The 57,753-nt window shown below is 45.5% G+C and overlaps 10 pseudogenes; all 10 read right to left on the bottom strand.

The window, feature by feature from the left end:
• Positions 1 to 2,588: 2,588 nt before the first annotated feature.
• Positions 2,589 to 2,643, bottom strand: LOC146835142 (U7 small nuclear RNA; annotated as a pseudogene).
• Positions 2,644 to 6,034: 3,391 nt separating this feature from the next.
• On the bottom strand, positions 6,035 to 6,089 carry LOC146835141 (U7 small nuclear RNA; annotated as a pseudogene).
• A 3,388-nt stretch (positions 6,090 to 9,477) lies between these two features.
• On the bottom strand, positions 9,478 to 9,532 carry LOC146835140 (U7 small nuclear RNA; annotated as a pseudogene).
• Positions 9,533 to 15,929: 6,397 nt separating this feature from the next.
• On the bottom strand, positions 15,930 to 15,984 carry LOC146835139 (U7 small nuclear RNA; annotated as a pseudogene).
• Positions 15,985 to 19,373: 3,389 nt separating this feature from the next.
• Positions 19,374 to 19,428, bottom strand: LOC146835138 (U7 small nuclear RNA; annotated as a pseudogene).
• Positions 19,429 to 22,821: 3,393 nt separating this feature from the next.
• Positions 22,822 to 22,876, bottom strand: LOC146835137 (U7 small nuclear RNA; annotated as a pseudogene).
• A 3,390-nt stretch (positions 22,877 to 26,266) lies between these two features.
• On the bottom strand, positions 26,267 to 26,321 carry LOC146835136 (U7 small nuclear RNA; annotated as a pseudogene).
• Positions 26,322 to 29,694: 3,373 nt separating this feature from the next.
• Positions 29,695 to 29,749, bottom strand: LOC146835135 (U7 small nuclear RNA; annotated as a pseudogene).
• A 3,398-nt stretch (positions 29,750 to 33,147) lies between these two features.
• LOC146835134 (U7 small nuclear RNA) lies at positions 33,148 to 33,202 on the bottom strand (annotated as a pseudogene).
• Positions 33,203 to 36,570: 3,368 nt separating this feature from the next.
• On the bottom strand, positions 36,571 to 36,625 carry LOC146835133 (U7 small nuclear RNA; annotated as a pseudogene).
• Positions 36,626 to 57,753: the final 21,128 nt, after the last annotated feature.

The following is a 57,753-nucleotide window of genomic DNA, read 5'->3' as shown; positions in this document are numbered from 1 at the left end:
AAGGCGTCCCAGCGCTACCCGAGAGAGAAGCAGGTCACAGCAGCTTAGTAGGAGGGGTTTTGAAAAAAACAAGTTGTCAGAAGTTTACGAAAGGGAAGGAGATTTGGTTCTGATCGTGGATGGGGAGGAAGCGTGTTCCAGAGCTTGGCGGAAGTAAAGCGGAAGGACCGACCACGCCTTCTCATCCTGTTGATTTTTGGGACCGCATTTAGTTAGAGACTGGATGAACGTAGAAGTCTATTAGGGTGGTAAGGGGATACGATGGCTTGGAGTATGGGGGGGCCTTTCTACCAGAAAGATTTGTGGGCGATACATAGAGACTTGCATTTTATTCTGTCCGCAACCGGGAGCCAGTGCAGGGTTTTGAGAGCAGGCCTTGCGGAGTGGCTGCTGGGAGTCATGTATGATTGTTTATGTGCAGAAAGGGACACCTTCCTGCACGTAAACAATCATTCCCCAGCGCAGTCACCTTTGCTCTATGTTCCAAGGGTGCCTGCATTGGCGCTAGGCAGCTTTAATTAGCACTACAGCAGGGGGAAACACCGGGCTGCACCATATTGTTGTAAAAACATTGCAGCCCTGCGTTTCCAAAGTGGCAGAGCGCTGCGTTAAGCCAAGAAGGCTAACGCCGCGCTCTGTCACTTTCCATGTAAATATACCCCTTAATGTTTTAGTGGAGGCAGGAGATGCAAGGTAGGGGGAGGGGAGAATTTTAAGGGGAACTTGAGGACAGAGCTATAAAATGTGGCAAACCTCTTCAAATTAAGGGCCTCATTTATGAGGTTTTGGCACTGGGCAGCACTGCAAGAAATCTTGCTGCGCTGCCCTGAGTCAAAAGAAAAGGACCGGAATAAGCCTTAATTTATGAGATACGTGCATTCCTGTCCTTTTCCCCTCACTGGCTCACAATGGGGTGCCATGGGGTAACACAAGCACCCTTGTACCATGGTGCAAGCGTGCCTGAGAAGAAGAAAAAACGAGAACAAATAAAGGTATTTCTCCTTGTTGCGCCTCACTTACACCTCCCCTGGAAGGCTTAGGCTTTTTGCGTATTTCCAGGTTTATTAAATCTCGTAAGTCTGGGAGTGTCAAATGCCATGGGTGTTACGTGGGAACACCCACTGTAATGCCCATGGCACACCTCCCTCTTGCAGGGTGAAGCAACGCAGCAACTTGTGCTGCGTTGCCTCAGTCCATATCTACAAGGCCATGAAAAGCCACGAAAAGCCACGTAGCATGGCTTTACGTGGCCTTTTAGATATGGCCCTGAAGTGTGTGCCACCGGACCGTCAATAAAGTGAATTTCCATCAGCGCACAGGAGCTTGTAAATAAGCCAGTGAGTGTCCTCACCCTCAGTAGACACAGACATTTTAATATATAATGAAAAAGCTGGTGTAGAATGCACCAATAATGCAATTTTTCACAAATTTTCTTCCCCCAGACTTCTGTTCTATTGGTTAGGCTCGCTCGCACGCACCATATGTGGGCTGGTCTGATAACATTTGCCAGGGCTGCTTTGGGTTCCCAGTCTGGCCCTGCCTGCTCCACACGTCATTTATCAGGCCCTCCCTAGCAGCATTGTCTACACCCACCCACCCCACACACATACAACACAGGCATCACCAGTCGGGTGACCCTGTCAATACAAGCATCGGGATGCATCCGTTTTGACTGTGTGACGAATAAAATGCTGTTTTTATCAATCATCACTCGGGACAAAGGAAGGACCTCCCTGACAAGTAACACAGAAGTGGAGAGGATGTGGTGCAGCGGCCAGAGCTGCTGACTCGAGAGCTAGGGATCCATGTTCGAGTCTCAGCGGCGCAACATCCTGATTCTGGGCAAATCACTTTCTCCGGGTGCTAAATATATGCTGCAGGACAAAAATGCGAAAAGAGGGAAAACTATATTAAAAAAAAAAAGAGTTCCACCAAAGCAGATGTTAACAGTATTTTGGCCGGGGGAAACTGATAAGAGAAGCAGTCAAGGAACAAGCCTTTGTAAAAGCAGGAAAACATGCTACAACCAATATAAATGGAGGAAAAGTAAGTGGCACGCACAGAAGCCAGGAAAGAGAGGGGCGGGATGTGAGCCCCTTTTTAAGTTTATATAAAAAACAATAGATTTCACAAGCACAGCTGTGCAGGCGAAACCTAAAAAGGGCCCGGGTGCTCTAACTCGTGGTCAGTTAAGTAAGTTTTGTAACTAGTGTCACTGTTTCTTTAGCCAGTGGTTCCAGGGCCTGTTACCTTACACTGTGCATGTCCGTTTTGTTGAACTTTAAGCTCGTTGTAATCATTTAATTATCTCTCGAGCGACAACTTCTCACAAAGCATTCTACTTAGCAGCATATGTAGAAGTTACATGGACTAAAAAAATCCCAGCTTTCAAATTAAGGTAAAATTGAGCAATTTTCAACTAACAAAAATGAGCTTCGCTAATCTCGTTTGTGTTTACTAAATATTCACGATATATCTACCTTTAATCTACACAATTAGCCAAACTTGCTAAACGTATTCCATTTCTTACACCGCTTCTAAGCAATTCTTTTCTGCATTTTCTCTAAAACTTTCATTAACCGTGAATAGACAGCTCCTCTTTAAGAGGAACCTTCTAGACAAATTGTAAAGAGCTGTATTCTTAACACAAAACGTAGCAATTTCACGGGTCGGGCTAAGTAACACCTACGTTTATTAGGTCCACTTATATATATTCACTTTGATTAAAATGGGAAGGAGTTAAAGATCTGAGGGTACTAACAGAAGTTAGTATTGAGAATTTAGCACAGAGAACCAAAGAAAAGAAGTTGATAGCATTGCACAGAAAATATGCAAATATTAATTCAGTGGCCACGCCCTACTTACATCTGTCGTCGTCAAACCAAGCACCTTACTGGCTAGAATGGCTCGCCATTGCTTTTTACGTCACTGGAATGAGACGCCTGGCGTCCATGCTAGATCGGGTTAAAATACGTACAACCGCTGCCCCATATTTACAAGGGTGGTATAAATATGGGGCAGTGCCAAAATTAAGACAAAAAAACCCCTGGGGGCATATTATCAAGAACAGATTCAAAATTATCGCTGATTTAGCGGCACAAAACTGCTGCTAAAGCGGCGATAATGGGCTTGATAATATGCAGTTGAAAATTACAATGGAAGCCCATGTTCACACCAGAACATGGACTTCTATTGGAATTCTCAAGGGCATATTATCAAGCCCATTATCGCCGCTTTAGCGGCGGTGTTCTGCCGCTAAACCGGCGATAACTTTTAACGCCATCCTTGATAATATGCCCCTAGTCTTTACATGGCGCAATGAGAAAAAATGCCATATTTCTCCTCCTTTTTTACTGTTTCTATGTGTGCGGCATTGTACACATAAACACAACTAAACGCCATGCATGTTATGTTATGGACATTTGTAGAGTGCATGGCCACCCGAAGGCGTCCCAGCGCTACCTGAGAGAGAGGCAGGTCACAGCAGCTTAGTAGGAGGGGTTTTGAAAAAAACAAGTTTTCAGAAGTTTACGGAAGGGAAGGAGATTTGGTTCTGATCGTGGATGGGGAGGAAGTGTGTTCCAGAGCTTGGCGGAAGTAAAGCGGAAGGACCGACCACCCCTTCTCATCCTGTTGATTTTTGGGACCGCATTTAGTTAGAGACTGGATGAACGTAGAAGTCTATTAGGGTGGTAAGGGGATACGATGGCTTGGAGGATGGGGGGGCCTTTCTACCAGAAAGATTTGTGGGCGATACATAGAGACTTGCATTTTATTCTGTCCGCAACCGGGAGCCAGTGCAGGGTTTTGGGAGCAGGCCTTGCTGAGTGGCTGTTGGGAGTCATGTATGATTGTTTATGTGCAGAAAGGGACACCTTCCTGCACGCAAACAATCATGCCCCAGCGCAGTCACCTTTGCTCTATGTTCCAAGGGTGCCTGCATTGGCGCTAGGCAGCTTTAATTAGCACTACAGCAGGGGGAAACACCGGGCTGCACCATATTGTTGTAAAAACATTGCAGCCCTGCGTTTCCAAAGTGGCAGAGCGCTGCGTTACGCCAAGAAGGCTAACGCCGCGCTCTGTCACTTTCCATGTACATATACCCCTTAATGTTTTAGTGGAGGCAGGAGATGCAAGGTAAGGGGAGGGGAGAATTTTAAGGGGAACTTGAGGACAGAGCTATAAAATGTGGCAAACCTCTTCAAATTAAGGGCCTCATTTATGAGGTTTTGGCACTGGGCAGCACTGCAAGAAATCTTGCTGCGCTGCCCTGAGTCAAAAGAAAAGGACCGGAATAAGCCTTAATTTATGAGATACGTGCATTCCTGTCCTTTTCCCCTCATTGGCTCACAATGGGGTGCCATGGGGTAACACAAGCACCCTTGCACCATGGTGCAAGCGTGCCTGAGAAGAAGGAAAAACGAGAACAAATAAAGGTATTTCTCCTTGTTGCGCCTCACTTACACCTCCCCTGGAAGGCTTAGGCTTTTTGCGTATTTTCAGGTTTATTAAATCTCGTAAGTCTGGGAATGTGTCAAATGCCATGGGTGTTACGTGGGAACACCCACTGTAATGCCCATGGCACGCCTCCCTATTGCAGGGTGAAGCGCCGCAGCAACTTGTGCTGCGTTGCCTCAGTCCATATCTACAAGGCCATGAAAAGCCACGAAAAGCCACGTAGCATGGCTTTACGTGGCCTTTTAGATATGGCCCTGCAGTGTGTGTCACCGGACCGTCACTAAAGGTGAATTTCCATCAGCGCACAGGACCTTGTAAATAAGCCCGTGTGTGTCCTCACCCTCAGTAGACACAGACATTTCAATATATAATGAAAAAACTGGTGTAGAATGCACCAATAATGCAATTTTTCACAAATTTTCTTCCCCCAGACATCCGTTCTATAGGTTAGGCTCGCTCGCACGCACCATATGGGGGCTGGTCTGATAACATTTGCCAGAGCTGCTTTGTGTTCCCATTCTGGCCCTGCCTGCTCGACACGTCATTTATCAGGCCCTCCCTAGCGGCACTGTCTACACCCACCCACCTCACACACATACAACACAGGCATCGCCAGTCGGTTGACCCTGTCAATACAAGCATCGGGATGCATCCGTTTAGACTGTGTGACGAATAAAATGCTGTTTTTATCAATCATCACTTGGGACAAAGGAAGGACCTCCCTGACAAGTAACACAGAAGTGGAGAGGATGTGGTGCAGCGGCCAGAGCTGCTGACTCGAGAGCTAGGGATCCATGTTCGAGTCTCAGCGGCGCAACATCCTGCTTCTGGGCAAATCACTTTCTCCGGGTGCTAAATATATGCTGCAGGACAAAAATGCGAAAAGAGGGAAAACTATATAAAAAAAAAAAGAGTTCCACCAAAGCAGATGTTCACAGTATTTTGGCCGGGGGAAACTGATAAGAGAAGCAGTCAATGAACAAGCCTTTGTAAAAGCAGGAAAACATGCTACAACCAATATAAATGGAGGAGAAGTAAGTGGCACGCACAGAAGCGTGGAAAGAGAGGGGTGGGATGTGAGCCCCTTTTTAAGTTTATATAAAAAACAATAGATTTCACAAGCACAGCTGTGCAGGCGAAACCTAAAAAGGGCCCGGGTGCTCTAACTCGTGGTCCGTTAAGTAAGTTTTGTAACTAGTGTCACTGTTTCTTTAGCCAGTGGTTCCAGGGCCTGCTACCTTACACTGTGCATGTCCGTTTTGTTGAACTTTAAGCTCGTTGTAATCATTTAATTATCTCTCGAGCGACAACTTCTCACAAAGAATTCTACTTAGCAGCATATGTAGAAGTTACATGGACTAAAAAAATCCCAGCTTTCAAATTAAGGTAAAATTGAGCAATTTTCAACTAACAAAAATGAGCTTCGCTAATCTCGTTTGTGTTTACTAAATATTCACGATATATCTACCTTTAATCTACACAATTAGCCAAACTTGCTAAATGTATTCCATTTCTTACTCCGCTTCTAAGCAATTCTTTCCTGCATTTTCTCTAAAACTTTGATTAACCGTGAATAGACGGCTCCTCTTTAAGAGGAACCTTCTAGACAAATTGTAAAGAGCTGTATTCTTAGCACAAAACGTAGCAATTTCAGGGTCGGGCTAAGTAACACCTACGTTTATTAGGTCCACTTATATATCTTCACTTTGATTAAAATGGGAAGGAGTTAAAGATCTGAGGGTACTAGCAGAAGTTAGTATTGAGAATTTAGCACAGAGAACCAAAGAAAAGAAGTTGATAGCATTGCACAGAAAATATGCAAATATTAGTTCAGTGACCACGCCCTACTTACATCTGTCGTCGTCAAACCAAGCACCTCACTGGCTAGAATGGCTCGCCATTGCTTTTTACGTCACTGGAATGAGACGCCTGGCATCCATGCTAGATCGGGTTAAAATACGTACAACCGCTGCCCCATATTTACAAGGGTGGTGTGAATATGGGGCAGTGCCAAAATTAAGACAAAAAAACACCTGGGGGCATATTATCAAGAACAGATTTAAAATTATCGCTGATTTAGCGGCAGAAAACTGCTGCTAAAGCGGCGATAATGGGCTTGATAATATGCAGTGGAAAATTACAATGGAAGCCCATGTTCACACCAGAACATGGACTTCTATTGGAATTCTCAAGGGCATATTATCAAGCCCATTATCGCCGCTTTAGCGGCGGTGTTCTGCCGCTAAACCGGCGATAACTTTTAACGCCATCCTTGATAATATGCCCCTAGTCTTTACATGGCGCAATGAGGAAAAATGCCATATTTCTCCTCGTTTTTGCTGTTTCTATGTGTGCTGCATTGTACACATAAACACAACTAAACGCCATGCACGTTATGTTATGGATATTTGTAGAGTGCATGGCTACCCAAAGGCGTCCCAGCACTACCCGTGAGAGAGGCAGGTCACAGCAGCTTAGTAGGAGGGGTTTTGAAAAAAACAAGTTTTCAGAAGTTTACGGAAGGGAAGGAGATTTGGTTCTGATCGTGGATGGGGAGGGAGCGTGTTCCAGAGCTTGTCGGAAGTAAAGCGGAAGGACCGACCACCCCTTCTCATCCTGTTGATTTTTGGGACCGCATTTAGTTAGAGACTGGATGAACGTAGAAGTCTATTTGGGTGGTAAGGGGATACGATGGCTTGGAGGATGGGGGGGCCTTTCTACCAGAAAGATTTGTGGGCGATACATAGAGACTTGCATTTTATTCTGTCCGCAACCGGGAGCCAGTGCAGGGTTTTGGGAGCAGGCCTTGCTGAGTGGCTGTTGGGAGTCATGTATGATTGTTTATGTGCAGAAAGGGACACCTTCCTGCACGTAAACAATCATGCCCCAGCGCAGTCACCTTTGCTCTATGTTCCAAGGGTGCCTGCATTGGCGCTAGGCAGCTTTAATTAGCACTACAGCAGGGGGAAACACCAGGCTGCACCATATTGTTGTAAAAACATTGCAGCCCTGCGTTTCCAAAGTGGCAGAGCGCTGCGTTACGCCAAGAAGGCTAACGCCGCGCTCTGTCACTTTCCATGTACATATACCCCTTAATGTTTTAGTGGAGGCAGGAGATGCAAGGTAGGGGGAGGGGAGAATTTTAAGGGGAACTTGAGGACAGAGGTATAAAATGTGGCAAACCTCTTCAAATTAAGGGCCTCATTTATGAGGTTTTGGCACAGGGCAGCACTGCAAGAAATCTTGCTGCGCTGCCCTGAGTCAAAAGAAAAGGACCGGAATAAGCCTTAATTTATGAGATACGTGCATTCCTGTCCTTTTACCCTCACTGGCTCACAATGGGGTGCCATGGGGTGACACAAGCACCCTTGCACCATGGTGCAAGCGTGCCTGAGAAAAAGGAAAAACGAGAACAAATAAAGGTATTTCTCCTTGTTGCGCCTCACTTACACCTCCCCTGGAAGGCTTAGGCTTTTTGCGTATTTCCAGGTTTATTAAATCTCGTAAGTCTGGGAATGTGTCAAATACCATGGGTGTTACGTGGGAACACCCACTGTAATGCCCATGGCACGCCTCCCTATTGCAGGGTGAAGCAACGCAGCAACTTGTGCTGCGTTGCCTCAGTCCATATCTACAAGGCCATGAAAAGCCACGAAAAGCCACGTAGCATGGCTTTACGTGGCCTTTTAGATATGGCCCTGAAGTGTGTGCCACCGGACCGTCAATAAAGTGAATTTCCATCAGCGCACAGGAGCTTGTAAATAAGCCTGTGAGTGTCCTCACCCTCAGTAAACACAGACATTTCAATATATAATGAAAATACTGGTGTAGAATGCACCAATAATGCAATTCTTCACAAATGTTCTTCCCCCAGACATCCGTTCTATAGGTTAGGCTCGATCGCACGCACCATATGGGGGCTGGTCTGATAACATTTGCCAGAGCTGCTTTGTGTTCCCATTCTGGCCCTGCCTGCTCGACACATCATTTATCAGGCCCTCCCTAGCGGCACTGTCTACACCCACCCACCTCACACACATACAACACAGGCATCGCCAGTCGGTTGACCCTGTCAATACAAGCATCGGGATGCATCCGTTTAGACTGTGTGACGAATAAAATGCTGTTTTTATCAATCATCACTTGGGACAAAGGAAGGACCTCCCTGACAAGTAACACAGAAGTGGAGAGGATGTGGTGCAGCGGCCAGAGCTGCTGACTCGAGAGCTAGAGATCCATGTTCGAGTCTCAGCGGCGCAACATCCTGATTCTGGGCAAATCACTTTCTCCGGGTGCTAAATATATGCTGCAGGACAAAAATGCGAAAAGAGGGAAAACTATATAAAAAAAAAAAGAGTTCCACCAAAGCAGATGTTAACAGTATTTTGGCCGGGGGAAACTGATAAGAGAAGCAGTCAAGGAACAAGCCTTTGTAAAAGCAGGAAAACATGCTACAACCAATATAAATGGAGGAAAAGTAAGTGGCACGCACAGAAGCGTGGAAAGAGAGGGGTGGGATGTGAGCCCCTTTTTAAGTTTATATAAAAAACAATAGATTTCACCAGCACAGCTGTGCAGGCGAAACCTAAAAAGGGCCCGGGTGCTCTAACTCGTGGTCAGTTAAGTAAGTTTTGTAACTAGTGTCACTGTTTCTTTAGCCAGTGGTTCCAGGGCCTGCTACCTTACACTGTGCATGTCCGTTTTGTTGAACTTTAAGCTCATTGTAATCATTTAAATATCTCTCGATCTACAACTTCTCACAAAGCATTCTACTTAGCAGCATATGTAGAAGTTACATGGACTAAAAAAAACCCAGCTTTCAAATTAAGGTAAAATTGAGCAATTTTCAACTAACAAAAATGAGCTTCGCTAATCTCGTTTGTGTTTACAAAATATTTGCGATATATCTACCTTTAATCTACACAATTAGCCAAACTCGCTAAATGTATTCCATTTCTTATCCCGCTTCTAAGCAAATCCTTTCTGCCTTTTCTCTAAAACTTTCATTAACCATGAATAGGCGGCTCCTATTTAAGAGGAACCTTCTAGACAAATTGTAAAGAGCTGTATTCTTAACACAAAACGTAGCAATTTCACGGGTCAGGCTAAGTAACACCTACGTTTATTAGGTCCACTTATATATCTTCACTTTGATTAAAATGGGAAGGAGTTAAAGATCTGAGGGTACTAACAGAAGTTAGTATTGAGAATTTAGCACAGAGAACCAAAGAAAAGAAGTTGATAGCATTGCACAGAAAATATGCAAATATTAGTTCAGTTGCCACGCCCTACTTACATCTGTCGTCGTCAAACCAAGCACCTCACTGGCTAGAATGGCTCGCCATTGCTTTTTACGTCACTGGAATGAGACGCCTGGCATCCATGCTAGATCGGGTTAAAATACGTACAACCGCTGCCCCATATTTACAAGGGTGGTGTAAATATGGGGCAGCGCCAAAATTAAGACAAAAAAATACATGGGGGCATATTATCAAGAACAGATTTAAAATTATCGCCGGTTTAGCGGCAGAAAACTGCTGCTAAAGCGGCGATAATGGGCTTGTTAATATGCCGTGGAAAATTACAATGGAAGCCCATGTTCACACCAGAACATGGACTTCTATTGGAATTCTCAAGGGCATATTATCAAGCCCATTATCGCCGCTTTAGTGGCGGTGTTCTGCCGCTAAACCGGCGATAACTTTTAACGCCATCCTTGATAATATGCCCCTAGTCTTAACATGGCGCAATGAGGAAAAATGCCATATTTCTCCTCGTTTTTGCTGTTTCTATGTGTGCTGCATTGTACACATAAACACAACTAAACGCCATGCACGTTATGTTATGGATATTTGTAGAGTGCATGGCTACCCGAAGGCGTCCCGGCGCTACCCGAGAGAGAGGCAGGTCACAGCAGCTTAGTAGGAGAGGTTTTAAAAAAAACAAGTTTTCAGGAGTTTAGGGAAGGAGATTTGGTTCTGATCGTGGATGGGGAGGAAGCGTGTTCTAGACCTTGGCGGAAGTAAAGCGGAAGGACCGACCACCCCTTCTCATCCTGTTGATTTTTGGGACCGCAGTTAGGTAGAGACTGGATGAACGTAGGAGTCTATTAGGGTGGTAAGGGGATACGATGGCTTGGAGGATGGGGGGGCCTTTCTACCAGAAAGATTTGTGGGCGATACATAGAGACTTGCATTTTATTCTGTCCGCAACCGGGAGCCAGTGCAGGGTTTTGGGAGCAGGCCTTGCTGAGTGGCTGTTGGGAGTCATGTATGATTGTTTATGTGCAGAAAGGGACACCTTTCTGCACGTAAACAATCATGCCCCATCGCAGTCACCTTTGCTCTATGTTCCAAGGGTGCCTGCATTGGCGCTAGGCAGCTTTAATTAGCACTACAGCAGGGGGAAACACCGGGCTGCACCATATTGTTGTAAAAACATTGCAGCCCTGCGTTTCCAAAGTGGCAGAGCGCTGCGTTAAGCCAAGAAGGCTAACGCCGCGCTCTGTCACTTTCCATGTAAATATACCCCTTAATGTTTTAGTGGAGGCAGGAGATGCAAGGTAGGGGGAGGGGAGAATTTTAAGGGGAACTTGAGGACAGAGGTATAAAATGTGGCAAACCTCTTCAAATTAAGGGCCTCATTTATGAACCCCGGGTTGCTACCGAGCCACCCCGCGACGCACCCACGGACCCTTCTGCTGCCACTCCTGCAAGTTCACCTGCATCCGGACCTGCACTACTCCTGCACCGACCAAGACCAAGACGAGCAACAGCAGCAGCCACCTAAAGTGCATCCTACTCAACACCCGCTCCGTCCACAGACACGCCATCGAGCTCTGGAACCTGCTCGACACTACTTCACCAGACGTCGCCTTCCTCGCGGAAACCTGGATGAACGCCTCTTCAGCGCCCGACATCGCCATCGCCATCCCAGACGGCTATAAGATCATCCGAAGGGACCGCATCAACCAGACCGGAGGAGGCATCGCCATCATCCACAGGAACACCATCCGCATCACGACCAACACCGACGACACCCTCGCACCCGCCGAGCACCTGCACTTCCAGGTCCACATCAACCCCAAGACCACCCTCAGAGGCACCCTCATCTACAGACCCCCGGGACCACGCACACAATTCAGCGAAGACATCGCCGACTTCATCAGCCCGCACGCCCTCCCCTCCGCTGACTACATCCTCCTCGGGGACCTCAACTTCCACCTGGAGAACAACAACGACCGCAACACCACCACCCTGCTGGACAATCTCACAAACCTCGGACTCAAGCAGCTGGTGACCACCCCCACCTACTACGCCGGACACACACTCGACCCCGTCTTCTCATCCAGCAAGAACATCGCCTTCAGCCACGCCACGCCACCGGACTCCACTGGACGGACCACAGCTGCGTCCACTTCAGCTTCAAAAGGACCACGATCCACTACCAACAGCAACAGGTTGCACGCAGAAGCTGGAACAAGATCACAGCCGACCAGCTCGCGACTTCCCTGAGCAAGAACCCACCCACCAGCGCAACGAACCCCAGCCAAGCGGCCACCAACCTCACGAAATGGATCAGCGACTGCGCAGACGACCTCGCCCCCCTGAGGACCCCCGCCTAGCAGACCCGGCAGCAAGAAAGCCCCATGGTTCACCGACGAACTCAAGAGCTCCAAGAAGGACTGGCGAGCCCTCGAGAGAACCTGGCGCAGAGACCCAACACCGGACAACATGACTGCCCTCAAGCTCGCCACCCGAAAACACCACCAACTCATCCACGCAACCAAGAAAACTGCATTCAAAGAACGACTGGACAAAAACGCACACAACAGCAAGGAACTCTTCAACATCGTCAAAGAGCTCTCCAACCCCAACGCCGGAAACAACGACATCACCCCTTCGCAAGACCTCTGCAACTCCCTCGCCTCCTACTTCCACAACAAGATCGCGGACATACACAACAGCTTCAGCACTCAACCGACGTACGCCACGACCGAACCACCGCCCCCCACCACCACCCTCCGCGCCTGGACCCCGATCAGCGCCGAAGATACCGTCCGCACAATGAACTCCATCCACTCTGGATCTCCGACCGACCCCTGCCCTCACCACGTCTTCAACAAGGCCGACGCTGTCATCGCACCCCACTTGCGGGACATCATCAACACCTCCTTCGACACCGCGACCTTCCCGGAGAGCTGGAAGCACGCCGAACTCAGCGCTCTACTAAAGAAGCCATCAGCCGACCCCACCGACCTCAAGAACTACCGCCCCATCTCGCTGCTCCCGTTCCCTGCAAAAGTCATCGAGAAGACCGTCAACAAGCAGCTGGCCGCCTTCCTCGAGACAAACGGTTTCCTCGTCCTCTCGCAGTCTGGCTTCCGAGCCAACCACAGCACCGAGACCACCCTGATCGCAGCCACCGATGACATCCGAGCACTGCTTGACAATGGAGAAACAGCGGCCCTCATCCTCCTAGACCTCTCCGCGGCCTTCGACACTGTCTGCCACCGTACACTAGTGCAGCGACTCAGCAACGTCGGAATCCAGGAGAAGGCACTCGAATGGATCATCTCCTTCCTCGCCGGAAGGACACAGAGAGTCCGCCTCCCCCCGTTCAGATCTGAAGCCACCGAAGTCATCTGCGGCGTTCCTCAAGGGTCCTCGCTCAGTCCAACCCTCTTCAACGTCTACATGTGCCCCCTCGCAGACATCGCACGCCAGCACAACCTCAACATCATCTCCTACGCCGACGATACCCAGCTGATCCTCTCCCTCACCAACGACCCCGCCACCGCCAGAGCCAACCTTCACAAAGGGATGAAAGAGGTAGCCGAATGGATGACGAACAGTCGCCTGAAACTGAACGCGGACAAGACGGAAGTCCTCATCCTGGGATCCTCACCCTCCGCCTGGGACGACTCCTGGTGGCCCCCCGCACTAGGCAGCACACCCCAACCAACAGACCACGCACGCAACCTGGGCTTCATCCTGGACTCCTCCCTCTCCATGACCAGACAAGTCAACGCCGTCTCCTCGTCGTGCTTTAACATCCTGCGCATGCTACGTAAGATCTTCCGGTGGATCCCCACCGAGACCAGGAAGACGGTCACCCAGGCCCTCGTCACCAGCCGCCTGGACTACGGCAACTCCCTTTACGCCGGAACCACCGCCAAACTCCAGAAGAGACTCCAGCGGATCCAGAACGCCTCAGCACGACTCATCCTGGACATCCCCCGTCACAGCCACATCTACGGACACCTGAGAGACCTGCACTGGCTCCCGGTCAACAAGAGAATCACCTTCCGTCTCCTCACCCACGCACACAAAGCCCTACACAACCAAGGCCCAGGATACCTCAACAGCCGCCTTAACTTCTACGCTCCCAAACGCCAGCTTCGATCGACCAGCCACGCCCTCGCCACCGTCCCCCGCATCCGAAGAGCCACCACAGGGGGACGGTCCTTCTCCCACCTCGCCGCCAAGACATGGAACTCCCTCCCGACCCACCTCCGCCTGACCCAGGACCACCTCGCCTTCAGGAAACAACTCAGGACCTGGCTGTTCGAGCAGTAGCAGACCCCCCTCCCCTAGCGCCTTGAGACCCTCTGGGTGAGTAGTGCGCTATATAAATGCCTTGATTGATTGATTGATTGATGAGGATTTGGCACAGGGCAGCACTGCAAGAAATCTTGCTGCGCTGCCCTGAGTCAAAAGAAAAGGACCGGAATAAGCCTTAATTTATGAGATACGTGCATTCCTGTCCTTTTCCCCTCACTGGCTCACAATGGGGTGCCATGGGGTGACACAAGCACCCTTGCACCATGGTGCAAGCGTGCCTGAGAAAAAGGAAAAACGAGAACAAATAAAGATATTTCTCCTTGTTGCGCCTCACTTACACCTCCCCTGGAAGGCTTAGGCTTTTTGCGTGTTTCCAGGTTTATTAAATCTCGTAAGTCTGGGAATGTGTCAAATGCCATGGGTGTTACGTGGGAACACCCACTGTAATGCCCATGGCACGCCTCCCTATTGCAGGGTGAAGCAACGCAGCAACTTGTGCTGCGTTGCTTCAGTCCATATCTACAAGGCCATGAAAAGCCACGAAAAGCCACGTAGCATGGCCTTACGTGGCCTTTTACATATGGTCCTGCAGTGTGTGCCGCCAGACCGTCACTAAAGGTGAATTTCCATCAGCGCACAGGAGCTTGTAAATAAGCCCGTGTGTGTCCTCACCCTCAGTAGACACAGACATTTCAATATATAATGAAAAAACTGGTGTAGAATGCACCAATAATGCAATTTTTCACAAATTTTCTTACCCCAGACTTCTGTTCTATTGGTTAGGCTCGCTCGCACGCACCATATGGGGGCTGGTCTGATAACATTTGCCAGGGCTGCTTTGTGTTCCCATTCTGGCCCTGCCTGCTCGACACGTCATTTATCAGGCCCTCCCTAGCGGCACTGTCTACACCCACCCACCCCACACACATACAACACAGGCATCACCAGTCGGGTGACCCTGTCAATACAAGCATCGGGATGCATCCGTTTAGACTGTGTGACGAATAAAATGCTGTTTTTATCAATCATCACTCGGGACAAAGGAAGGACCTCCCTGACAAGTAACACAGAAGTGGAGAGGATGTGGTGCCGCGGCCAGAGCTGCTGACTCGAGAGCTAGGGATCCATGTTCGAGTCTCAGCGGCGCAACATCCTAATTCTGGGCAAATCACTTTCTCCGGGTGCTAAATATATGCTGCAGGACAAAAATCCGAAAAGAGGGAAAACTATATTAAAAAAAAAAGAGTTCCACCAAAGCAGATGTTAACAGTATTTTGGCCGGGGGAAACTGATAAGAGAAGCAGTCAAGGAACAAGCCTTTGTAAAAGCAGGAAAACATGCTACAACCAATATAAATGGAGGAAAAGTAAGTGGCACGCACAGAAGCCAGGAAATAGAGGGGCGGGATGTGAGCCCCTTTTTAAGTTTATATAAAAAACAATAGATTTCACAAGCACAGCTGTGCAGGCGAAACCTAAAAAGGGCCCGGGTGCTCTAATGCGTGGTCAGTTAAGTAAGTTTTGTAACTAGTGTCACTGTTTCTTTAGCCAGTGGTTCCAGGGCCTGCTACCTTACACTGTGCATGTCCGTTTTGTGGAACTTTAAGCTCATTGTAATCATTTAATTATCTCTCGATCTACAACTTCTCAAAAAGCATTCTACTTAGCAGCATATGTAGAAGTTACATTGACTAAAAAAATCCCAGCTTTCAAATTAAGGTAAAATTGAGCAATTTTCAACTAACAAAAATGAGCTTCGCTAATCTTGTTTGTATTTACAAAATGTTCGCGATATATCTACCTTTAATCTACACAATTAGCCAAACTCGCTAAATGTATTCCATTTCTTATCCCGCTTCTAAGCAATTCTTTCCCGCATTTTCTCTAAAACTTTCATTAACCGTGAATAGGCAGCTCCTCTTTAAGAGGAACCTTCTAGACAAATTGTAAAGAGCTGTATTCTTAACACAAAACGTAGCAATTTCACGGGTCAGGCTAAGTAACACCTACGTTTATTAGGTCCACTTATATATATTCACTTTGATTAAAATGGGAAGGAGTTAAAGATCTGAGGGTACTAACAGAAGTTGGTATTGAGAATTTAGCACAGAGAACCAAAGAAAAGAAGTAGATAGCATTGCACAGAAAATATGCAAATATTAGTTCAGTGGCCACGCCCTACTTACATCTGTCGTCGTCAAACCAAGCACCTCACTGGCTAGAAAGCTCGCCATCGCTTTTTACGTCACTGGAATGAGACGCCTGGCGTCCATGCTAGATCGGGTTAAAATACGTACAACCGCTGCCCCATATTTACAAGGGTGGTGTAAATATGGGGCAGCGCCAAAATTAAGACAAAAAAATACATGGGGGCATATTATCAAGAACAGATTCAAAATTATTGCCGGTTTAGCGGCAGAAAACTGCTGCTAAAGCGACGATAATGGGCTTGATAATATGCCGTGGAAAATTACAATGGAAGCCCATGTTCACACCAGAACATGGACTTCTATTGGAATTCTCAAGGGCATATTATCAAGCCCATTATCGCCGCTTTAGCGGCGGTGTTCTGCCGCTAAACCGGCAATAAGTTTTAACGCCATCCTTGATAATATGCCCCTAGTCTTTACATGGCGCAATGAGGAAAAATGCCATATTTCTCCTCGTTTTTGCTGTTTCTATGTGTGCTGCATTGTACACATAAACACAACTAAACGCCATGCACGTTATGTTATGGATATTTGTAGAGTGCATGGCTACCCGAAGGCGTCCCGGCGCTACCCGAGAGAGAGGCAGGTCACAGCAGCTTAGTAGGAGGGGTTTTGAAAAAAACAAGTTTTCAGGAGTTTACGGAAGGGAAGGAGATTTGGTTCTGATCGTGGATGGGGAGGAAGCGTGTTCCAGACCTTGGCGGAAGTAAAGCGGAAGGACCGACCACCCCTTCTCATCCTGTTGATTTTTGGGACCGCAGTTAGGTAGAGACTGGATGAACGTAGGAGTCTATTAGGGTGGTAAGGGGATACGATGGCTTGGAGGATGGGGGGGCCTTTCTACCAGAAAGATTTGTGGGCGATACATAGAGACTTGCATTTTATTCTGTCCGCAACCGGGAGCCAGTGCAGGGTTTTGGGAGCAGGCCTTGCTGAGTGGCTGTTGGGAGTCATGTATGATTGTTTATGTGCAGAAAGGGACACCTTCCTGCACGTAAACAATCATTCCCCAGCGCAGTCACCTTTGCTCTATGTTCCAAGGGTGCCTGCATTGGCGCTAGGCAGCTTTAATTAGCACTACAGCAGGGGGAAACACCGGGCTGCACCATATTGTTGTAAAAACATTGCAGCCCTGCGTTTCCAAAGTGGCAGAGCGCTGCGTTAAGCCAAGAAGGCTAACGCCGCGCTCTGTCACTTTCCATGTAAATATACCCCTTAATGTTTTAGTGGAGGCAGGAGATTCAAGGTAGGGGGAGTGGAGAATTTTAAGGGGAACTTGAGGACAGAGCTATAAAATGTGGCAAACCTCTTCAAATTAAGGGCCTCATTTATGAGGTTTTGGCACAGGGCAGCACTGCAAGAAATCTTGCTGCGCTGCCCTGAGTCAAAAGAAAAGGACCGGAATAAGCCTTAATTTATGAGATACGTGCATTCCTGTCCTTTCCCCCTCACTGGCTCACAATGGGGTGCCATGGGGTGACACAAGCACCCTTGCACCATGGTGCAAGCGTGCCTGAGAAGAAGGAAAAACGAGAACAAATAAAGGTATTTCTCCTTGTTGCGCCTCACTTACACCTCCCCTGGAAGGCTTAGGCTTTTTGCTTATTTCCAGGTTTATTAAATCTCGTAAGTCTGGGAATGTGTCAAATGCCATGGGTGTTACGTGGGAACACCCACTGTAACGCCCATGGCACGCCTCCCTATTGCAGGGTGAAGCAACGCAGCAACTTGTGCTGCGTTGCCTCAGTCCATATCTACAAGGCCATGAAAAGCCACGAAAAGCCACGTAGCATGGCTTTACGTGGCCTTTTAGATATGGCCCTGCAGTGTGTGCCACCGGACCGTCAATAAAGTGAATTTCCATCAGCGCACAGGAGCTTGTAAATAAGCCTGCGAGTGTCCTCACCCTCAGTAAACACAGACATTTCAATATATAATGAAAATACTGGTGTAGAATGCACCAATAATGCAATTCTTCACAAATATTCTTCCCCCAGACATCCGTTCTATAGGTTAGGCTCGCTCGCACGCACCGTATGGGGGCTGGTCTGATAACATTTGCCAGGGCTGCTTTGGGTTCCCAGTCTGGCCCTGCCTGCTCGACACGTCATTTATCAGGCCCTCCCTAGCGGCACTGTCTACACCCACCCACCTCACACACATACAACACAGGCATCGCCAGTCGGTTGACCCTGTCAATACAAGCATCGGGATGCATCCGTTTAGACTGTGTGACGAATAAAATGCTGTTTTTATCAATCATCACTCGGGACAAAGGAAGGACCTCCCTGACAAGTAACACAGAAGTGGAGAGGATGTGGTGCAGCGGCCAGAGCTGCTGACTCGAGAGCTAGGGATCCATGTTCGAGTCTCAGCGGCGCAACATCCTGATTCTGGGCAAATCACTTTCTCCGGGTGCTAAATATATGCTGCAGGACAAAAATGCGAAAATAGGGAAAACTATATAAAAAAATAAAAGAGTTCCACCAAAGCAGATGTTAACAGTATTTTGGCCGGGGGAAACTGATAAGAGAAGCAGTCAAGGAACAAGCCTTTGTAAAAGCAGGAAAACATGCTACAACCAATATAAATGGAGGAAAAGTAAGTGGCACGCACAGAAGCCAGGAAAGAGAGGGGCGGGATGTGAGCCCCTTTTTAAGTTTATATAAAAAACAATAGATTTCACAAGCACAGCTGTGCAGGCGAAACCTAAAAAGGGCCCGGGTGCTCTAACTCGTGGTCAGTTAAGTACGTTTTGTAACTAGTGTCACTGTTTCTTTAGCCAGTGGTTCCAGGGCCTGCTACCTTACACTGTGCATGTCCGTTTTGTTGAACTTCAAGCTCATTGTAATCATTTAATTATCTCTCGATCTACAACTTCTCACAAAGCATTCTACTTAGCAGCATATGTAGAAGTTACATGGACTAAAAAAATCCCAGCTTTCAAATTAAGGTAAAATTGAGCAATTTTCGACTAACAAAAATGAGCTTCGCTAATCTCGTTTGTGTTTACAACATTTTTGCGATATATCTACCTTTAATCTACACAATTAGCCAAACTCGCTAAATGTATTCCATTTCTTATTCCGCTTCTAAGCAATTCTTTTCTGCATTTTCTCTAAAACTTTCATTAACCGTGAATAGGCGGCTCCTCTTTAAGAGGAACCTTCTAGACAAATTGTAAAGAGCTGTATTCTTAACACCAAACGTAGCAATTTCACGGGTCGGGCTAAGTAACACCTACGTTTATTAGGTCCACTTATATATATTCACTTTGATTAAAATGGGAAGGAGTTAAAGATCTGAGGGTACTAACAGAAGTTAGTATTGAGAATTTAGCACAGAGAACCAAAGAAAAGAAGTTGATAGCATTGCACAGAAAATATGCAAATATTAGTTCAGTGGCCACGCCCTACTTACATCTGTCGTCGTCAAACCAAGCACCTCACTGGCTAGAATGGCTCGCCATTGCTTTTTACGTCACTGGAATGAGACGCCTGGCATCCATGCTAGATCGGGTTAAAATACGTACAACCGCTGCCCCATATTTACAAGGGTGGTATAAATATGGGGCAGTGCCAAAATTAAGACAAAAAAACACCTGGGGGCATATTATCAAGAACAGATTCAAAATTATCGCTGATTTAGCGGCAGAAAACTGCTGCTAAAGCGGCGATAATGAGCTTGATAATATGCCGTGGAAAATTACAATGGAAGCCCATGTTCACACCAGAACATGGACTTCTATTGGAATTCTCAAGGGCATATTATCAAGCCCATTATCGCCGCTTTAGCGGCGGTGTTCTGCCGCTAAACCGGCGATAACTTTTAACGCCATCCTTGATAATATGCCCCTAGTCTTTACATGGCGCAATGAGGAAAAATGCCATATTTCTCCTCCTTTTTTACTGTTTCTATGTGTGCTGCATTGTACACATAAACACAACTAAACGCCATGCATGTTATGTTATGGACATTTGTAGAGTGCATGGCTACCCGAAGGCGTCCCAGCGCTACCCGAGAGAGAGGCAGGTCACAGCAGCTTAGTAGGAGGGGTTTTGAAAAAAACAAGTTTTCAGAAGTTTACGGAAGGGAAGGAGATTTGGTTCTGATCGTGGATGGGGAGGAAGTGTGTTCCAGAGCTTGGCGGAAGTAAAGCGGAAGGACCGACCACCCCTTCTCATCCTGTTGATTTTTGGGACCGCATTTAGTTAGAGACTGGATGAACGTAGAAGTCTATTAGGGTGGTAAGGGGATACGATGGCTTGGAGGATGGGGGGGCCTTTCTACCAGAAAGATTTGTGGGCGATACATAGAGACTTGCATTTTATTCTGTCCGCAACCAGGAGCCAGTGCAGGGTTTTGGGAGCAGGCCTTGCTGAGTGGCTGTTGGGAGTCATGTATGATTGTTTATGTGCAGAAAGGGACACCTTCCTGCACGTAAACAATCATGCCCCAGCGCAGTCACCTTTGCTCTATGTTCCAAGGGTGCCTGCATTGGCGCTAGGCAGCTTTAATTAGCACTACAGCAGGGGGAAACACCGGGCTGCACCATATTGTTGTAAAAACATTGCAGTCCTGCGTTTCCAAATTGGCAGAGCGCTGCGTTACGCCAAGAAGGCTAACGCCGCGCTCTGTCACTTTCCATGTAAATATACCCCTTAATGTTTTAGTGGAGGCAGGAGATGCAAGGTAGGGGGAGGGGAGAATTTTAAGGGGAACTTGAGGACAGAGCTATAAAATGTGGCAAACCTCTTCAAATTAAGGGCCTCATTTATGAGGTTTTGGCACAGGGCAGCACTGCAAGAAATCTTGCTGCGCTGCCCTGAGTCAAAAGAAAAGGACCGGAATAAGCCTTAATTTATGAGATACGTGCATTCCTGTCCTTTTCCCCTCACTGGCTCACAATGGGGTGCCATGGGGTGACACAAGCACCCTTGCACCATGGTGCAAGCGTGCCTGAGAAGAAGGAAAAACGAGAACAAATAAAGGTATTTCTCCTTGTTGCGCCTCACTTACACCTCCCCTGGAAGGCTTAGGCTTTTTGCGTATTTCCAGGTTTATTAAATCTCGTAAGTCTGGGAATGTGTCAAATGCCATGGGTGTTACGTGGGAACACCCACTGTAATGCCCATGGCACGCCTCCCTATTGCAGGGTGAAGCAACGCAGCAACTTGTGCTGCGTTGCCTCAGTCCATATCTACAAGGCCATGAAAAGCCACGAAAAGCCACGTAGCATGGCTTTAAGTGGCCTTTTAGATATGGCCCTGCAGTGTGTGTCACCGGACCGTCACTAAAGGTGAATTTCCATCAGCGCACAGGATCTTGTAAATAAGCCCGTGTGTGTCCTCACCCTCAGTAGACACAGACATTTCAATATGTAATGAAAAAACTGGTGTAGAATGCACCAATAATGCAATTTTTCACTAATTTTCTTCCCTCAGACTTCTGTTCTATTGGTTAGGCTCGCTCGCACGCACCATATGGGGGCTGGTCTGATAACATTTGCCAGGGCTGCTTTGGGTTCCCAGTCTGGCCCTGCCTGCTCGACACGTCATTTATCAGGCCCTCCCTAGCAGCATTGTCTACACCCACCCACCCCACACACATACAACACAGGCATCACCAGTCGGGTGACCCTGTCAATACAAGCATCGGGATGCATCCGTTTAGACTGTGTGACAAATAAAATGCTGTTTTTATCAATCATCACTCGGGACAAAGGAAGGACCTCCCTGACAAGTAACACAGAAGTGGAGAGGATGTGGTGCAGCGGCCAGAGCTGCTGACTCGAGAGCTAGGGATACATGTTCGAGTCTCAGCGGCGCAACATCCTGATTCTGGGCAAATCACTTTCTCCGGGTGCTAAATATATGCTGCAGGACAAAAATGCGAAAAGAGGGAAAAATATATTTTTTTTAAAAAAGAGTTCCACCAAAGCAGATGTTAACAGTATTTTGGCCGGGGGAAACTGATAAGAGAAGCAGTCAAGGAACAAGCCTTTGTAAAAGCAGGAAAACATGCTACAACCAATATAAATGGAGGAAAAGTAAGTGGCACGCACAGAAGCCAGGAAAGAGAGGGGCGGGATGTGAGCCCCTTTTTAAGTTTATATAAAAAACAATAGATTTCACAAGCACAGCTGTGCAGGCGAAACCTAAAAAGGGCCCGGGTGCTCTAACTCGTGGTCAGTTAAGTAAGTTTTGTAACTAGTGTCACTGTTTCTTTAGCCAGTGGTTCCAGGGCCTGCTACCTTACACTGTGCATGTCCGTTTTGTTGAACTTTAAGCTCATTGTAATCATTTAATTATCTCTCGATCTACAACTTCTCACAAAGCATTCTACTTAGCAGCATATGTAGAAGTTACATGGACTAAAAAAATTCCAGCTTTCAAATTAAGGAAAAATTGAGCAATTTTCAACTAACAAAAATGAGCTTCGCTAATCTCATTTGTGTTTACAAAATGTTCACGATATATCTACCTTTAATCTACACAATTAGCCAAACTCGCTAAATGTGTTCCATTTCTTAACCTGCTTCTAAGCAATTCTTTTCTGCATTTTCTCTAAAACTTTCATTAACCGTGAATAGGCGGCTCCTCTTTAAGAGGAACCTTCTAGACAAATTGTAAAGAGCTGTATTCTTAACACAAAACGTAGCAATTTCACGGGTCGGGCTAAGTAACACCTACGTTTATTAGGTCCACTTATATATCTTCACTTTGATTAAAATGGGAAGGAGTTAAAGATCTGAGGGTACTAGCAGAAGTTAGTATTGAGAATTTAGCACAGAGAACCAAAGAAAAGAAGTTGATAGCATTGCACAGAAAATATGCAAATATTAGTTCAGTGGCCACGCCCTATTTACATCTGTCGTCGTCAAACCAAGCACCTCACTGGCTAGAATGGCTCGCCATTGCTTTTTACGTCACTGGAATGAGACGCCTGGCGTCCATGCTAGATCCGGTTAAAATACGTACAACCGCTGCCCCATATTTACAAGGGTGGTGTAAATATGGGGCAGCGCCAAAATTAAGACAAAAAACACCTGGGGGCATATTATCAAGAACAGATTTAAAATTATCGCCGGTTTAGCGGCAGAAAACTGCTGCTAAAGCGGCGATAATGGGCTTGATAATATGCCGTGGAAAATTACAATGGAAGCCCATGTTCACACCAGAACATGGACTTCTATTGGAATTCTCAAGGGCATATTATCAAACCCATAATCGCCGCTTTAGCGGCGCTGTTCTGCCACTAAACCGGCGATAATTTTTAACGCCATCCTTGATAATATGCCCCTAGTCTTTACATGGCGCAATGAGGAAAAATGCCATATTTCTCCTCCTTTTTTACTGTTTCTATGTGTGCTGCATTGTACACATAAACACAACTAAACGCCATGCATGTTATGTTATGGATATTTGTAGAGTGCATGGCCACCCGAAGGCGTCCCAGCGCTACCCGAGAGAGAGGCAGGTCACAGCAGCTTAGTAGGAGGGGTTTTGAAAAAAACAAGTTTTCAGAAGTTTACGGAAGGGAAGGAGATTTGGTTCTGATCGTGGATGGTGAGGGAGCGTGTTCTAGAGCTTGGCGGAAGTAAAGCGGAAGGACCGACCACCCCTTCTCATCCTGTTGATTTTTGGGACCGCAGTTAGGTAGAGACTGGATGAACGTAGGAGTCTATTAGGGTGGTAAGGGGATACGATGGATTGGAGGATGGGGGGGCCTTTCTACCAGAAAGATTTTTGGGCGATACATAGAGACTTGCATTTTATTCTGTCCGCAACCAGGAGCCAGTGCAGGGTTTTGAGAGAAGGCCTTGCGGAGTGGCTGTTGGGAGTCATGTATGATTGTTTATGTGCAGAAAGGGACACCTTCCTGCACGTAAACAATCATGCCCCAGCGCAGTCACCTTTGCTCTATGTTCCAAGGGTGCCTGCATTGGCGCTAGGCAGCTTTAATTAGCACTACAGCAGGGGGAAACACCGGGCTGCACCATATTGTTGTAAAAACATTGCAGCCCTGCGTTTCCAAAGTGGCAGAGCGCTGCTTTACGCCAAGAAGGCTAACGCCGCGCTCTGTCACTTTCCATGTAAATGTACCCCTTAATGTTTTAGTGGAGGCAGGAGATGCAAGGTAGGGGGAGGGGAGAATTTTAAGGGGAACTTGAGGACAGAGCTATAAAATGTGGCAAACCTCTTCAAATTAAGGGCCTCATTTATGAGGTTTTGGCACAGGGCAGCACTGCAAGAAATCTTGCTGCGCTGCCCTGAGTCAAAAGAAAAGGATCGGAATAAGCCTTAATTTATGAGATACGTGCATTCCTGTCCTTTTCCCCTCACTGGCTCACAATGGGGTGCCATGGGGTGACACAAGCACCCTTGCACCATGGTGCAAGCGTGCCTGAGAAAAAGGAAAAACGAGAACAAATAAAGGTATTTCTCCTTGTTGCGCCTCACTTACACCTCCCCTGGAAGGCTTAGGCTTTGTGCGTATTTCCAGGTTTATTAAATCTCGTAAGTCTGGGAGTGTGTCAAATGCCATGGGTGTTACGTGGGAACACCCACTGTAACGCCCATGGCACGCCTCCCTATTGCAGGGTGAAGCAACGCAGCAACTTGTGCTGCGTTGCCTCAGTCCATATCTACAAGGCCATGAAAAGCCACGAAAAGCCACGTAGCATGGCTTTAAGTGGCCTTTTACATATGGTCCTGCAGTGTGTGCGGCCGGACCGTCACTAAAGGTGAATTTCCATCAGCGCATAGGAGCTTGTAAATAAGCCCGTGTTTGTCCTCACCCTCAGTAAACACAGACATTTCAATATATAATGAAAAAACTGGTGTAGAATGTACCAATAATGCAATTCTTCACAAATATTCTTCCCCCAGACATCCGTTCTATTGGTTAGACTCGCTCGCACGCACCATATGGGGGCTGGTCTGATAACATTTGCCAGAGCTGCTTTGTGTTCCCATTTTGGCCCTGCCTGCTCGACACGTCATTTATCAGACCCTCCCTAGCGGCACTGTCTACACCCACCCACCTCACACACATACAACACAGGCATCGCCAGTCGGTTGACCCTGTCAATACAAGCATCGGGATGCATCCGTTTAGACTGTGTGACGAATAAAATGCTGTTTTTATCAATCATCACTCGGGACAAAGGAAGGACCTCCCTGACAAGTAACACAGAAGTGGAGAGGATGTGGTGCAGCGGCCAGAGCTGCTGACTCGAGAGCTAGGGATCCATGTTCGAGTCTCAGCGGCGCAACATCCTGCTTCTGGGCAAATCACTTTCTCCGGGTGCTAAATATATGCTGCAGGACAAAAATGCGAAAAGAGGGAAAACTATATAAAAAAAAAAAAGAGTTCCACCAAAGCAGATGTTAACAGTATTTTGGCCGGGGGAAACTGATAAGAGAAGCAGACAAGGAACAAGCCTTTGTAAAAGCAGGAAAACATGCTACAACCAATATAAATGGAGGAAAAGTAAGTGGCACGCACAGAAGCCAGGAAAGAGAGGGGCGGGATGTGAGCCCCTTTTTAAGTTTATATAAAAAACAATAGATTTCACAAGCACAGCTGTGCAGGCGAAACCTAAAAAGGGCCCGGTGCTCTAACTCGTGGTCAGTTAAGTAAGTTTTGTAACTAGTGTCACTGTTTCTTTAGCCAGTGGTTCCAGGGCCTGCTACCTTACACTGTGCATGTCCGTTTTGTTGAACTTTAAGCTCGTTGTAATCATTTAATTATCTCTCGAGCGACAACTTCTCACAAAGCATTTTACTTAGCAGCATATGTAGAAGTTACATGGACTAAAAAAATCCCAGCTTTCAAATTAAGGTAAAATTGAGCAATTTTCAATTTACAAAAATGAGCTTCGCTAATCTCGTTTGTGTTTACAAAATTTTCACGATATATCTATCTTTAATCTACACAATTAGCCAAACTCGCTAAATGTATTCCATTTCTTATTCCGCTTCTAAGCAACTCTTTTCTGCATTTTCTCTAAAACTTTCATTAACCGTGAATAGGCGGCTCCACTTTAAGAGGAACCTTCTAGACAAATTGTAAAGAGCTGTATTCTTAACACAAAACGTAGCAATTTCACGGGTCGGGCTAAGTAACACCTACGTTTATTAGGTCCACTTATATATATTCACTTTGATTAAAATGGGAAGGAGTTAAAGATCTGAGGGTACTAACAGAAGTTAGTATTGAGAATTTAGCACAGAGAACCAAAGAAAAGAAGTTGATAGCATTGCACAGAAAATATGCAAATATTAGTTCAGTGGCCACGCCCTACTTACATCTGTCGTCGTCAAACCAAGCACCTCACTGGCTAGAATGGCTCGCCATTGCTTTTTACGTCACTGGAATGAGACGCCTGGCGTCCATGCTAGATCGGGTTAAAATACGTACAACCGCAGCCCCATATTTACAAGGGAGGTGTAAATATGGGGCAGCGCCTAAATTAAGACAAAAAAACACATGGGGGCATATTATCAAGAACAGATTCAAAATTATCGCCGGTTTAGCGGCAGAAAACTGCTGCTAAAGCGGCGATAATGGGCTTGATAATATGCCGTGGAAAATTACAATGGAAGCCCATGTTCACACCAGAACATGGACTTCTATTGGAATTCTCAAGGGCATATTATCAAGCCCATTATCGCCGCTTTAGCGGCGGTGTTCTGCCGCTAAACCGGCGATAATTTTTAACGCCATCCTTGATAATATGCCCCTAGTCTTTACATGGCGCAATGAGGAAAAATGCCATATTTCTCCTCGTTTTTGCTGTTTCTATGTGTGCTGCATTGTACACACAAACACAACTAAACGCCATGCATGTTATGTTATGGACATTTGTAGAGTGCATGGCCACCCGAAGGCGTCCCAGCGCTACCCGAGAGAGAGGCAGGTCACAGCAGCTTAGTAGGAGGGGTTTTGAAAAAAACAAGTTTTCAGAAGTTTACGGAAGGGAAGGAGATTTGGTTCTGATCGTGGATGGGGAGGAAGCGTGTTCCAGAGCTTGGCGGAAGTAAAGCGGAAGGACCGACCACCCCTTCTCATCCTGTTGATTTTTGGGACTGGATGAACGTAGAAGTCTATTAGGGTGTTAAGGGGATACGATGGCTTGGAGGATGGGGGGGCCTTTCTACCAGAAAGATTTGTGGGCGATACATAGAGACTTGCATTTTATTCTGTCCACAACCGGGAGCCACTGCAGGGTTTTGGGAGCAGGCCTTGCTGAGTGGCTGTTGGGAGTCATGTATGATTGTTTATGTGCAGAAAGGGACACCTTCCTGCACGTAAACAATCATGCCCCAGCGCAGTCACCTTTGCTCTATGTTCCAAGGGTGCCTGCATTGGCGCTACGCAGCTTTAATTAGCACTACAGCAGCGGGAAACACCGGGCTGCACCATATTGTTGTAAAAACATTGCAGCCCTGCGTTTCCAAAGTGGCAGAGCGCTGCGTTACGCCAAGAAGGCTAACGCCGCACTCTGTCACTTTCCATGTAAATATACCCCTTAATGTTTTAGTGGAGGCAGGAGATGCAAGGTAGGGGGAGGGGAGAATTTTAAGGGGAACTTGAGGACAGAGCTATAAAATGTGGAAAACCTCTTCAAATTAAGGGCCTCATTTATGAGGTTTTGGCACAGGGCAGCACTGCAAGAAATCTTGCTGCGCTGCCCTGAGTCAAATGAAAAGGACCGGAATAAGCCTTAATTTATGAGATACGTGCATTCCTGTCCTTTCCCCCTCACTGGCTCACAATGGGGTGCCATGGGGTAACACAAGCACCCTTGCACCATGGTGCAAGCGTGCCTGAGAAGAAGGAAAAACGAGAACAAATAAAGGTATTTCTCCTTGTTGCGCCTCACTTACACCTCCCCTGGAAGGCTTAGGCTTTTTGCGTATTTCCAGGTTTATTAAATCTCGTAAGTCTGGGAATGTGTCAAATGCCATGGGTGTTACGTGGGAACACCCACTGTAACGCCCATGGTACGCCTCCCTATTGCAGGGTGAAGCAACGCAGCAACTTGTGCTGCGTTGCCTCAGTCCATATTTACAAGGCCATGAAAAGCCACGAAAAGCCACGTAGCATGGCTTTACGTGGCCTTTTAGATATGGCCCTGCAGTGTGTGCCACCGGACCGTCAATAAAGTGAATTTCCATCAGCGCACAGGAGCTTGTAAATTAGCCTGTGAGTGTCCTCACCCTCAGTAAACACAGAAATTTCAATATATAATGAAAATACTGGTGTAGAATGCACCAATAATGCAATTCTTCACAAATATTCTTCCCCCAGACATCCGTTCTATAGGTTAGGCTCGCTCGCACGCACCATATGGGTGCTGGTCTGATAACATTTGCCAGGGCTGCTTTGTGTTCCCATTCTGGCCCTGCCTGCTCGACACGTCATTTATCAGGCCCTCCCTAGCGGCACTGTCTACACCCACCCACCTCACACACATACAACACAGGCATCGCCAGTCGGTTGACCCTGTCAATACAAGCATCGGGATGCATCCGTTTAGACTGTGTGACGAATAAAATGCTGTTTTTATCAATCATCACTCGGGACAAAGGAAGGACCTCCCTGACAAGTAACACAGAAGTGGAGAGGATGTGGTGCAGCGGCCAGAGCTGCTGACTCGAGAGCTAGGGATCCATGTTCGAGTCTCAGTGGCACAACATCCTGATTCTGGGCAAATCACTTTCTCCGGGTGCTAAATATATGCTGCAGGACAAAAATGCGAAAAGAGGGAAAACTATATAAAAAAAAAAAAGAGTTCCACCAAAGCAGATGTTAACAGTATTTTGGCCGGGGGAAACTGATAAGAGAAGCAGTCAAGGAACAAGCCTTTGTAAAAGCAGGAAAACATGCTACAACCAATATAAATGGAGGAAAAGTAAGTGGCACGTACAGAAGCCAGGAAAGAGAGGGGCGGGATGTGAGCCCCTTTTTAAGTTTATATAAAAAACAATAGATTTCACAAGCACAGCTGTGCAGGCGAAACCTAAAAAGGGCCCGGGTGCTCTAACTCGTGGTCAGTTAAGTAAGTTTTGTAACTAGTGTCACTGTTTCTTTAGCCAGTGGTTCCAGGGCCTGCTACCTTACACTGTGCATGTCCGTTTTGTTGAACTTTAAGCTCATTGTAATCATTTAATTATCTCTCGATCTACAACTTCTCACAAAGCATTCTACTTAGCAGCATATGTAGAAGTTACATGGGCTAAAAAAATCCCAGCTTTCAAATTAAGGTAAAATTGAGCAATTTTCAACTAACAAAAAGGAGCTTCGCTAATCTCGTTTGTGTTTACAAAATTTTCGCGATATATCTACCTTTAATCTACACAATTAGCCAAACTCGCTAAATGTATTCCATTTCTTATTCCGCTTCTAAGCAATTCTTTTCTGCATTTTCTCTAAAACTTTCATTAACCGTGAATAGGCGGCTCCTCTTTAAGAGGAACCTTCTAGACAAATTGTAAAGAGCTGTATTCTTAACACAAAACGTAGCAATTTCACGGGTCGGGCTAAGTAACACCTACGTTTATTAGGTCCACTTATATATATTCACTTTGATTAAAATGGTAAGGAGTTAAAGATCTGAGGGTACTAACAGAAGTTAGTATTGAGATTTAGCACAGAGAACCAAAGAAAAGAAGTTGATAGCATTGCACAGAAAATATGCAAATATTAGTTCAGTGGCCACGCCCTAATTACATCTGTCGTCGTCAAACCAAGAACCTCACTGGCTAGAATGGCTCACCATTGCTTTTTACGTCTCTGGAATGAGACGCCTGGCGTCCATGCTAGATCGGGTTAAAATACGTACAACCGCTGCCCCATATTTACAAGGGTGGTGTAAATATGGGGCAGTGCCAAAATTAAGACATAAAAACACCTGGGGGCATATTATCAAGAACAGATTTAAAATTATCGCTGATTTAGCGGCAGAAAACTGCTGCTAAAGCGGCGATAATGGGCTTGATAATATGCAGTGGAAAATTACAATGGAAGCCCATGTTCACACCAGAACATGGACGTCTATTGGAATTCTCAAGGGCATATTATCAAGCCCATTATCGCCGCTTTAGCGGCGGTGTTCTGCCGCTAAACCGGCGATAACTTTTAACGCCATCCTTGATAATATGCCCCTAGTCTTTACATGGCGCAATGAGGAAAAATGCCATATTTCTCCTCCTTTTTTACTGTTTCTATGTGTGCTGCATTGTACACATAAACACAACTAAACGCCATGCATGTTATGTTATGGACATTTGTAGAGTGCATGGCTACCCGAAGGCGTCCCAGCGCTACCCGTGAGAGAGGCAGGTCACAGCATTTTCGTAGGAGGGGTTTTGAAAAAAACAAGTTTTCAGAAGTTTACGGAAGGGAAGGAGATTTGGTTCTGATCGTGGATGGTGAGGGAGCGTGATCCAGAGCTTGGCGGAAGTAAAGCAAAAGGTCCGACCACCCCTTCTCATCCTGTTGATTTTTGGGACCGCATTTAGTTAGAGACTGGATGAACGTAGAAGTCTATTAGGGTGGTAAGGGGATACGATGGCTTGGAGGATGGGGGGGCCTTTCTACCAGAAAGATTTGTGGGTGATACATAGAGACTTGCATTTTATTCTGTCCGCAACCGGGAGCCAGTGCAGGGTTTTGGGAGCAGGCCTTGCTGAGTGGCTGTTGGGAGTCATGTATGATTGTTTATGTGCAAAAAGGGACACCTTCCTGCACGTAAACAATCATGCCCCAGCGCAGTCACCTTTGCTCTATGTTCCAAGGGTGCCTGCATTGGCGCTAGGCAGCTTTAATTAGCACTACAGCAGGGGGAAACACCGGGCTGCACCATATTGTTGTAAAAACATTGCAGCCCTGCGTTTCCAAAGTGGCAGAGCGCTGCGTTACGCCAAGAAGGCTAACGCCGCGCTCTGTCACTTTCCATGTACATATACCCCTTAATCTTTTAGTGGAGGCAGGAGATGCAAGGTAGGGGGAGGGGAGAATTTTAAGGGGAACTTGAGGACAGAGCTATAAAATGTGGCAAACCTCTTCAAATTAAGGGCCTCATTTATGAGGTTTTGGCACAGGGCAGCACTGCAAGAAATCTTGCTGCGCTGCCCTGAGTCAAAAGAAAAGGACCGGAATAAGCCTTAATTTATGAGATACGTGCATTCCTGTCCTTTTCCCCTCACTGGCTCACAATGGGGTGCCATGGGGTAACACAAGCACCCTTGCACCATGGTGCAAGCGTGCCTGAGAAAAAGGAAAAACGAGATCAAATAAAGATATTTCTCCTTGTTGCGCCTCACTTACACCTCCCCTGGAAGGCTTAGGCTTTTTGCGTGTTTCCAGGTTTATTAAATCTCGTAAGTCTGGGAATGTCAAATGCCATGGGTGTTACGTGGGAACACCCACTGTAATGCCCATGGCACGCCTCCCTATTGCAGGGTGAAGCAACGCAGCAACTTGTGCTGCGTTGCTTCAGTCCATAGCTACAAGGCCATGAAAAGCCATGAAAAGCCATGAAAAGCCACGTAGCATGGCTTTACTTGGCCTTTTACATATGGTCCTGCAGTGTGTGCGGCCGGACCGTCGCTAAAGGTGAATTTCCATCAGCGCACAGGAGCTTGTAAATAAGCCCGTGTGTGTCCTCACCCTCAGTAGACACAGACATTTCAATATATAATGAAAAAACTGGTGTAGAATGCACCAATAATGCAATTTTTCACAAATTTTCTTCCCCCAGACTTCTGTTCTATTGGTTAGGCTCGCTCGCACGCACCATATGGGGGCTGGTCTGATAACATTTGCCAGGGCTGCTTTGTGTTCCCATTCTGGCCCTGCCTGCTCGACACGTCATTTATCAGGCCCTCCCTAGCGGCACTGTCTACACCCACCCACCTCACACACATACAACACAGGCATCGCCAGTCGGGTGACCCTGTCAATACAAGCATCGGGATGCATCCGTTTAGGCTGTGCGACGAATAAAATGCTGTTTTTATCAATCATCACTCGGGACAAAGGAAGGACCTCCCTGACAAGTAACACAGAAGTGGAGAGGATGTGGTGCAGCGGCCAGAGCTGCTGACTCGAGAGCTAGGGATCCATGTTCGAGTCTCAGCGGCGCAACATCCTGATTCTGGGCAAATCACTTTCTCCGGGTGCTAAATATATGTTGCAGGACAAAAATGCAAAAGAGGGAAAACTATATAAAAAAAAAAAAGAGTTCCACCAAAGCAGATGTTAACAGTATTTTGGCCGGGGGAAACTGATAAGAGGAGCAGTCAAGGAACAAGCCTTTGTAAAAGCAGGAAAACATGCTACAACCAATATAAATGGAGGAAAAGTAAGTGGCACGCACAGAAGCCAGGAAAGAGAGGGGCGGGATGTGAGCCCCTTTTTAAGTTTATATAAAAAACAATAGATTTCACAAGCACAGCTGTGCAGGCGAAACCTAAAAAGGGCCCGGGTGCTCTAACTCGTGGTCAGTTAAGTAAGTTTTGTAACTAGTGTCACTGTTTCTTTAGCCAGTGGTTCCAGGGCCTGCTACCTTACACTGTGCATGTCCGTTTTGTTGAACTTTAAGCTTGTTGTAATCATTTAATTATCTCTCGAGCAACAACTTCTCACAAAGAATTCTACTTAGCAGCATATGTAGAAGTTACATGGACTAAAAAAATCCCAGCTTTCAAATTAAGGTAAACTTGAGCAATTTTCAACTAACTAAGATGAACTTCGCTAATCTCGTTTGTGTTTACAAAATTTTCGCGATATATCTTCCTTTAATCTACGCAATCAGCCAAGTTTGCTAAATGTATTCCATTTCTGATCCCGCTTCTAAGCAATTCTAATCTGCATTTTCTCTAAAACTTTCATTAACCGTGAATAGGCGGCTCCTCTTTAAGAGGAACCTTCTAGACAAATTGTAAAGAGCTGTATTCTTAACACAAAACGTAGCAATTTCACGGGTCGGTCTAAGTAACACCTACGTTTATTAGGTCCACTTATATATATTCACTTTGATTAAAATGGGAAGGAGTTAAAGATCTGAGGGTACTAACAGAAGTTAGTATTGAGAATTTAGCAAAGAGAACCAAAGAAAAGAAGTTGATAGCATTGCACAGAAAATATGCAAATATTAGTTCAGTGGCCACGCCCTACTTACATCTGTCGTCGTCAAACCAAGCACCTCACTGGCTAGAAAGCTCGCCATTGCTTTTTACGTCACTGGAATGAGACGCCTGGCGTCCATGCTAGATCCGGTTAAAATACGTACAACCGCTGCCCCATATTTACAAGGGTGATGTAAATATGGGGCAGCGCCAAAATTAAGACAAAAAAACACCTGGGGGCATATTATCAAGAACAGATTTAAAATTATCGCCGGTTTAGCGGCAGAAAACTGCTGCTAAAGCGGCGATAATGGGCTTGATAATATGCCGTGGAAAATTACAATGGAAGCCCATGTTCACACCAGAACATGGACTTCTATTGGAATTCTCAAGGGCATATTATCAAACCCATAATCGCCGCTTTAGCGGCGCTGTTCTGCCGCTAAACCGGCGATAATTTTTAACGCCATCCTTGATAATATGCCCCTAGTCTTTACATGGCGCAATGAGAAAAAATGCCATATTTCTCCTCCTTTTTTACTGTTTCTATGTGTGCTGCATTGTACACATAAACACAACTAAACGCCATGCATGTTATGTTATGGATATTTGTAGAGTGCATGGCCACCCGAAGGCGTCCCAGCGCTACCCGAGAGAGAGGCAGGTCACAGCAGCTTAGTAGGAGGGGTTTTGAAAATAACAAGTTGTCAGAAGTTTACGGAAGGGAAGGAGATTTGGTTCTGATCGTGGATGGGGAGGAAGCGTGTTCCAGAGCTTGGCGGAAGTAAAGCGGAAGGACCGACCACGCCTTCTTATCCTGTTGATTTTTGGGACCGCATTTAGTTAGAGACTGGATGAACGTAGAAGTCTATTAGGGTGGTAAGGGGATACGATGGCTTGGAGTATGGGGGGGCCTTTCTACCAGAAAGATTTGTGGGCGATACATAGAGACTTGCATTTTATTCTGTCCGCAACCGGGAGCCAGTGCAGGGTTTTGAGAGCAGGCCTTGCGGAGTGGCTGTTGGGAGTCATGTATGATTGTTTATGTGCAGAAAGGGACACCTTCCTGCACGTAAACAATCATTCCCCAGCGCAGTCACCTTTGCTCTATGTTCCAAGGGTGCCTGCATTGGCGCTAGGCAGCTTTAATTAGCACTACAGCAGGGGGAAACACCGGGCTGCACCATATTGTTGTAAAAACATTGCAGCCCTGCGTTTCCAAAGTGGCAGAGCGCTGCGTTAAGCCAAGAAGGCTAACGCCGCGCTCTGTCACTTTCCATGTAAATATACCCCTTAATGTTTTAGTGGAGGCAGGAGATGCAAGGTAGGGGGAGGGGAGAATTTTAAGGGGAACTTGAGGACAGAGCTATAAAATGTGGCAAACCTCTTCAAATTAAGGGCCTCATTTATGAGGTTTTGGCACAGGGCAGCACTGCAAGAAATCTTGCTGCGCTGCCCTGAGTCAAAAGAAAAGGACCAGAATAAGCCGTAATTTATGAGATACGTGCATTCCTGTCCTTTTCCCTCACTGGCTCACAACGGGGTGCCATGGGGTAACACAAGCACCTTTGCACCATGGTGCAAGCGTGCCTGAGAAAAAGGAAAAACGAGATCAAATAAAGATATTTCTCCTTGTTGCGCCTCACTTACACCTCCCCTGGAAGGCTTAGGCTTTTTGCGTGTTTCCAGGTTTATTGAATCTCGTAAGTCTGGGAATGTGTCAAATGCCATGGGTGTTACGTGGGAACACCCACTGTAATGCCCATGGCACGCCTCCCTATTGCAGGGTGAAGCAACGCAGCAACTTGTGCTGCGTTGCCTCAGTCCATATCTACAAGGCCATGAAAAGCCACGAAAAGCCACGTAGCATGGCTTTACGTGGCCTTTTAGATATGGCCCTGCAGTGTGTGTCACCGGACCGTCACTAAAGGTGAATTTCCATCAGCACACAGGAGCTTGTAAATAAGCCAGTGAGTGTCCTCACCCTCAGTAGACACAGACATTTCAATATATAATGAAAAATCTGGTGTAGAATGCACCAATAATGCAATTTTTCACAAATTTTCTTCCCCCAGACTTCTGTTCTATTGGTTAGGCTCGCTCGCACGCACCATATGGGGGCTGATCTGATAACATTTGCCAGGGCTGCTTTGGGTTCCCAGTCTGGCCCTGCCTGCTCGACATGTCATTTATCAGGCCCTCCCTAGCAGCATTGTCTACACCCACCCACCCCACACACATACAACACAGGCATCACCAGTCGGGTGACCCTGTCAATACAAGCATCGGGATGCATCCGTTTTGACTGTGTGACGAATAAAATGCTGTTTTTATCAATCATCACTCGGGACAAAGGAAGGACCTCCCTGACAAGTAACACAGAAGTGGAGAGGATGTGGTGCAGCGGCCAGAGCTGCTGACTCGAGAGCTAGGGATCCATGTTCGAGTCTCAGCGGCGCAACATCCTGATTCTGGGCAAATCACTTTCTCCGGGTGCTAAATATATGCTGCAGGACAAAAATGCGAAAAGAGGGAAAACTATATTAAAAAAAAAAGAGTTCCACCAAAGCAGATGTTAACAGTATTTTGGCCGGGGGAAACTGATAAGAGAAGCAGTCAAGGAACAAGCCTTTGTAAAAGCAGGAAAACATGCTACAACCAATATAAATGGAGGAAAAGTAAGTGGCACCCACAGAAGCCAGGAAAGAGAGGGGCGGGATGTGAGCCCCTTTTTAAGTTTATATAAAAAACAATAGATTTCACAAGCACAGCTGTGCAGGCGAAATCTTAAAAGGGCCCGGGTGCTCTAACTTGTGGTCAGTTAAGTAAGTTTTGTAACTAGTGTCACTGTTTCTTTAGCCAGTGGTTCCAGGGCCTGCTACCTTACACTGTGCATGTCCGTTTTGTTGAACTTTAAGCTCATTGTAATCATTTAATTATCTCTCGATCTACAACTTCTCACAAAGCATTCTACTTAGCAGCATATGTAGAAGTTACATGGACTAAAAAAATCCCAGCTTTCAAATTAAGGTAAACTTGAGCAATTTTCAACTAACAAAGATGAACTTAAAATTTTCGCGATATATCTTCCTTTAATCTACACAATCAGCCAAGTTTGCTAAATGTATTCCATTTCTGATCCCTGCTTCTAAGCAATTCTAATCTGCATTTTCTCTAAAACTTTCATTAACCGTGAATAGGCGGCTCCTCTTTAAGAGGAACCTTCTAGACAAATAGTAAAGAGCTGTATTCTTAACACATCACGTTGCAATTTCACTGGTCGGGCTAAGTAACACCTACGTTTATTATGTCCACTTATATATATTCACTTTGATTAAAATGGGAAGGAGTTAAAGATCTGAGGGTACTAACAGAAGTTAGTATTGAGAATTTAGCACAGAGAACCAAAGAAAAGAAGTTGATAGCATTGCACAGAAAATATGCAAATATTAGTTCTGTGACCACGCCCTACTTGAGATCTGTCGTCGGCAAATCAAACACTAGAATGGCTCACCATTTCCTTGTACGTCACTGGAATGAAAGGCGTGGCGTCCATGCTGGATCGGGTTAAAAGACGTCCAAGCGGGAAGATATTTTGCTAACAAGTGGCCATGACAGATTGGGGTAAAATGTAAACCTTGACAGAATGACGATGAAGTTGTCTTGCTCCCATGTCTGAGGAGCTCTTTATCCGCCCAACTACTAGCTGCTTTCATCAGTATGTCCAACTTTATTATATTTCTACCAGGAGGGTTCAGCACAACTATTTAAAAGAACAGATGTACTTTCTCCGTATTCTAAATGAAGGTTTAATTTACTGCCTCTAAATTTCACACTTAAATGGGTAAAAACATGAACATTATCGCAACAGCAGGTCTGCTTCACAATATTTTACGAAACTCTGTATAACTGGGTTGAATTGTGTCGGTTTGTAATTGATGTAAAATTTTATTGAAAGGGGGTGTGGTCTGACCACGGCGCAAGATGGCCATTTGATTCCGCAACTCTGCGCTGTGGGAAGCCCCGGACGGCAGTGAAGAAGCTTTCGAATCACGAATGGAAGCCTATTTCTGGGAAAAACACCGCCTGAAGAGCTGGACTCTCAAACGTGGTGCTTACAGAGTTGAGAAATGATCCCTTGTGGTACGCAGGTACATCTGATATCGGCCGCAACTCTCAGACATTGATAAGATGCAGCTGACTTGAATTGCGCTCCTCTATATGTGATGCGCGGCTCTTGGATGACAGAAACGTCTGAGGAGACTTTGGGGCATATTATCAAGGACGGCGTTAAAAATTATTGCCGGCTTAGCGGCAGAAAACTGCTGCTAAAGCGGCGATAACGGGCTTGATAATATGCCCTTGAGAATTCCAATAGAAGTCCATGTTCTGGTATCAACATGGGCTTCTATGGGAATTCTCAAAGGCATATTATCAAGCCCATTATCGCCGCTTTAGCAGCACTTTTCTGCCGCTAAACCGGCGCTAATTTTAACGCAGTCCTTGATAATATGCCCCTTTGTTACTAATGTGGCTGGTTCTTTCAGAAAAAGATTAATGTGTCTGCAGTGAACTCCGTCTTTTCTTGGTGAATGTCTCTCGTTTCATGTAATTCTTAGCTAAATAAGGAAAATACGTGGCTGAAACTTAGGGGCATATTAACAAGCCAGGCGATAAAATTATCGCTGCTTTAGCGGCAGAAAACTGCAGCTAAAACGGCGATAATGGGCTTGATAATATGCTCTAAGGAATTCCAATTGAAGCCCATGTTAGATGTCCTTCACCTCTAACATGGGCTTCAATTGGAATTCCATAGAGCATATTATCAAGCCCATTCTCACCGTTTTAGCGGCAGTTTTCTGCCGCTAAAGCGGCGATAATTGTATCGCCTGGCTTGTTAATATGCCCCAATGTAACTTAGATAAAGAGGAGCTAACTGGATTCTAAATTCAGCGTGCTTCTTTAGCAAATTGGAAGTGCCTGAGGCGATTTTATACTTCTGTCTACAGCCCTGTATATTCAGTGAGGCAAAGATAGATAATTCATAGTGGCATTGCTATTTATAACACTCCATTTCTCAACAGTTTTCTTCGTTATTCTGCCTGTGCCTCAACTGTAAAAAAAAAAAAAAACGCTACTGCTGTGCATCAAAACACCTGAGGAGATTGTTCTTCTTCTTACTGCACAGTGTACTTGGAAATTTAAAGACTCCTTTTTTGGGCTGTTCTCCCAGTCTTGTTACATTATTGAAGCGGTGTTGACTGGAGTTAAGCCGCCTCTGAATTTGGGCGATGCTGTCACATGTTGGAAATACCTGAGGCGATTTCACACTTTTATCTGCCGCCCTGTGTGCTTGGTGAGGCAAAGACGGATAATTTGTTGCTGGACTATTCTATAACGCTCCACTTCCTGAGCAGTCTTCTTTGTTGTTATATGAGAAAAGTGTGCTGATTCAATACTTTGATACATGATATTCGGAGCTGCCAGGGATTGAACTGACTATAAATACGACATGCTCCTGTCGTGCATCAGAAACGCGTGAGGGATTTTGCTTACTCTTATTGCACTGTGTATCTGCAGAGCTAAAGACTGATACATTTTGCATGGTATCTGTAAAATTAAACACCTCTATTCTGTGCGTGTTTCTCCAGACGTCTGCTCAAATAATTTGTCACAACAACTAACACACTCTCTATTGCTTAATTGCTTATGCCATGAACATTTATATTCATTGTCTACTATACTGAAATACCCAGATAACTGTAGTTATCTATTACCAAGCCTTCCTTTACCAGTTATAACATTCTAAACAGGAACAACTGGGAAGGCCTTCTGGTAAAGCGACTGATAAATCCACATAGCAACCCTCATATTCTGACATCCTAAACCAGGGTCGTTCCACCTCAGAAGCTACAAACACTACCCTCTTAGCCCAAAAACCGTCTAAACTTTTGATGTCAACTGCACCAGATCCAACTATGGAGCGGAAACTCCAGGAAATCACTGCAGTAGGACAGGGTTTAGAGGGGATGGAGATGTCCATATCTGCTCTTACGGCTGTGACTAAATCAATACGTGCAGACGTCGCTGGATTTCAAAGTAAACTAGATGGTCTTACTGAACGAGTAGTCACAGTTGGGAACCGCATTAATAGTATTCCAGATCGAGTTCAAGAACTTCTCTTCCTCAGACGTAAGATGATAGACTTGGAAGATAGAAATCGCGGAGACAATGTACGCTTCTGTGGTTTTCAGAAGAAGTGGAAGAATCAGATGTCAAATCCTTTCTCATCTCAGCTCTCCCAAAAATTACAGGTTTTACCTTTGATCCACCATAAGAGATGCAGAGAGCACCTTGCATTGGTCCTTTCAAAAGTGGGAAAAACGTACATCCGGCACACTTATTTTCTGCTTTCTACGACATGAACAGGCTTGCCAATTAATTATTGCGTCCCGCACACATGATCCATATCAATTCGAGGGTCATGAGATCCGAATGGCAGCGGATTTTTCAAAAGAAACTAATGAACGCCGCAAAGCTTTTCTCTCCTTTAGACTCCAGTTACGTCAACTAAACATCAAATATGGCCTTTTTGAACCAGCACGTCAACGGATCACTAAGGATGGCATATCCAAACACTTCTTTAATCCAGAGGATTTCCGTCTCTTTTTGGACACCCTTACTCCTCAAAACATGGAATGCAACGTGCTTGCACCTGAGCTTCAATCTCCACTTTCTTCCTTGATCTCCAAGAAGCCCTCTCATGAATCTCACCACAACCCAAATTGGTCTCAAAGTAGAGGAAGAGATCCAAATCGCCAAATACGCTCTTTTGGAGATCGAGCTTAGGCCCTTCAGGCAGTAGCTGCTCTTACACAGGAAAGAGATAGAGACAAATCACGTTCTCCCTTAAAATCTCTTCCATCATCTGAAGAAGGTGTTTCCTGAACATTGATTTCCTATTTATTTTGGTTACTTCTGAAGAGCAGTTGGAAGACATTTACTCCACTATCTACTGAAACTACGATTTGATGAGTATCTGAATATTCATTTATTCTGTTATGCATTATCTGTGGTGTTATGCTTATTTTATATTATATTATATCATATTGGGTTATGTTATATTATATTATACTATACTATATTATATTCTTTTTCCTAAATGCTTCCTCCCCTCCCCCATCTCCTAACATATGAACATGATAAAGATTAACTATTTCATAGTGTTATAATATGAGTTTTATGAATTAAGAATTAGTATATCTAAGCTAAACTTTAAAATATCATAGGCTTTGCAATGTACTCTTTTCCTTAGATTTCTCTTCTTCTTTTTTCTATTTACCAATCTTTCATTGCATTATCTATTTAATATATTATTTTGATGTGTTAATATTTAACTCATTGATTGTGATAATTTTTAATTCTATCAGTATTCAACTATTGCATTATTTAACTTAATTGTCATATTATTTATCCATGATTATATTTAATATCATTATCATACTATGCAAGATTCCACATGTGATATTTTATATGCTCGTCTTTCCATTTTCCCTCTCCAATTATCCCTTCCTTTTTCTCTCATATCATATTTTAGTATTTTCTATGTCTTCTTATTTATGCAATGTTTTATATATCTCAACATCTCAATATTCATTCACTCTTATAATTACAAGCTCATTTGTTTCTGTTAATATTTTGGTTCAATTATGTTCTTTTTGTCTACTTTGTTGCCGATTGGAGCTCCGCCAGCACATATAGCCCGAAAGTCTAGATCCACAGAAAACAGTTCTATCTCCCTAGTACTGCATTACTCTTACGTAGTACACTTATCCTTTTAATTTTTTCCTTCTTTTTTTCTCTGTTACTTTTTTTTCAGCCTCTTTAGTGTCTTGTGTATTCTTTCTCTCACTTATCCTACTATTTATTAACAAACGCTTTATACTTATTCTCCCTCCTTGTCCAGAATTCATTCTTTACCTTCCTATCTTTTCTACTCCTTTGTCTTCCTCAGAATCTTCACCTCCTAACACACGCATGGCATCTAGCATCCCTTCTACCTCTCACCTATTACGTTTTATTTCATGGAATGTTCATGGCCTTACACATTTTATTAAACGTAAAAAAGTACTATCCTACCTACATATGAAAAAGACTGATATACCTCTTCTACAAGAAACTCATTTAAATGCTCCAGAATCTTCTAAATTACGGCGAGACTGGGTATGAAAAGTCATCCATTGTGGATTAACAACACAATTTCTTCCTAATGAGACCCAATCACGGATATGCGGAGTGGCCGTTTTACTTCATAAATCTCTACCCGTTACGATTGTTAAAACCTGGATTGATCCAGAAGGCAGATATATTTTTGCAAAATTGAAAATAAGAGACAGGATCCTTTCCAACAGGAGCCAAGCGTTCCTTTTTTTTCAGTTTGAATCATCGATTGATAGAAATAGGCGTAGCCAGTTATGTCATTGGTGGTGGCTGGAATCTTGCCCGTGATTCTGTAACTGACCGAACAGGTCCCCTAGACAGATGGAATGAGGGAGATAGAGCTTTATTGGGAGACATAACGTCAGATCATGGACTAGTAGATCATTGGCACCTTTGCCATTCCTTCCAATCAGGAGTACACCTTCCTCTCCTCTACCCATGGCACCAAGTACAAGATAGATTATTTTCTTAATTCACATTCGGTAGTTGCTACCACAACTGATTCCCAAATCTTGGACGCTGCAATATCAGACTATGCTCCTGTTCTTCTTGCTCTAGAATTAGGTTTAACCTCTCCAGGCCGTAAACCATGGCGTATGAATACTCAAAGATATCGTCCACCTAAAGGTAAAACACTATTACGTTCCCATCTCCCTGATTATTTAACCATTAATAAATTATCAGTTACCTCCAGTAGAACTGTCTCGGCAGCTTCTAAATCAGAGGTATTCAAACTGTGGGTCGCGACCCCCCAGGGGGCCGTGGAGTCTTGGGAAGCGGGTCGAGCATTTTCCAGGCCTTGTTTCTGCCTGGAATCCAGAACATGTGCTCACGGCCTGTGACGTTTCATTCTGATCTTTAAAATGCGTCCGCTTCAGTTAATTTTTTCTTGAGTGGTAGTACTAAGAGTTTTACAACTGGGCTGTGAACTGCATGCATTTAATCATAATTGTATTTACACCGCGCTTAGTACCCCTGAGGAGGAGTTGAAGGAATATTTATGCAAAAAAAAAAAGCATTACTTGGTCATGTGATACTAAAATCAACATTTTGAAAGTTCCATTTTATCCTAAAACAATTTGCACAGTTTGTAGCAGTCTATCTTATAATGTGTGTAATGCAAGCATTAAATAATGACATGCATTCAAAGTGCTTTCTGTCACAGACTGTGACCTCGTAGCACTAAAAATACACAAGTCACTATTCTCCTCAACACAAACAAAATTTAATTCGGTGGCTCTCTGGTTATACGTAGACCTCTACAGTGCATTAACTAAAAGAGGTTCCATATTGTACTACAGTGCATTTCCCTCTGAGTAAAAATAATATTTTTCATTTAAGCTACCCATTATTCTATATGTAGCTACCTGATGGTGAAAGACCTAAAGAACTAACAAAATATTTGGGGGCTGATTTATGAGAGGTTTGCGCGGCCGGAGCGTCACTTTTTTTGAAGCTCCGGTGGCACAAGCATCTCAACCATATCTATGAGGCAGTGCAAAGTCACTCTGCGTGGCTTTGCATAGCCTCACTGATATGGTGTAAGACAAAGCAGTGCAAGTCGCTGCGTTGCCTTACTCTATGTCAAGTAGGCGTTCCATGGACATTGCGATGGGTGTTCCCACGCAGCACCTATGGATTTTGACGCTGCCCCAGATTTACAAAACCATGTAAACCTGGGGCAGCTGCAAAACCTTGCTCCTTCCCATAGTAGGGGAAATGAGGAGAAATGTTTTCATATCTCCACGTTATTTCCTCTTCCCATGTGTGCTGCATTGTACAGCACACATAGAAAGAGGAAAACCCCTATCTGGATTGTTTTTGTGCAGATAGGTGCCCCTTCCTGCACAAAAACAATCCTGCCTACATTGGCGTTAGACAGCAATTTGTGCACGAACGCAGGGGGAAAGGACAGGAAAGCACCATATTTCATAAATAAGGTGCATTTCCTGCCCTTTCACATTGGCAAAGGGCAGCGCAGCAAGAAGACTTGTGGCGCTGCCCTACGCCAATTCCTCATAAATGAGACCCTTTGTTTTTAGCCACACCTTTGACTATGCCCCCACACTCACTGACCTTTGGTTTGCTAAACACTGTTTAATATTATTTCCCCACTGTAAAAATTATTTTCAGTATGAATTGGGGGCGTTTATTGTTGTCGATAGTTGTCAATGAAGAGGAGTACCAAGTTCTAGAAATTTTTGTCAGGAGGGGGTCCTTAAACCTAAAAACGTTTGACACGGGGGTCCTGCATCAAAGAGTTTGAAGACCTCTGTTCTAAATCAACTATTCGTGGTCAATTAATGTGAGATGCAACAGAAACCAATACGTCGGCGTCACTTCATCGTACAGAGCTGGAGACTCAAATCATCTCCCTAACACATCAATATTCATCTTATCTTACAATACTCAACCGCTGTAAACTAGAATTTGCTAAGATGGCGCTTAACAACTTGCATAGTTCTAAAGCTGAATATGCTCTCCAACGCCTTAGGCGTAGACACTATGAGCAAAGTGAGAAAGCAGATCGATTACTTGCAGCTCAGCTGAAACAACCTGAGGCAGCTATGGATGTCCCTGCAATACGTACAGAAACAGGTGACATCCTTCCGAAACCACAAGAAATCGAAGACACTTTTGCATCCTTTTATAAGCAACTTTATATTCCCAAAACATCAGTAACCAAGGACAAATTAGTTGCCTATCTTGCAGACATTAACCTCCCTTGCCTTACAGATGAGGGTAGAACCTTCCTTGATGGGGATATTAGCAAAGAAGAAATAGCTACAGCCATCGCCAGATTACCTTATCATACATCCCCTGGGGAAGATGGTTTCTCTGCGGAATTTTATGAATGGACTGGAACAGAAACAGTTGAAACCTTATTTTCTGCTTTTCATGAAGCTGTTCAAGTAGATTCACTCAATCCTATTTCTAACAGAGCGTTGATTGCAGTTATCCCAAAACCTGGCAAAGATCTGCTTGTTTGTAGTAGTTATCGACCCATATCACTAATAAATGGTGACATTAACATTTTGGCAAGTATTCTAGCGGCACGCCTTCGCAAAGTTATTCCTTCTCTTACACAGCATTCGCGGGTGGGTTTTGTTCCAGGTTGCTCATTTAGGAATCACCTTTGAACTCTGGCTCATACTTTATGGACTGCAAATGAGTTGACAGAAGACGCTGTTACCCTCTCATTGGATGCAGAAAAAGCATTCAACCGAATTGACTGGAGATATCTTTTTACAACCAAGAAAAGCTTTGGCCTAGGTGATTCATTTATTTCTAAAGTTTGTCTTTTATATGATAACCCAACAGCTCATGTTAATTGTGGTGGTTTTCTTTCTGATCCTTTTCCAATTCGTAGGGGTACTCACCAAGTTTGTCCTCTTTCTCCTCTTTTATTCTTATTAGCAATAGAACCTCTTGCCTCACTTATTCAACACTCCCCACAATTCCAAGGTATACCCATACCAAGTGGTGACTCTAAACTATTTCTATATGCTGATGACATTCTCCTTACGCTAAAAGATCTTCCACACTCTTTACCAGCTTTACTTGAAATTATTGACAGCTTTGCAATCCATTCTGGTTCCAAGGTGAACTGGGATAAAAGTGAGTCTCCTCCACTCTCTCCTGGTACCACAAGATACAACTGATCCTCCACAATGGGTCAAAACGGAACATTCTCTTCTTAATCGAAATAACAGCCTTAACTTTCTTTATGGTACTCAAAATCCACGTTCTTCTCCTCTACATCCGGTGATGCAAGCTACATATCAAGCATGGCAACGAGCACATCACCTTGTACAAATTGTTTACACCTTAAAGTTCCACTTTGGAGTAATGAAAGTATCCGAATATATGGTCAAGCGCTCCAGTGGTCCAGTTGGATATCAAGTGGCATTCATACACTTGATCAGGTCATATCAAATGGAGAGCTAAAATCCTTTGACTTGCTTTGTGAGGAGTTTGGTCTCCCATTACACCATATCTCACGATACGTAGAGCTACAACACTGTCTAAGACTATGTTTAGGCTCTACGCCCTGGGTATTAAATTCCTCACCAATATTAGATTATCTCCTTACATGGGAACGACATAAAGGAGTGATGTCAGGCCTGTATGGTGTTTTAACTTATAATCACATACACTTACTAAAGCTCTTCAAGTGAAATGGCAGGAACGTCTACACATTACTATTAAAGATAATGTCTGGTCGGATATATTGGAAGCCCTTTACGAAGGTACTCAAGAAGCTCATTTGAAATTCTGTCTTTTTAAAATGTTGCACAATTGGTACTGGACACCTCTGAAGTTACAAAAAGCAGGATTACTGTCACACTCTAAATGTTGGAGGTGCTGTGAAGCCAATTGTGATTTCCCCCATTTACTTTGTGACTGTCCTTCCATGCAGTATTTTTAGACTTATATAATGGTCACGTTGCGGGGATTTATCCCCTCCCTTCGTCTTCCCCTTACAATTTCTATCATTTGACTGCATGATCTTAGGAGTCTTCCTACTATTACACACATGCAGAGTCATCTTCTACACACTGCACTTTTGACAGCTAAAATTTGTATCCTAAGACATTAGCAAACACCTTAACCCTACCTCCAATGAAGAATGGTTTGTAGCGATGATTCAAACAGCATCCCATGAACACATTATATATCGACTTCAAGATCAAGAGGAAAGTTTCAAACAAGTTTGGACTCCCTTTCTCCCAGATCCCTGAATATTTCCCTCTCCTCCTCATATCTTCTCTTTACCCTTTATTTTCTTTCATCTGGACAAGGAGTCTATATTTATTGATATATTTATTTATTCCTCCTCTCTTCTTCATTTCTATATCTATATATAGATATATCTATATCTATATATATATATATATACATAGATAGATAGATCTATTTATCTATTTATCTATCTATCTATCTATCTATCTATCTATCTATCTATCTATTTATGTTTCTCCAATAGTTATGCCCATATCTTTCAATATACACCTCACATTACGCACTGTATACTCCAACGATCAATTTTTATATTCTAAATCTCATATTTATAATTCTAGTTAAGGTTATTTATGTAATTAAATTTATGTATCTAAAAATATATTGTATAATATATTATTTTCTTTCATTATTCATTTTCTATTTTATATAAGATCCTTTATGTAATTATTCTTCTCTTTGTTTCTTATGATAACCTTGCTGATAATAATCTTTTGTGAGCTTATGATGTTATATGATATTCCTATGTATTCATGTTTTCGTATGTATCATAACTTTTTCTCAATAAAAAATTACGAAACAAAACTTTAATTGAAAAAACAGCTTGTATATATAGAAGCAACTGTGGAGGATATTTACTAAGATTTTACACCATGTTTGCGTCACAAAAAGTGACGCAAATCAGCGCAAAATATATTTTTCTGATTTACTATCAACTTGTTGAAAATAATGTGAAAGTAACACATTACTTAGCGCCAAGGAGGCGTGGCATGGGTGGAGAATGGGCGTTCCCATGCAACCACCCACGGTAAACTCTATTTACTAAATAAAGTAGACAGGTTTTAGCGTTAGAAAAAACTGCACCCTTTCGAAGCAGGTGCAGCGAGGTAGAAATGCTTTCATTTCTCCTTCCTTTAGGACCTTAGTGTGCTGCACTTTACAGGACACATACAACTGAGGGAAAAGGGTTAAAGTCAATCAATGCACCATGGCGCAATGATGTCTCTATGTCGTACGGCAAAGGATTTCTCTGTCGGCTCTAGGGAGAGGGCAGATTTCTGTAAATATAGCTCTCTCCTCCTCTTTCCTTTTCACGCAGCGCAGCATTTGCGGCTGCTGCACTGTGCTGCGTGAGGAAATGGTAAATCTGGCCCTGTGTGTTGATTTTGTAGGTCTAACATTATTCAAGACGTTTTGATTTTACTATCATTATATATGTAACATACTTACGTATAGGGGTTGCCAGCCAGCCCTCTTCAATCACGGGTCTGTTGAATGGGACAGAGGGCCCGCCCACTTAAGTCATTGTCTACATTCGCTATGAGTTATGGCCGCCTGCTTTCTCCCAAGGAGCGCATTCGTACATGGAATAGTTTTGTTCAGTGATAGGGCCTACATTATAATAAGTGCATTTTGGGACAACTCTCACAAACACTCTTGTATATCTCCTACTCGGAGATATAAACAATAATACACTAGTGTACTTCAATTGCAATGGCTCAGTAAGCACAAAATACAGAGGTCTTCAGGGGAAGACTAAACCATATATTAAGAAAGTGGAATTCGAACTGCGCCTGAAGTCGGGACTTGAACCAGGAGACTCAGAGGAGTTGGGAACACAAGAAACCACCCAAGGTAAGTAATCAGGTACCCCACAGAGGATGTGTACAGAGTGGAAACACCACAGCATGCCCAATAGAAGTCAACGGGGAAGCTGCTTTTGCAATTTTTAAGAAGAAGGACCCTTACCAGTGGACCATGAAGAAACCCCATGGAAGACAGAAGGTTGGAGAATCAGCCCACCCATGGATACCTATACCAGGAAAGATGTCGCTGGAGAAGACTGTGCAGGAATCCAAGGGTGGATTCTTGAAGTGAAGAACCTGCAAGGAGAAGGGACAGAGTATATGCCACTCAGATGTGACCAGGAGGCACGGAAGGGCAATGCCCACCGATGACAAACGGTTCAAGTGAGTTGACGGTGACCTAGTCGTTGCAGCTGTGAGGACCGGGCGATGCTGATCGAAGACCAGGAGCCATGCTTGAGCTGTCCCAAGTCGGAAGTCGAGATCAGGGGGGTTGGTGTCCAGCGGTAGCACCAACAAGTCTTGGCAGCTGCAACAGGCTTGGAAAGCGAAGAAGATGCCACGTTGGGACCAGCAAGGTCCAAGGGACTCACCACAAGTAGGTGAGTCAGAGCAGGCCCCAAGCAAGCATGGGAGCCACTGAAGCGGGAGAAGCCCCTCAAGAGGACCCATAGGTCGATGGCACAGGAGTCGCAAGAGTACCTCGAGCAGCTCACCAAGAAGGAAGGACCATGGTGCAGAGGATGCAGTGAAAATGCTGTACTTGGCAGGAATAGATGCTGGAGGCTGGAGCTTGAAGAGCTCTGGAGTGCAGACCCAACAAGCCTTGGCAATGGCAAGTCAATACTGTGCACAGGGGTTTGCCCCCAGCGGTTCCGACGAGGTATACAGGCCTCAAAATGGCAGAGAGGACAGGCCAGGGGTTGTGGGAGTTGCAGATCTACCACCTTTGTTGCTGAGCCTTTCAGAGGCCATGGGACGTTAGAAGCAGCAGATCGGTCAGCTTTGTTGCGGTGCCTGTAGATGCACAAGAGTGACACCTTCACTCCAAGGGAGAATACTTCGGGTGTCCTTGATGCCCACAGGTTTGTTGAAGATCTTGGAAGAAGCACAGACGACGAAGAAGACTTGCAGAACAGCAAGACAAGGAGCAGCAGGAGTCTTCCGTGATGCAGTCTCGGTTCAGGGTGAAGCCCAAATGTCCAGACATATGAAGAGTGACGTGGTTTCAGGCTTGGGTCTTGTCCCTATTGGCTATTGACTGTCAGACTGCTTCTGTGTTCTCTTCTGAAGTATTCCCTGTAAATGGAGTCTATCTTCATTGCTACACACCCATTAGTTGTGTATATTATTATTATTATTATTATGATTAATATTAATTATTATTTGCAGAGCACAAAGTGCGACCTAGAAAGGTATCCTGGTGACGGCTACAACAGAAAATGGGTGTAATTACCAACAAGGATCTATCAAGTGTATAGCCATGTTTTCGGACTCTTTCGAAAGGACAAGAAGTTACTGATGTCTAGTGCGCCTGTGGTCTGAGATGATTGTTGTCTATGAGACTATGTTAGTGGTCAGCTGCATGCGAGTGTGGCACCTGGTGTCACTAGAGATGTTGGCCACGGGGTCTTTGATCGTATTAAAATCTCCATCCCACAAAATCGCTTCTGGGCCGAGGGTGTCGGTGAGCCTCCAAACCCCAGAGAAGAAACAGGGGTCGTCAATGTTAGGGCCATAAATTGCAAGCAGCTTCAGTGGGGTACCCTGCAGTGTGCCAGCAAGCAATATATAGTGACTCGGGTAACTTGAGTAGTAAGCTACATGTTGTTTCCCAATCTATCACGCTCACTAGCTGTGTTCAGTAAGTTGTAGCTCCTGCAAGAAGCCAATATCTATCTGGTGGTCTTGCAGATAAGCTAGCACATGTTGTGCTTTGCATCTACGTTTAAGGCCATGGACATTTTACGTTAAACATTTAAGCTTTAAGCTGGCACATAGAGGAAGGGGAGGGATGATAAGCGCACCTGGTATTCAGAATGTGGGAAGTCCGCTTGGGGATACACTAAGTGGTGCTGAGTGGTCAGGCAAAAAACAAGAGGAAAAATATCAAAAAATCGAACAAGTGTAAACAACAACTTTGCTCCAACAATTCGACCGCTTCCCACTTTGACCCACCCAAATAGGCCAAATACATCCAACTCTCTCATCTAGCAATCCTAACTTGGAGAACATTAGAGCAAAACAGGAACTCATTCTATGGGAACGCAACAGAGGACCGACATCCTTCCAGCCACAGTGTATGTCGGGTGGCTGGAGCACAAATGTGTGCATGGTCCAGGCCCACCAAGGCAGGTCACCCGCCCAGTCCATAGCCATCACTGCAATTGTGATGTGTCAGCAGGGGCAGCCGTGCCTGGCAGAGAGTCCCACGAGTGGAGTCAGAGACATATCTCAGGATCAGTAATTGTCGCTGAGTCATCTAGACTTAGTGTTCTCTGCAGCCAAGAATGGCTGTGTTGGATCCTTAGGGATGTATTTTACAAATTTAGCAGTCCCCGTCACATTAGTGAAGTAGTGGGTCTTCCCTGAATCAAAACGTCTGGGTTTTTGTGGGGTATAGGGCAAATATTTGGCATCCATCTGTATAAGGGAACGCTTAACCGGTAGGAAGTCGCTCCGGGCAGCCTGTACCACCGTAGTGAATTCCAGGAAAACTGAGACCGCTTTGTCCTGGCATTATAAGAATTGTTGCCCTCTGGCCAGGTGCAGAATCCTGTCCCGGTCTCAATAGTTAAGATGGTAAGCTATAATGGGCCTCGCAGGTGTCCCAGGCGGCAGTCGTTGGCGGCGGAATCAGTGGGCACACTCGACCATGAACACATTGGAGAGGGCCTCCCCATATAGCTCCTGCATCATTGATTCAACATAGTTTTCCATCCTGCCCATCACCACTAATTATGGAATTCCCACAATCCTTAAGTTGTTCCTTCTAGATCTCGCCTCTAAGACTTTGTTTTTATTCCGGATCACTTCTAGTACCTTTTCCATTTTTATGAGTCTCTCACCAATCACTTGGTGGTTATCCTCTATGTCCGAAGTACGGTGTTCCAACTGGATGATTTGTTCATCATGTTTGTCTACCTTGTTCTTTAAGAGGCCAAATCTGTCCGTTAATAAATTAATTCTGGTGTCAGACTGTCCTTCAAGTCTAGGAACATGGAATGGAAATCTGGCTCCTGTGTGGGGCCATCCATTTGCGATAGGCTTGACTAAGCACTATCGGGTTCTGGGTCATTGGCACGCATCTGGCGTTGTTGGTCGAAGGATATCTTTGTTTGTTTGGTGTCTTCTTTCCCCATCGCGGACGAATATCTCAGCATACCAGGCCAGAGAAATGTTGTTCAGCAGCACTCCTTACCAGCATCTGCTATCAGTCCTAGGGTCCCGCCTCACCCCCAGAGAAGTTAGTGTGGGTGCAGGGATGATTGTTTTTGTGCAGAAAGGTATATCCTTGGTGCACAAAAACAATCATTGGTGGCGTTTTCCTCCTTCTACGTTTTTGTTGTTGTTTTTTTTTTAGAGTTTTATATAGTGCAAACTAGACCCAAGACATCGGGTATCAGAGCGCTTTACATGAGCACCAGTTTCGTTACAGATGGACAGATTAATTTTTGTTAAGCACGGGGAGATTACGTGATTTGCCCAGAATACCACGATCTTGAGCACCATTGCCGTGACTCGAACCCGGTTCCCCACTATTGAGGTTGACTGTTCTAGCCATAAAGGCTACATCCTCTTCCCTTTCTATGAGTGCTGCAGAATGCAGTCCACAAAGGCAAAATACAAGGAAAAATAAAGGTATTTCTCCTCCTTGCGCCACTTTAACACCTCCCCTGACACATTCCGAGGTTAGTGAAACCTTAGAAACCTAGGAATGCATCAGATGCATGGGTGTTACATGGGAACACCCACTGCAACACCAATGGAACGCAGATTAATGCATGAAAGGGGGCCATATTAACAATGCCATGAAATGCCATGCATGGTGACTTTGCGTGGCCTTGTAAATATGGCTCAGCCTTTTGTACAACCGGGTCGTCAAAAAAAGTGACACTCGTGTGGCACTGGGATATTGTAAATATCCCCCTATGTTTCTTTTCAACCAGCGGGGGGCTTCCCACAACTGCACTCTTACCTTAGAAGTTACTTGAAATTAGTGGATTTAGAGCACTTCTGCTGAACTTTACATCCAGCTGTAGTCTCTATTCCTCCCATCCCTATTTTTCATTGTTGTTATAAATCTTTCAGACCATTTAGCAGCATATTTACAAGCTCCAATCACCACAGGAACGTCACTTTTTACCATGTTCCTGTGGCAATAGGGGCTTCGCCTTACTTAACGTGGCTAAATGCACCTTGTAAATAAGGCCCCAGTTCACGCTACACTTAGCATGAGAGGGCGGGCTAAAAGTGTTGTGGTGGGCAGTTCGCCGCAACACCTATTGTCGTGTAGTTCCTAAAAATATATGGGATCTGCGTGTTTAGACAACATAAACTAAGGGACAGGTACCTAGACTGATTCCGGACACCCCCAAAGGATATGTTAGCCTTTAAACCAACTGGCCCACAGTGCCACCATAAGCCCCTAACCTTACTGTGGAAATTTAGCTTGCAAACTGAACATTATCTGCGCCATCTTGTCTCTCCCCAGCGCGACACACAGGAAAGCGCACGGTAGCCATTTTAGGCACCCTGGTCTCTCCCTGCTCATTGCTGATCGTCAGCGCGTTCCCCTGGCGCTGCAAGCAGCCCCCGCGCACCGACCACCCCCGCTCTCTCATACACGGGCCATAAACCCTCTCCTTCTGCGCGACCCTGCCATGGAACCACATCCCACGCCTGACCGACATCCCATACATGGTCATGCATCTCTTTGATAACCCCCTCCCTCTGCGCCCCATTGTCCGAACCGATCCCAGGCCATCACCTAGCCCTGCGGATGCAGTTTATTGCCCCTACTGTAAGGGAAACACCCCACATCAAAGGGATTACAGTAGATCAAAGCCCCTACCCCCTGAGACCCGGCCGGTCGCACACACCCCCGGGAATTGGCGGAATGTCCAGCTGTGTGATAGCCATCTCCTACTGTGGATGGGTTGGGGACTTCCACTGTAGATATGTGTGGGAACGAGCTCGAAGTGGGGATTCCGAGGATGTTCTTTCATGTTCCAAGACAATCTCAAGAATGTGCCATGTATGATAACTCTGCAATAAAGTCATAAACCTGTGTATAAGAGGCCAGGCCTCAGAGATGCAGTTAGAGCACCTCGTGACGATACCTTGCTGTCTGATCTGATGTGTTCTGCTCCGACGGAATAAAACTTTGTTTCCTGCCTTTCAGTCTCCGGCGCCTGCCTCTTTATTGGTTTAACATCGAATGGTATAAGAGGCGATTACCGCCGGGCAATACTTGAAAGGTTATCGACTGAAACTGCCGCTACCGTTTAACAATTGGCGTCCCAAGCGTGGGGCCCATCAGCGACACGTGGATCCAGTGGGAGAGGTCCTGACGACAGAGTGAATAACTGCAATGATCGGGAGAGCTCCTGCCCGATAGACCCTCGTCTGGCAGCCGATCATCCGAACTTCACTGGTTCCGAGCAGACCTCTCTCGAGTGATCTACGGTCCTGACTGGGAACCATCAGGAGTGCCGCGGCAAATACGGAAAGTAGAGGACGATCGGGCGCTGGAGGCGGAAGACGAGAAACTGTCCACGCGGTCCGGGTAAGGTCGTGAAACACGACAAATTGCGAAATAATTGATTGATTATGTGAAATACTAGTATTGCTCATTGATTGTTCTCTTTGAGATATTCGCTGTCTACAAACGGGGAGGAGTAGAAATACTCTCTCTCTCTCTCCCTTTGCAGATAGTGAAGGGTAGGTAACGCAGACTTTTGTCCCCGTTGTAACCCGTCGTGCCTATCTTTATCTCCCCACTGATTGATTGTCCGAACATTGATTGTTTTTGAAGAATAGTGCTCTTTGAGATATTCTCTGTTTGCAAATAACGTAGAATAGAAATATTCTGTCTAGTCTTTGCAAATAGTGAAGGGTAGGTAACGCAGACTTTTGTCCCCGTTGTAACCCGTCGTGCCTATCTTTATCTCCCCATTGATTGATTGATTGATTGATTGTCCGAACACTAGTTGTTCGATATTGGTTCTTTGGAGGTATTCTCTGCTTACAAATAACGTGGAATAGAGATATTCTGTCTAGTCTTTGCAAGCAGTGAAAAGATAGGTAGTGCTGACTTTTGTCCCCGTTGAAACCCGTCATGCCTATCTTCTCCCCACTGATTGGTAGTTGGTTCTGCCCGGACCGCTTATTAGAGGTGAACCATCCGGCTCCACTGGAAGGCACCCCTAATAAGGACATGTTCACTAAATATGGACTAGTCGCCGTAGCTTATAGCAAGCTATGGCATAAATATACAAGGAAGGACCCCGAGAGTCAGTGGCCACTGATGGGATCCTTCGACGACCATATGATAGAAATGCTAGAAATAGCTCTGCGTAGCAATAAGACGACGCCTACTATGCTTGACAGTATCGGCATGTGGCGCAAAGAAGCAACACAACGGAAAAAGAGGGAAGAGGTAAAAGCAGAAAAGGAATTACGAAAGGCAGCTCACCTTGCCGCTAGAAAGTTAGAAGAAGAAATAAAGGAGAGAAGGGAAACTAAACTAAGACAGGAGCCCGAAACATCAGGCCAGTACGCTGTTAGGACCCCCTCTATGCTCTACCCTGAGTTGTCCTCTAAGCAACGGACGAATGATGAATTACTATTAGGTCCCCCGATCATTTACATGCCCCCTCCATACGCACCCTCCCAATCGGTAGTGCAAGACCCACAACCCCCAAACACAAGCGAAAGCAGTACAGGGGCCTCGGTCCTCACGGCCTCCGCGCCGGCCGAGCCTCTTGTACTGAACACAACGTCGGCAATAACGTTGGATGACCCTGAGATGAGAAAGAAAGATTCCACCAGAATGAATCGACTAACAAGGGATGAACGAGCAGGAATCGACAAGATAGTAGGGACACTGGTGGAGCGAAAGGAAAGTGAGGAGTATATAACAGACGTGTATAACTCATATGCCGACAGCCGCAGACGACACTTTGTCGTACGACTTTGTTATCACGTCCTGAATACATATGAGGACAGGTACCACGATAAAAATCCCGAAGGCTTAGCGGCCCTATATAGGAAGGTAGACATTGGGGAAGAAGGAGAGGGCGATGTGACGAACCTCTTCACTCGTACACTCGAGGTCTATCGACACCTTAAAGAACACAGACAGGCCACCAAAGCAGAAACCCCCATAGCGATTAAGCCCCAGGAAGGAAGGACTGATACCATGATGCCCATCAAAGAGGCCGCCCCCTACTGGGTCCCCCCACGAGGTCAGGGAACACATGACGACATCAACCACCAAGATGCGAAGGGAAGGGTTGTATATAATTGGGTCTACCAGCCATGGGACCGACAAGATATTTTGACCTTTCGAAAAACTCTACCCGACTTAAGAAAGAACCCGACTGCCTTCTACACCGAACTAGGTACAGCCTTAGGCTCAACAATAATGACTTTAGCAGATATCGACTTGTTCTTCGGATTATGTCTGCCGGCTGATGTGTGGAAGCAAATCCGGAAAGTTGACCACGCTGAGCCGTTCGGATATACCTGGGTACAACTCGATACCATAGATAAACAGCGAGAACCGGGACAGAAACCCCCGAAAGCCATATTGGAGCTCCCAGACAAGATTGTACAGAAATTGAAGACTCTAATCCCAGAAAGAAAGGTAGACTGGTCGATAGTGACGGCTTGTCGCCAGAAACCCCAGGAGGATGTGTCTGAATACTTCTCTCGATTCGAGACTGTGTTTTCCGATTATAGTGGCCAGGACATGACCACTGCAACCGGACATCACCTCTTTGTCCAGAATTATGTGAAGGGTCTGTCACAAGAAGTCTCCCAGAAGCTACAGACTAGCGAGAGTAGTTGGGCAGCCTCCAAACCCGCAGCAATCCTCCAGATGGCCCAATACTACGAAAACCAAAAGAATGAGAACGATAGGGCGTCAGAGAGGAAGAAAAAGGAACTGAAGGAGAGGGTAATGATAGCACAGTTGCAAGGGGTGACCATAGGAAGGGAACCCCCGAAAGGGAATTACCAACCAACCGCCCCTAGAAAGCTACCCCCTAGAGACCATACACCTGCACCCTACAACGGACGGAGAGACTTAGATGGGAACCAATGTGCGTTCTGCAGAGGGTTCGGACACTGGAAATCCCAGTGCCCGGTCCTTCTGGAATTGAACAAAAATAGGGACCCCAGAGACACAGCATATGACCCCAGAAATAGAGGACAGGGACGAGGGTACACGAACGACGCCATCAACGACAGGCCAGGCAGACCAAACACTTTTGATCGCCCCCGACAAAACCAGTGTCAGCAGTCTGACTACGAAAGCACCCATGACTTCGCATAGGACCGCCAGGGACAAGGGAGGGATCCAGTCGAACTCCGTGTTGACCAGCAAGGTCCTTACGTCACTGCTAAGGTCTTGGGCACCAAGTCTCCATTCCTGGTAGATACTGGGGCGACACGTAGTGCGTTATCTAAACGACTGATTCCTAGGGCACCCTTGTCTGGCTCACATGTAACCTCAATAGGCTTCGATGGAACGCCCTCCACTAACCCCTTATCAGCACCAATCTCCTTTGACTTAGAAGATAACGCCACTGACACAACCTTTCTACTCTCCTCCAACACCCCCGATGCTATTATGGGACTTGATTTACTAAAACATTTTCGAGCTACCATCAGATGCTCCCCAGACGGAGTTCGAGTCATCCTGCACGATAACCCAGATCCGTTCAGACCTTGTCACACACGGCGTATGCTCTCTATAACCGATGCTGACCTGTCCCTACTCGACACGTTACCTTCACATCTATGGGCTAAAACCGACTCAGATGTAGGGTGCATGGTGATCGACCCAGTACACATAACCGTCCGACCGGACGCAGTGCTCCCAAAGCTTTCACAGTATCAGATATCGCCCGAAGGCGAGAAGGCATTGGTGGAAATCATCGAGTCCCTAGTCGATGCAGGAGTGGTAGAAGAAGTAGTCAGTAATGTTTGCAACAGCCCTATCCTACCCATTGTAAAAAAGCGAGGGAGATGAGAAAGCATACCGCTTTATTGTTGACTTACGAGAAGTTAACAAAGTAGTCATACCTCAGTACCCCGTGGTCTCAGACATCACCACCATCCTCACCCTGATTCCGTCCACTGCCACCACTTTTACCGTTATTGATCTCAAGAACGCATTCTTTTCCATCCCCATCCACCCAGACAGCCGCTACCTGTTCGGCTTCACTTTAAAAGCCCGTTCGTACAGATTCTGTAGGGCACCCCAAGGCTACACTGAGAGTCCCAGCATTTATAGCCAAGCCCTCAAGAGACAACTAGATGCAGTCCAACTACCCGATGGAGTGGTGTTAATACAGTACGTCGATGACATTCTTTTGGCGGCCGACACCACTCCACTTGCCGTCACAGCCACCATTCACCTCCTCCACTTCCTCGCGGAAAACGGTCACAAGGTCTCCAGGAAGAAGTTGCAATTCTGCCAACCCCAAGTGACATATCTAGGCCACCTACTATCCAAAGACGGGAGGAAACTTACCCCTGACCGAATTCAGACCATCCTAGAAACCCCTGTTCCCAAAACTCAGAAGCAAGTGCGGTCTCTAGTAGGC

Source organism: Triturus cristatus, chromosome 4_2 (genome assembly GCF_964204655.1).
Source record: "Triturus cristatus chromosome 4_2, aTriCri1.1, whole genome shotgun sequence".
NCBI classification, from domain to species: Eukaryota; Metazoa; Chordata; class Amphibia; order Caudata; family Salamandridae; genus Triturus; species Triturus cristatus.
This window is presented reverse-complemented; position numbering and strand designations above follow the sequence as displayed.